Here is a 72,089-nt window from a genome sequence, read left to right as displayed (position 1 = left end):
ATAGCAAGATCAAAGTGAAAAGAATGTTCTAAACGCATTGGCTAGAAAAATATAGCCTATCCCTATGTGGCCTATGTCATTATGAAATTAGATTGGTGAAAGTTTGTCCAGATTAGAATGATATCGTTTTTTCTCGCTACCTTTTCTTCTCCAGTGCTGCAGATGATGCACATAAATATAGCCTACATTATGTAAAGTCATTACATAAATGTGTTTTTATTGTAAAAGTAAATGTGATAAGCCAAGTCTTATTGCAGCGGAGCGACATCACAGTAGAACCGTGTTACAGCTGTCTCTCATCTAAATCACACGTTATATCTGCGAGGGATATATATACCACCTGGGTTGCATTTCACATAGGGTTGTGTTTGGATTTCTATGTTTTATTTTGGCCAATATTGAAATGTTCGAGAATTGCATGTTGTGTGAACAGAAACATTATTTCTATCTACCACTTTAGGCAATTTAGGCTGATTTGGTTGATATTTATTCTCGAAATGTATTAGCCTCAATGCATGCTGGGAGATTTGAGGGAGTGAGAGAGAGAGAGAGAGAGAGGGGGAGAGAACAGCTTTTTTTCCATCTGTCTTTGTGCTGCGCGAGAGAGGGAGTGAGAGAGAGAGAGAGAGAGAGAGGGGGAGAGAACAGCCTCTGAATGACAGGCACGCAAAACTACGATATAACAACTTTTTTCCATTGTTCTTTGTGCCTGTCTGATGTGCGAGAGAGAGGGGGGGGGGGAGAGTTTGAGATGGCAGAGGAGATCTCCACGCAATTATGCACAGTAGCCTAATATAACCGGCGCACTGAATAAGGCCTGGTTTTGAAAAGCGCTAAGCGCTAAATTAACGCCAGGGGGGAAGATATCGTTAGGCCGGTATTTAAGGCCGAAACGCCCATTCTGGCCTATTCTGGCACTGCGCCATGCCTCTTTGGCGTAAAGCGCATTTCGGGGCCTAAACCATGTTGCTATCTTCCCGAGGATGACGAAAAAAAATAACTCCAAAAAATAACTTAGGCAACTTCAGCTCATTCAGAATGCTGCTGCTAGAGTTCTAACGAAGACTAAGAAAGCTGATCATATCACTCCAGTTCTTAAGTCCTTACACTGGTTGCCAGTGTGTCATAGAATAGATTTTAAAATACTGTTATTAGTCTATAAATCACTTAATGGCCTAGGCCCTAAATACATAGCTGAATTGCTCCCACGCTACGAACCGTCTAGAACTCTTAGGTCAGCAGGGTCCAGCTTATTAACTGTCCCTAGGATCAAATCAAATCATGGGAAGGCCGCATTTACCCACTATGCTTCTGCTAGCTGGAACAAATTGCCTGAAAACCTCAGATCTACCCAACCTTACTTATTTTTAAAAATAGACTAAAGACTTTTATGTTTACCGTCACTTTTAACTGCTGACAGCTATTTCTCAATCACTATCATATGTGTGTCTAGTCATGTTTCTTATATAGTCTATTCCTCTATAAGTTTTTAGCTCTTTTTGCAACTGCTGCGCCTGTTGCTTAATGCACTTTTTATACCCTTTAATTTATTTATTTATTTTAAGTTTTGTTGTGGTGATGCTTTTAAATGTCCATGTTATTCTCTTCTTCTATACTTTTATTTTCCTGTCAACCATTTTATGTGAAGCACTTTGAATTGCCTCTGTGTATGAAATGTGCTATACAAATAAACTTGACTTGACTTGACTTGACTTCTTCGTTTTCAGGTCGCAGTTCAAACTGATTATCGTTTCTGCTGATGCTAATCAAACCAAAGTTGTCAGGGTGACTAAAACATTAAAGCTGGAAATAAAGTCCAGGGTGTAAAAATGGAATTATCCTTTAACATGACGGTTGTTTTCAATTAATTTGAGAGAAGAAAGTCCACGGCTCCACTAGGCCAGAGCCGCGGGTTTTCCTGGCTCTCCCTGTAGCGTAACCCTGCCCGCCGCTATGTGGTGCGGTACGGTACGCAGGCATGTAAATAACAACAAAGAAATATCCAATCTCCTAGCCGATGGTCTCATTTGCTCACGTAGGTCATATACAGTAGAGGCACCAATATTTCAGAACCAGTTTAAAAGTTCCATGTAGGGATTTAATTTTAACGTTACAAACAGAGGGCGGAGGGCAGATATGCAGCGTCGCTATGACGACCAGTTGTGGGCGGAGGGCAGATTGAGCGGTGGAAGCAGACACTACTTCAGGTCGAGATGAGTAAAGCCTTGTTGAGATGAGCCGTAGTATACAGCACCATGTGGTGGAAATTAGCCATAGTGGTTCAAGACCCCTCAATACAGTATCTACATTGTACACTGTGTGTGAACACTGAATAGCCTCTTATGGATGATATGCCTTATAAAAAGCAATGAATAATGTTTCTGTGTGTGTGTGTGTGTGTGTGTGTGTGTGTGTGTGTGTGTGTGTGTGTGTGTGTGTGTGTGTGTGTGTGTGTGTGTGTGTGTCTGTGTGTGTGTGTGTGGGGGGGGGGGGTACTTAAAGATAGCAGCTATAGAGATGGATTAAGGAGTAATGGCCCTTGCCTGTGTCACTTGTGTGTGTGTGTGTGTGTGTGTGCATGTGTGCGCGCGTGTGTGTGTGTGTGTGTGTGTGTGTGTGTGTGTGTGTGTTTATGTGTATGCCCCTGCTTGCTTGCCTGTGATGATGGGTGCATTACATAGCATGCTGAGCAGATTCACACCAATGATCTAGAATAAGCCCGCTTCCTAAGAGCCCTCATGGCTCAGCCACAACCTCGGCTAATGCCAACACAGTGAATCAGGTCAATTGCCTATGATGGTCAGTGTGCTGTGGTCGGTCAGATGGATTGACTGTTGATAAGATCAGAATCCAAGTAGCCTACATCACAGAATTGGGGCCAGTTTACTTTTTATGCCGTCAAGGCAACGGAGAAACTGAAACTGGTTTTCAAATGACATGAAATTAATTCTCAATTCCATCTATAGATATGACTACTACTATTACTACACTATAATATTTTTGCTATCACTACTATTGCTACTACTATTTCTCCTCCTACCATTGCTATTGGGTGGCAAGTTTGCCTATTATGAGCACAAACACAAATGGTTGTTGGTTTGATGTCCAGCGCACACAGGAGGCTAACTGGTATGTCTATTTCATATTTCATTCATACCTTGTACAGGAATCTTCCTTGCCTGTGTTTGTTTTTGCTGCAGGCATTTTGAGGCACTAAGAAGGGCATTAAGATGTTTGAACTGTACAGGATATGGGTGGGATTGTTAATGAGGCATCTAGAATAGGTCCAATGTGAATTAGGCACTTAGGGTGGTAGATTGCTTTTGTTTTGAACTGACAGAGATCCTCCCCATCAGGCCGCAGTGCAGAAGGTCAGGATGCTCTCTGTATAATATAGAGCTTTTATAAAACAGGCAAACGAGACACACACCCTAACCTTCTATGGGCGTTGCACTGCAGTATCTTACACCCTGAAGAAACACATGCTTACCTAGCTGGACTGGGCTGCAACCCACTCGCCAGGATCAAATGTATTGTACGTTTCCAATCCAACAAAATGTAAGATAGGAACATTTCAGTCCTCCAGCACAGACACTGTCTATTGCTGCTTACATGCCGCCCAGCTCGGTGACCACCGACTCGGCCCGGTATTCACCTTATGTAGCCCCGCCCACTTGAGCCATTGTGTTACGACTTCCTGTTCAAAATGCCGGCTGTTTTACCTGCTCAAACTAGTCTGACTCACCTGGTCAAACCTAGTTTGACTCACATATGAGTCAGAATAGGTTTATGAGTCACAGTGGAACTTCCGATTGTGTTTACACTTCCTGTTAGTCTCTCAAGCCAGACTGTCTCTTCTACATAAGGTGAATATAACAAGTTGGAGGGAGCCTGGGCTACCGCAACTCACGGCTAACAGCCCGGTTAATTTTAGGCAAGTGGTTTAGGCAAGTAAAACAATGGTTTACGCAACAAAAGCAACATGACAAGACATTTATAAGTCAGAAATGCTACGGGTCTGCCACCCCTTCTCCCTACCGAGACTTTGACATAGGCTACTTAAACCTTGATGACATGTACATGTTAATTATTCACCCATTTTAATTCCGAAATTTTCATATTTTTCATTTCTGTGTATTGTAGAAAAACGTACAATTCTAATCTCAAAGTTCAAGTTCAAAGTCGGACGGACAAACCCATCTTTATTGTCACACGACAACCCAACACACACATGCTGCCAGCCACACACACACACGCTGATGGTGGCCGGTGAAATATAGGGCTCTATTCTCCCCCTGGCCTTAGGCGCTAAAGGCGTTAAATGCAAAAAAACACGCTTTACGCCTGCCTACCCGTGACTCGGGAAGATAGCGGCATGTTTTTACGCCCCGAAATGCGCTTTACGCTGAAGAGGCGTGGCGCAGTGGCAGAATAGGCCAGAATGGGCGTTTCGGCCTTAATTACAAGCCTAAAGCGATCTTCACAAACGGCGTTAATTTTGCGGTTAACGCTTTTCAAAACCAGGCCTTATTCAGTGCGCCGGGGTAAGTAAGCCAGTAACCTAGGCTTAGCTACTGCAAAAGTTAACTGTTGAAAATTCGTTTTGTCATGAGTAGCCTACAGCTGAAGTCCCTCTCGCCATCAAGCAGACAGTCACGGAAGCATGTTTCTTGATGTGCGCCAAGGGGAAAATGACGGACTAAATTGGTGGGAAATGCGGGGCTACTGCGTGCATAATTACGCAGCGGAGATGCAGGAGAGAGAGAGCCCGAAAAGGGATAAGGATACGTCCATATAAGAGCATGAAAGCTGACAAACATTTATGGCAGTAACACATACATACCGTCCCCATCATTTCAGCTGCGGCAGCATTAATTGCACACTTTTTATAATGTCCTAGGTCTAATAACTGTTTGTTTGTTTGTTTTGGTCTCGGGCTGAGTGTATGTGACAGCGAGTTGATCTCGGTCCGCGTCTCAAGCGGGTTGGGTTGGGTCGGATTCGATTTTTTAGGACCGTTGAGAAAGGAGGACAGCACTCGAAGTTGAATACTTTTATTGCCACAGACGTTTGTGCAGCAGCCCTTCTTCAGCGTGTGTGTGGGAGAGGTGTTTAGGCTATGATCTGTCTTCTTCAGTGTGTGTGCGGGAGAGGTGTTTAGGCTATGATCTGTCTTCTTCAGCGTGTGTGCAGGAGAGGTGTTTAGGCTATGATCTGTCTTCTTCAGTGTGTGTGCGGGAGAGGTGTTTAGGCTATGATCTGTCTTCTTCAGCGTGTGTGCAGGAGAGGTGTTTAGGCTATGATCTGTCTTCTTCAGTGTGTGTGCGGGAGAGGTGTTTAGGCTATGATCTGTCTTCTTCAGCGTGTGGTGCAGGAGAGGTGTTTAGGCTATGATCTGTCTTCTTCAGTGTGTGGTGCAGGAGAGGTGTTTAGGCTATGATCTGTCTTCTTCAGTGTGTGGTGCAGGAGAGGTGTTTAGGCTATGATCTGTCTTCTTCAGTGTGTGGTGCAGGAGAGGTGTTTAGGCTATGATCTGTCTTCTTCAGTGTGTGGTGCAGGAGAGGTGTTTAGGCTATGATCTGTCTTCTTCAGCGTGTGTGTGGGAGAGGTGTTTAGGCTATGATCTGTCTTCTTCAGTGTGTGGTGCAGGAGAGGAGTTTAGGCTATGATCTGTCTTCTTCAGCGTGTGTGCAGGAGAGGTGTTTAGGCTATGATCTGTCTTCTTCAGTGTGTGGTGCAGGAGAGGTGTTTAGGCTATGATCTGTCTTCTTCAGCGTCTGGTGCAGGAGAGGTGTTTAGGCTATGATCTGTCTTCAGTGTGTGGTGCAGGAGAGGTGTTTAGGCTATGATCTGTCTTCTTCAGCATGTGGTGCAGGAGAGGTGTTTAGGCTATGATCTGTCTTCTTCAGTGTGTGGTGCAGGAGAGGTGTTTAGGCTATGATCTGTCTTCTTCAGTGTGTGGTGCAGGAGAGGTGTTTAGACTATGATCTGTGATGCGCTGAGATCTCCAAATTGGCATGGATAGATGACAGCATGCAGCCGCAACCAGACTCGTGGACTACAGCTCAGCATTCAACACCATAGTACCCTCCAGGCTGGTAAGCAAACTCAGGGATCTGGGACTAAACACGGCAATGTGCGACTGGATCCTGGATTTCCTGACAGACCGCCGCCAGGTGGTGAGGGTGGGCAACCTCACCTCCTCCCCACTGACCATTAGCATAGGAGCGCCCCAGGGGTGCGTCTCCAGCCCCTTCTGGTACGACCTCTACACCCACGACTGCGTGGCGACTCAAACTTCAAACACAATTGTGAAGTTTGCAGACGACACAGTGGTCGTGGGGCTGATCTCGGGGGGCGACGAGACGGCCTACAGAGAGGAGGTGGGGGTCCTGGAACAATGGTGCCAGGACAACCACCTCTCTCTGAACGTCTCCAAGACCAAGGAGATCATTGTAGACTACAGGAGAGGGGGGGGCGCACCCCCCCCAATCACCATCAACGGCACAGTGGTGGAAAGGGTGGACAGCTTCAAGTACCTGGGAGTCAACATCCACCAGGACCTGACCTGGGCCGGCCACACCGCCACTGTTGTCAAAAAGGCCCAACAGCGACTACACGGACTCAGACGCCTGAAGAAATTCGGGCTGAGGAAAGAAATCCTCGGGGACTTCTACAGAGGCACCATTGAAAGCCTGCTGACAGGCGGCTTCACCGCCTGGTACGGGAACTGTACCACCATGGACCGCAGAGCGCTACGGAGGGTGAGGCGCGCGGCCCAGCACGTAACAGGAGGTGAACTGCCAGAACTGCACGAACTGTACAACCAGCGGTGCCTCAGGAGGTCCCTGAAGATCATCAAAGACACAAATCATCCCCACAACAGCCTGTTCTCCCTGCTACCCTCAGGGAGGAGATACAGGGTTCCAAAAACACGCACAAATCGCTTGAGGAACAGTTTCTTCCCCCAGGCCACGAGACTCCTTAATATGCACAAAATAGTGCAGTAGTCGTACCGTACCGTACTGCAGCTGCTACTATTACGGATGCCTAACGTTTAATTGTAAATTTAAGTGTATGTTTAATAAGGTGCCTAACGTTTAATTGTAAATTTAAGTGTATGTTTAATAAGGTGCCTAACGTTTAATTGTAAATTTAAGTGTATGTTTAATAAGGTACATGCTATTTGCACATGTATGTATAAAACGTCGAATTTGGAATGTCTGAACACGTCTAACGTATGCACATGACATGTGCACCTATGTGCAATGAATATGCCACTGTCGTATAAGCCACCGACTTGTCTTATTGCTTATTGATGCCTATTTCTTATTGCCTTATTGCTGTCTTATTGCTTATTGATGCCTATTTCTTATTGCCTATTACTTATTGCTTGTTGCCTATTTGTACTATGTCGTAAACGGAGTCCACTGCACAAGAATTTCACACGTGGTACTTGTACCATGGAGTGACAATAAAAATCTTGAATCTTGAATTGACTGGATCTCCGTGGATCGGAGCTTGGAAGGGAAGAATGTAATTGGTTTACTGCAGATCGCCAATGGCCACGGTTGTGAATAATTCTATGCTTATAAAGGTGTGGTTCTTGTGACATACATCAACTTGTGATGCACCTGGACACATCATGAGTGATATTACCTGGGGTCATTGGGTGTTTCGGGTCTTTCAACAATCAGACACCCTCACCCAGGCGACCCAGCCGGGGTTGATCAAGCCCCGGCTTGTATCCAGGTAGCTCTACCGCACCCACGGCTCTCCTCTCCTGATCCACAGCCACCTTGAAGCAACTTCTGCTGCCTCTGTGACCAACTTGATGGCCCTTCGCCTACTGACCCCTGTGATGCACAGCATGTTATAGGCCCTGCAGAGGGACTGGCCTATGAACCCTCTGCATCCCACCTCAATGGGCTCACACCTTGCTCGCCACCCGTTTCTTCGGCATTTCTCCACCAGCTCTGTGTACTTTGCCCTCTTCCTCTCGTTGGCCTCCTCGATGCGGTCCTCCCACGCCACGGTGAGTTCCAAGAAAATGACCTGCTTGGAGGTATCCGAGATCAGCACTATGTCTGGCCTTAGCATTGTTATGGCAACAGTTTCTGGGAACTTCAGTGTTGCTTCCCCAGATCAACTTTCAGCTCCCAATCCTGCGCCATTGCAGGATTGGGCAACAGGCCAGAGGAGGTGGTCCTGGCAGCTGATGTAGGCTTCTCCCCAGCTCTGACAAAAGTGATGGATTTCTTCACTGGGCGGAGGCGCTTTCAGTGGTTAATCCCACTGCAGATTGTGTCCGCTATGGCCTTTAGGACTTGGTCATGGCGCCAGCAGTAGCGCCCCTCACCCAGGGCTTTTGAACAGCAGCTGAGGATGTGCTCCAGGGTCCCTCTCTTCAGGCACAAAGGGAAAGCTGGTGACTCCACTTTACGCCAGAAAAACAAGTTGGATGTGCTTGGCAAAACGTAATAGACAGCCTGGATTAAGAATTTTATTGGATGGGGCTCAGCTTTCCATAGCTCGGTCCAGTAGACTTTGCGCTCCACCGCTTGCTCCCATCTCGTCCAGGCTCCCTGCTGCCGCATTCCAACCATTCTGCTTGTTCGCTGCTCTTCAACTGATGCTCGCACCTCATCTTGGACCAGCGACCTCTTTTCCTTCCCCTGTGCCTTGTCATAGCGAGGTGTTTTGCTGCTACCCAGGCCAGCTCTTCCACGAGCCACTGTCCCCACCAGCACCCTCTGCTGCACGTCCTGTCCTGACCTCAATCCCAGCCTGGGAGACTTTTGGGTCACAGGACTCCCGGTATTGCAGCACCTCCCTAGTACGGGTCACCATGAACTCCTCAGTCAGGCTGCTGAAAGGGAGCTTCAGCTTGTTGTTCTGCCCGTACAGAGCAATGCTGCTCAGGCTCCGAGGTAGTCCGAGCCACTTCCGTAGGAACCTACTGACTGATGGGCAGCTGTCGGACTCCAGACTTCCCTTTATCAAGCTTGTGCCATTCTGAGGTTGTTGACCCAGAAGAGACTCTCAGACTGAAGCTGTTGTAATAGTCCAAAATGGGGTCCCTGAACTTGCCTGGGATATGGTGCCGGTTCAGTGCTTCTTCAACAAGCTTGTGGGGTATGGACCCATAGGCGTTGGCTAGGTCCAGCCACAGCACAACCAGGTCCCCCTTGTTCTCCCGGGCCTCCCTGATTAGCTGGGTGACCACATATGTGTGCTCCAGACACCCGGTACCTTTGGGATCCCTCCTTTCTGGACCGAGGTATCGATGTAGGAGTTCCTCAGGAGGTAGTCTGTCAGGCCTCTGGCAACAATGCTGAAGAATATCTTCCCCTCAACACTGAGCAGCGAGATGGTCCTGAACTGATCGATGTTCCATGACTCTTCCTCCTTTGGAATCCATACCCCTTCTGCATGCCTCTACTAATGGACTACCTTGCCCCTCCTCCAGATCACCTTCAGGATCTTCCAGAGCCTGTGGACTAACTTTGGGCAGTTCTTATATACCTTGTAAGGTACCCCACTCGGCCCTGGGGCTGAGCTTGTTACATGTAAATGATTAGCGCCGCACAATCTGGCAGGAAAAACTTAGGGAATGCGCATGACCATGCCCACTAACAGTGCTGCGCCGTGCAAATTTAAGGCCAGGGGGGGAATAAAGCCCATAGTCTCTGCTTTTAACCCATCCGGGCTTGTCCTTCCTCCGGTGGGCAGGCCAGGAGCAGTGGGCACCTTTCTTGTGTACAGAGCCTGGGGACCAACTTCAGATGTTGTCATCACTGGTCAGGTGATGATCTTCTGCATGTTTTTAGTAGGGGTCCATACCGATGTTGTATTGAGGAACCCCAGGGGAGCACGGGGAGAACATGCAAACTCCACACAGAAAGGCCCTTTTGATGAGATAGCCCACCTGGGCCGTGGGCACTGAGGACACGCCCTCAGCGCCCACAGCGTCCCAGGCGGGAATCGAGGTGGAATAATTCAAGTTGCCTTGTGCAAACTTGAAAATGTATAATCTTACTAATACTAGTTCTAATATTACTTTACAATACTGCCTATACTTACAGAAGAGCACTTGATTCATCTAGTATGAAAGACATTCCAAATGACCAAACAATAAACCAAAAGTAATCTCTCTCATTCAACATATACATTACAATGATGATTTACTAATCTTCTTTTAAATCCTAATCCTATGATCAATTCTGAGCTCATTATATAACATAATAGTGTTTTGATTACAAAGATGCCAGAGTTGGAAGATTATGTTGCATAATCAGTCTCCACATTTTAATGCTGTCAGAAGATTTTTATTTTCCGCTCAAATGAATTATTGATGGTATGACTATGATACCACTTATAATGAAAGACTAATGTTGATCTAAAATAAAGTTTTCTAGACTAGTTTTCTAGACTCTGGGTAAAAGCACTCACCTACCACCACGGGGACCGGGGTTCAATTCCCGGCAGTGGTACTTCCGCCTTGGTCAGATGATACAGACACAATTGGCCATGTGGGTGGAAAGCCAATGTGCTATGAGGCATGGTGAACAGGATTCCCAGCCTACCAACATGTGGGTCTCAGGTTCGAGTCCCTGTGTTACCTCCGCCTTGGTCGGGCGTCCATACAGGCACAATTGGCCGTGTCTGCGGGTGGGAAGACAGTGGAGTATGAGTCCTGGACGCTGCACTAATGCCTCCTCTGGTCGGTCAGGGTGCCTGTTGGGGGGGAGGGGAACTGGGGGGAATAGTGTGATTATCCCATGTGCTACGTCCTGCCGGTGAAGCTCCTCGGCCTCGCTGTCAGATGAAAAGAAGCAGCTGGTGACTGCACATGTATCGGAGGAAGCATTGTGCTCGTCTACATTCTCCCCAGATCGGGAGAGGGGGTGGAGGACTGGAGCAATGACCATGGGCAGCAGGGGGAATTGGCCAAGTTCAATTGGGGAGGAAATCAGAAAAGACAATCCAAAATGAAAATAACATACACCTTTCTAGCACATTGAGCAGTGAGCACATACATAGTGAAGATGCTCACTGAATGGACGCACAGAGGAAGCAGCCAGATGTAAAGCCAGAAATCATTAGATGCTTGACAATCACTACTGCAAGAATGTCCTCATAAGGTAACAACACAAATGGACCCGCCCGGCATCCCCGGGCGGGTCCTCAAGGCCTGCGCCCACCAGCTGGCAGGCGTATACACAGACATTTTCAACCAGTCTCTCTCCCTCCGACGCGTTCCCTCCTGCTTCAAAGCAGCGACAATCATCCCCATCCCCAAGCAGCAGAAAGTGACCAGCCTCAACGACTGGTGCCCAATAGCCCTCACGCCAATAGCCAGCAAGTGCTTCGAAAAGCTGGTCATATCAAAGATCCGCCCCACACTCCCCCCGGACCACGACCCGCTACAATTCGCATACCGCCCCAACAGGAGCACAGCGGATGCAGTAGCACACGTGCTCCACACCGCCCTGTCCCACCTGGAGGGGAAGGACACCTACGTAAGAATGCTGTTCGTGGACTACAGCTCAGCATTCAACACCATAGTACCCTCCAGGCTGGTATGCAAGCTCAAGGACCTGGGACTTAACACAGCAATGTGCGACTGGATCCTGGATTTCCTGACAGACCGCCACCAGGTGGTGAGGGTGGGCAACCTCACCTCCTCCCCACTGACCATCAGCATAGGAGCGCCCCAGGGGTGCGTCTCCAGCCCCTTCTGGTACGACCTCTACACCCACGACTGCGTGGCGACTCAAACCTCTAACACCATCGTGAAGTTTGCAGATGACACAGCAGTCGTGGGGCTGATCTCGGGGAGCGACGAGACGGCCTACAGAGAGGAGGTGGGGGCCCTGGAACAATGGTGCCAGGACAACCACCTCTCTCTGAACGTCTCCAAGACCAAGGAGATCATTGTAGACTACAGGAGGGGGGGGGGGCGCACACCCCCCAATCACCATCAACGGCACAGTGGTGGAAAGGGTGGACAGCTTCAAGTGCCTGGGAGTCAATATCCACCAGGACCTGACTTGGGCCGGCCACACCGCCACTGTTGTCAAAAAGGCCCAACAGCGAATACACAGACTCAAGCGCCTGAAGAAATTTGGGCTAAGGAAAGAAATCCTCAGGGACTTCTACAGAGGCACCATTGAAAGCCTGCTGACTGGCGGCTTCACCACCTGGTACGGGAACTGTACCACCATGGACCGCAGGGCGCTACGGAGAGTGAGACGCGCGGCCCAGCACGTAACAGGATGTGAGTTGCCAGATCTGCATGAACTGTATAAACAGCGGTGCCTCAGGAGGTCCCTGAAGATCATCAAAGACACAAACCATCCCTACAACAGCCTTCTCCCTGCTACCCTCAGGGAGAAGATACAGGGTTCCGAAAGCACGCACAAATCGCTTGAGGAACAGTTTCTTCCCGCAGGCCACGAGACTCCTTAACATACACAAATAGTGTAGTAGCCGTACTGTACCGTACTGTAGCTGCTACCATTACGTATGTCTAATGTTTAATTGTATGTTTAATAAGGAATATGCTATTTGCACCTGTATGTCAAATACGCCAAATTTAAAACGCCGAGTTTAATTGTATGTTTAATAAGGAATATGCTATTTGCACCTGTATGTCAAATACGCCGAATCTAAAATGTTGAATCACGTCTAAAGTATGCACACGACATGTGCACCTATGTGCAGTGAATATGCCACTGTCTCTGACTTGTCTTATCACTATACTGCCTTATTGCTTGTTGTGTCTCTTGTTGTTTTTGCACTCATATGCCCTGTTATACTTGTAGGCTACTATGTTGTAAACGGAGTCCACAGCACAAGAATTTCACACGTGATACTTGTACCATGGAGTGGCAATAAAAATCTTGAATCTTGAATCTTGACTTTCTGTTGTCGAGGTTCCTCATGGCTACGTCAAACTCAAGACAACTCCACAACCAACAACCTTTCTTTTCTCTTCTGTCTCTGCACGCTATAGATATAGCAGATACATTGTTGGTTATTGTGCACACTTTGCCTTGCCACTGCTATCTCAACTTCACTGAGAACCAGTTAAAAATGATGCAATTTCTTCCACTGTGTTTTGCAACAGAAATATACAGTAGTCACATCACCCCAGTTAAGAGTTGACTTTGCGTGTGTGGTATTTCCCCCTTGTTCTCGGTAGGCTATTGTGAGTTTGGAGTTGCAGTAAATGTATCTACCACCCACTCTCCTCAACCTGAATCATTGCTCTTCATGCTTTATCTCTAGTACAGTAGCTATTTTCTGTCTATGATAAAGCCCTCTGGTAATACAGGCATGCACCGCCCGCACGCGCACGCACACACACACACACACACACACACACACACACACACACACACACACACACACACACACACACACACACACACACACACACACACACACACACACACACACACACACACACACACACACGCGCGCATTCGCGCGCACACGCACGAAAGACTGAAATCAGTTAAAAATGATCATAGCCTATCAGGTCACTCAGCCATTGATAATATCTGTGTAACACACTCTCTCTCCTTCCCTATCTCTCTCTTTCTCTCTCTCTCCCTCCCTCCCTCTTCACCTCTCTATCTTAGCCAAATAGACATAGACTATTTATATTTAAGAAAATGTTCTAGATACCAATGCTCTTGCGAACAAATAAACAAAAATGGAAAAAGTGGATTTCTCGCTTAATGCCTTATTCGATCAACGTTAATGCCCCATAGTCCCTCCTCTTTACTCTCTTCAAAAACTCTTTAGGGTTTTTCAACTGAGCGAGTCAGACTGAGGCGGGCGCAACCGCACTAGAGAGGAAGTAAATGCGTGCTGGACTGGCGCAATAGCCTCGCACGGTTCACAACTAATGCATGACCCCCGTCTAAACATGGCTTCAAATGATGGAATATGCTGATTTTAAAAGTTGACCAGGGCTTTCTAGTTGTGGGGTGTCTGCGAGGCATGGCTTTCCTTTTAACTTGCTTATTGCTGTGCTGGTGAGTATCTCAACTCTTATTTCTTTTCTCCACGCACTTTTTACCCCGACTTTTATGCACGACAACTGAAGACAGAAAGTCTGAATTTGCATCAATGTTTATCGGTTGAAATGCGCTTTCATAATGTGATATGTACTTTAGTTGCAGTGTGAGCAGTGTTTGGGGAAATCAGCACGGTGATAGCAGTAGTTATTTGGATAACATCACGCGTATATTGGATAGATTACTGGACGGCTATGACAACAGGCTGCGACCTGGATTTGGAGGTAGGCTATGGCAATGATCTTTTCGTATTAACAATCATGAATTGCGGATGGATGTCCCTTTTGTCAGAAGACAAAAAGTTTTACTCCCCAGTTATGCGTGACAAAACAAATCTTCTTGTGTTTCTTCTGGTGAAATGCTAAATATGACCGTTTCCTATTATTTTAAGCAATAGTAAAATATATATAGGCTATATAGCTATATATATATATATATGTAACATATGCTTATAATGGCCCTATCTTTGGGGAAACTGTGTTGGCAGGTCAAAATCAATTTCATTTTTATTTGCTATTATTTTAAAGAAACATTGATTTTTATAGGCTATACATTTTATACAACAGTATTTTAACCGTTACATATTTTTAAAACATTGTAATCTGTGATCTGAAGTGATTTTGTATCTACATGAAAACAACTACCTTCTTCTGTAGGTCCAGTTACAGAGGTCAAAACTGACATCTTTGTCACCAGCTTTGGACCCGTTTCAGATGTTGAGATGGTATGTATGGCACCCTAACCTCAGGCTACCTCAGCTGTTTTACACATAGACATGTGTTTCTTGTGAGTTGTACATGTAACAGGACAGAACATGCACCGTAGCACCAGTAGTTCCATGCATATAGCCTACAGCCTAAAGTCACGGTTCACTTCGCCCAGCCGTCATTATTCTAGCATTTGGGCAAGATGTCATTAGTAGTGCGGCTTAGGGTTTTAATCTGGTTGACAATCCCCCTGTCAGAGAGAGGGAGAGACGTGGCCGATGCTGCCCTGGGACGGGATAGGCTGAGCGTTGTATTTCTGTTACACCCTATACTGTTTTCACAGCATAAAGCCTGTACTCGGTTTGTCATGTGATGTGCTAGTGGCAGTCCTATAGGCAGGCGTGTAAAGGGCTCTTCTGGGCAGCAAATCCATCCATTTGATCTAAAAGCATGTTGAATTAGACCGCATGTCCCATGCCGATACGTACTGTACTTGAACTGTATTTCTGATTACTGGCTTCATCACCACTGGCATCCGTTTGTGATGCATCATCCTGTAAACATTGACACAGATGTGGGGCACCATCAAGTTCAGTATACAGGGCTAAAACAAACATCACCCTGGGGCTACTTTAAGGAGGTTACAAGAAGTGCATACACTGTATAGAATTGTCAATAACAAGTGGATTTTATAAACAATTGTGTGTCTGGAAAAATAAGAAATAACTCAATAATTAAACGGATAACTAATGTCTAAAGCTTTTGCTCTCAAAATGTATAAATTAGTGAAAATAAGCTAGTGTTGATTGTAGTAGTGGTGGTGGTGGTGGTGGTAGTAGTAGTAGTAGGAGTAGTATAGCAGCAGCAGCAGTAGTAGTATAGTAGTAGTAGTAGTAGTAATAGTAGTAGCCTATAGTAGTAACAGCAGTAGCAGCAGTAGTAGTAGTAGTAGTAGTAGTATAGTAGAAGCTGTAGCAGCTGCAGCAGCAGCAGTAGTAGTAGTAGTATTAACAGCAGTAGCAGCAGCGGTAGTAGTAGTAGTAGTAGTATAGTAGTAGGAGTAGTAGTAAATAAATATGCCATTTCTCCACAGGAATACACTATGGACGTGTTCTTCCGTCAGACATGGATTGACGAGCGGCTCAAATTTGAGGGACCCATCGAGATCCTGCGGCTCAACAACCTGATGGTCAGCAAGATCTGGACACCCGACACCTTTTTCCGGAATGGCAAAAGGTCCATTTCTCACAACATGACCACCCCCAACAAGCTGTTCCGCATCATGCAGAACGGAACTATCCTCTACACCATGAGGTAACGGTGCTGGACAGTGAGCTACAACGTCTCTTCTTTCCCCAGCCAGGACCGGAATAGAGCACAGACCTGGAAAGCAAACCAAACAAACAAGCATCCAAGAATATTCACACACATAAAAAGAAATTAAGCGAGCGCCATTCCAAAAATGAGAGAGCCACCATCTGATACAGAAGGCGGTCCCGGGAAGCAGTTCAAACAAGCAAGCCTCCAGCTTTGCTCCAAAATTAGTTATCTGACATTTGAAAATAAAATAAAAACAATGCCCCTACTGAGTGATTGATGGCACAAAAATAAAACAAAAACAGTTTTTGTAAAGGACAGTGCATAACCTAAGTCCGCATGGTGAACAATATAATTGGATCATCTGATTGGATAATTGTTATTTTAGAAATATTGGGCATCCGGGTAGTGCAGCGGTAGATTCCCTGCCTACCAAGTCGAGGGTCGCAGGTTTGCACCCCCCTGTGTTACCTCCGGCTTGGTAGGGGGTCCACAGGCACAATTGGTTGTGTCTGCGGGTGGCAAGCCGGATTAAGGTATGTGTCCTGATTGCTGCACCATCGCCTCCTCTTGGGGGGGGGGGGGGGAGGGGTGCATGATCCTCCGTCCTACCGGTGAAATTCCTTGCTGTCAGGTGGAAAGAAGTGGCTGGCGACTGCACATGTACAGTATCGAAGGAATCATGTGCTATCCTACAGCTCTCCCCTGGCCGGCAGAGGGGGAGGAGCAACGACCGGGACAGCAGGGGGAATTGGCCAATACAATTGGGGAGAAAACGGGGGTACCCTCCCCCCCTCTGAAAATATAGCGGATGATGAGAATAAATATGTATCCTTGTCTCTACAGATTAACTATAAATGCAGAGTGCCCTATGCGTCTGATGAACTTCCCGATGGATGGTCATGCCTGCCCGCTGAGGTTTGGGAGTTGTAAGTTGTTTTTGTTAAGCCTCACTAGTCGGACAGATGGTGTCACTATCGGATGATCACTCTCTCACTGTACGACTGACTGCCTGACAGCGGACATTCCAACAATCCATTTCCAAATTGCCATACATACATTGGGAGAAATAAAAACATCTTCACCTGGAGGTGATCATTCGATATGTCTGAAGTAGAAGACCAATATTGCAAAAAATAACACATTTTGTCAACTAAGGCTCATATCTATGGCTCATATCAACCTGTATTGGTGACCAGTAGCAATACTGTAAGATCCACCTTTGAGTTAGGGTGGCCTGTAATTGACACAAACAATGAAGTCTCATTTCACAGTAGAGACGAGTAAACGAGCCAATTAGAGCAGAAATTCAACAGTAACGTCTTGCGATGCCGATCGTAGCACCATTGTGGCTGAGCAGTTGATTATGCAAATGAAAATGGTGGTGGTTTGTGTGTGTGTGTGTGTGTGTGTGTGTGTGTGTGTGTGTGTGTGTGTGTGTGCGTGTGTGTGTTTACGTGTGGGGATGCGCGCGTGTGTGTGTCTTCTGAAGGTTGGGATTTTTTTTCTTCAATCCCAACAATTTTGATAGCCAGAAGTCTCAGCACCTGGCAAAGTAATTGTTGAATCATTGGTTTTGATCAGCCTATTAATCCCTGCAGATACAGTATATTACGGTACAGTAATTTTTGTGCTGTGAGACAGTGAAACATCTTACTTACTGCCCCTTCAACATTACCATTTAAAAACGATCACAATTTGCTTGAATTGTGTGCTCTCAATCATTTTGTGAGTGTCAGCACCCCCTGGCCCCCAAATGTGGAAAGTCTATGGGCCCTATCTTCCCAACGGCAGTCATTTTGCGTTAGCGCCCGTTTTGCGGTGGAATAGCGCTGCGCAAAGCCCTAATTGTGGGCGTGTCGGGCCGCTGCGCTTCACATCATCTCGGCGCACATCTCCGTATAGGCGTATTTATGCCCAAAAGCATTGTGGAGGTGTGGTCATGCCACATTTGCCACAAATTGATGCTTTTGTAATTAGTAGCCTTTTAATTAGTTGTTTCGCTCATATAGGCTATAACATACACATTTAAAAATATACGTTTCTTTAATAGGGTAGGGATGTGTGCGATTTGATTTCAATAGCCTATACCAGAATTGTCCACTCGGGTTAAGCTATTGTTGCATGGTGCAATGGTGCAGGGAGAGAGGTTACTGTATACTATCAATGGTTACTGTAGCCTATAGCCTACTGGCCGGTGTTGTGTCAGAAAGTGATTTGCTGCCAGAAACTGATTTCGATCAGGGACCACGCAGGTGCCTCGGCAGTGCCTCTACCCACCCTGTGCACCGAACCCCCCGCCCCCCCCCCCCCCCCCCCCGGCCTGCCTACCCGGCCCCCCGGCCCAGAGACCCCCCTTCAGGACACGGCACACTAGCCGAACACAAAGCACCCCTCCCCGCGCTACACACAGATTGCCGCCCCGCCAGACCCTCGTTCCCCTGGTAATCCAATTCAAAACGCAAATCACTTTTTCGCACAAAACCACGACAAACGTATTCTCATTGTTAAATCAAGGTGTGTTTTTTTCTGCAGTGTAGGTTAGTTGAAAATCAACGTGGCATTGGAGGGAAGTGTGTCCGCGAAGTGTAATGTGCTCACCCTCTGCCCATCTTGTCTAGATGTAATGTGCTCACCCTCTGCCCATCTTGTCTAGATGTAATGTGCTCACCCTCTGCCCATCTTGTCTAGATGTAATGTGCTGCACCCTCTGCCCATCTTGTCTAGATGTAATGTGCTCACCCTCTGCCCATCTTGTCTAGATGTAATGTGCTCACCCTCTGCCCATCTTGTCTAGATGTAATGTGCTCACCCTCTGCCCATCTTGTCTAGATGTAATGTGCTCACCCTCTGCCCATCTTGTCTAGATGTAATGTGCTCACCCTCTGCCCATCTTGTCTAGATGTAATGTGCTCACCCTCTGCCCATCTTGTCTAGATGTAATGTGCTGCACCCTCTGCCCATCTTATCTAGATGTAATGTGCTCACCCTCTGCCCATCTTGTCTAGATGTAATGTGCTCACCCTCTGCCCATCTTGTCTAGATGTAATGTGCTCACCCTCTGCCCATCTTGTCTAGATGTAATGTGCTCACCCTCTGCCCATCTTGTCTAGATGTAATGTGCTCACCCTCTGCCCATCTTGTCTAGTAATGTGCTGCACCCTCTGCCCATCTTGTCTAGATGTAATGTGCTCACCCTCTGCCCATCCTGTCTAGATGTAATGTGCTCACCCTCTGCCCATCTTGTCTAGTAATGTGCTGCACCCTCTGAACATCTTGTCTAGATGTAATGTGCTCACCCTCTGCCCATCTTGTCTAGATGTAATGTGCTCACCCTCTGCCCATCTTGTCTAGATGCTTACCCCATCACAGAGATTGTGTACACATGGAAGAAAGGCCCCCAGTCTTCTGTGGAGGTGCCAGAGGAATCGTCTAGCCTGCTACAGTATGACCTCATTGGTCAGACGGTGTCAAGCGAGAGGTTGAATTCAAACACAGGTAAGCAAATATGGCCTCTATCTTCCGACAGGCGCTATCCCTAAATAGCGCTTTGCACACTGTTTGCGCGTGCCTTAAGGCACGGAAGATAGCGTTCCGCCAGGTGTTCTGCCGAGTTTTGCTCCCCCGCCGAGCAGCAAAAAAACCCATGTCCACCTCACGGGAGCTACTTGTAATGATTTATACAGAAATGTAACTGATTCAAAGTGATATAATTGTCTGGTAGACGTGACCTCCCTGATTTCTAAGTAAAAACAGCCCCGAAATATGTTGAGGATGCAATTCTCGGCGGGCATGTGGAAACGTTCACGGCACCTGTCTCAAGCGCAAATTAGAGCCGTGCCAATTCTGCCAAAAATCATCTGCTCCCCAAAATGCCTGCGCAAACGGGATTTGGGCGGTCTTAACTACCAGAATTATTCACAGGCGTGGCCAGGCAAGGCTGGGCATTACATCAATCAAAACCAATCAGATTCCCGTCTCGCAATGGTTGTTTGCGCGAGGCATGCTCTATGCTGTAATTATCTCCGTGTGTAATAGAGTGTACTCACTCGTGCAACGACAGAGGGAGCTTATTGACAGATCGTCTGTGGTGCCAATGGCCCTTTGGGTTATGAAGGTAAATAGCCTATGTCCATTGTCCATATGTCCAAGTGTTCATTTCCCTCTTTGCGATGTGATAAAAGTTTCTCAGTGAGTTATAGTTGATTGCCTCACTGAATTATCTGCTAATACCCAATTTTAGCAGCATAATTTGATGTCTTGGCATGGCAAGGCTGTGCGTAATGACATATCCAAAAGGAATTCCACTTTCTACTCCGCAATTCAAATACCTCTCTGCGCTGGGAGCGCAGCCGTAATCTCCGTGCAGAGCGCCCAGCGCAGAGAGGTATTTGCGCTTAAGAGGTCCTTTTCAAAGCTCTTAGCGCAAAGTAATTGCGCGCTGCTGACGATAGGGTAACGCCATCTATCCCACATTTTAGCGCTGAAACGCCTGCTTTGGGATGGGGCAGCCAATGCCCAGTACAATTATCACAGGCATGCGCTTGTGTCCGCCCCAAATTTGCATTGCGCACGGCGTTAAACGAGCGCAAACGCAAAATTAGTGCTATCCACTGCTATTTTGCGAATTATAGAGCTGACAATCACACGTGTTTGAGGCTGTCTGAGCTGCTGATCAGCTGCTAGACCCGATATACAGCTCTGTTAAACACATCTAACGTTATGAATTTAAAGTTTCTTGATGATCTACAAGTAGACAAAGGTACCATAACGCCATTTCTGGATTACCAGGTGCGACTCGGCAAACTAACGTTATAATCCCAACCCGATCTCCCAATTTTTTTTTTAAATAGCAACGTTTGTGGACCAACGTTGCTATGTTACAATTTCGTCTCCGAAATTGTAAAATGGTAATCCACGGAGCAGATAGTAGGTGAATACAATTTCATTCAAGTCTAGAAGTGAGTCGCCTTAAAGTTAATATCCCAGTCTTCTTCTGTTTACCACGGCGGGTATTGTGCTGCGTATTTACCATGATTTACCGTGTGTAGCCCTATTGTGTGGAGGCTACACACGGCATGTCATGTTTTGCAGTGATCAAGGCAAACTGGGTTGTTTTTGAATGGAGAGACACCTAACGTTAGTCTGGCTGACTGTGACAGAGGAGAGGACAATAACATAACGTTAGTCTGACTGACTGTGAGAGAGGAGAGGACTGTAACCTAACGTTAGTCTGACTGTGAGAGAGGAGAGTACTGTCACTGTAACCTAACGTTAGTCTGACTGACTGTGACAGAGGAGAGGACAGTAACATAACGTTAGTCTGACTGACTGTGAGAGAGGAGAGGACTGTAACCTAACGTTAGTCTGACTGACTGTGACAGAGGAGAGGACTGTAACCTAACGTTAGTCTGACTGTGAGAGAGGAGAGTACTGTCACTGTAACCTAACGTTAGTCTGACTGACTGTGACAGAGGAGAGGACAGTAACATAACGTTAGTCTGACTGACTGTGAGAGAGGAGAGGACTGTAACCTAACGTTAGTCTGACTGTGAGAGAGGAGAGTACTGTCACTGTAACCTAACATTACTGACTGTGACAGAGGAGAGGACTGTAACCTAACGTTAGTCTGGCTGACGCTTCGGAGCTTTTGAGATAGTTCATCGCGTTGCCGTCCACCGCCATTGATTCCTCAAAATACACTATAATCCTGCCTGTAGTTACGTTCGGCCATTTACACATATTATCTTCCCATGTGTCCACTGTCAACGGGTGTGGGATAGACACTCTTTCATTAGATAGGAGACTCGCAGAATGATCCCAAGTTTGCATTTTTTCGGCGGTCGCTATGGCTACTACGGTAGTACGTTACGCTTCTCCGTATTCACAAACACCGGAAGCGACAGACACGATCGCGGCCGAGACGGAAGCAAACCGGAAGTGCCCAGGAAACTTGTCTGTAGCCCAGAACATAGACTCAGTAATGCACTAATGCTTGCTGCTTCTTTTTAAGCCTTCACATGCACGCACGCACGCGAGCACACACACGCACGCACGCACGCACGCACGCACGCACGCACACACACACACACACACACACACACACACACACACACACACACACACACACACACACACACACACACACACACGTCCTTTTTAGAACTGTCCCTGGTCTCCCCTACTTTCGTGTTGCGTGAAACAAGGGGCGGAGCGCAGTTCCCGGATCATGGTGTTTGTAAACACGGGCACATGGCCTAATCTAGTTTTATTTGGGGTTTTCAAGGAAGATTTTTGACTTTTGGGATTAATTATAATAAGGACCAACAGGAGGAGAGAACATCTAACTTTATCTCTGCTGAGTTGGGTGAGTGTTTATTAGCGTTAATCTGCTGATCCGTTATGCAGAAAGTGCATAGATTTGACTTCACTTCTGGGAATGGTAACGTAGCCTATTATTGATTGTGATATTGTGGCATGCTGTGCTGTGGAATTGAGGTGGCTGGCAGTGTGTTTTGAGGCTTACCGGCAAGGGCGAATACCTGGTTTCACAAGTGGGGGGGACACAATAAATTGTGGAGCGCTGACCCTCTAGGGGGGTCCGGGGGCATGCCCCCCCTGAAGATTTTTTTTTACATTTTAAAGTAAAATGTATCAATTTTGTGCACTCTGAGGGGAAGATTAAGAGGCTAGATCTATGAAGAACTACACACATCACTAAATACATGCCTTTTAGACACCACCTCCACCAACTCATCAGAGCTCTGATATGAAAGCAGGTGACATGAACAAGGCATACTGATGTGAAAGCCAGAGCCATATTGAAATCACGTTGGTTGTATTATTATTATTATTATTATTATTATTATTATTATTATTATTATTATTATTATTATTATTATTATTATTATTATTATTATTATTATTATTAGTGTGCTTTATTTTAAATTAAACCATGTTCACTGCTTACCATGTTCACTTCCTCTCATCACCTAACCCTTTATACAGCAGCAGGGAGGTGCAGAGAATGTTAGAGGGGCAGGGGCAGGCAAAAAAGTTTTAAAGTTTTTAGCCAGATTGAGGAATATCTCATTTTAAATTAACATTTGGATGATGCTTGTCACGGAAAAATAACCACAAACTGAATAATATTAGTACAAAAGTTAAATATGCTGTTACAATACTGTTGTGATATCATTATTTCGCCTTAAGCATCAATATGTGGTCCTTTTCGCACTCACCTTCATGTCACCACATGCTCTCCCAGGTCATTTTACACTACAACAGACAGATAGCAACACAGGCTTAACATTGAAGTTCTTCTTTCCTGTCAGCTGCCTGTCACATGGGGGGGGGGGGGGGGGGGGGGGGGGGGCTCTGCAGTATGGCTGCCGTCACTGATGATCTATGAGCAATTCAGCATTAATTTTACAACACTGAGTGACAACAACCTTGCCCTATCAGGAGACACATTGACCAAAATAAATCTTTCCAAGAGCCACAATCCCCCCAAAATTGCCTTTGTTCCCTTTATTTTGATTTTATTTATTTAGTTAGGCTATTTATTCATTCATTCATTTATTTAAGTGTGACTTAAAAGAGCCAGAACTACCCATAAAGGAGCCGTATGTGGCTTTTGAGCCTCAGGTATATCACTGCCCTACAAGTAGCCTACAACAATCCAGTATACTAGCTAGATGAATGGTTATCAAAGCCAAATTGTGCAGTTGCAGTTATTAAGTCAGTTGTATCATGTAATGCTATGCATTGACCCTTGTCAGTCATCATGTGTGTCAAATTCTGAAATTACATCGGACTGAGATAGAGAGAGAGAGAGAGAGAGGGAGAGAGAGAGGTCCCTATTGACAAATAAGATGAAAAAACAGTATAATACTTTGTTTTGGCCAATGGCCACATAGGCCTATGTACCTGATAGTGATATCTGTCTGTCTGAAATTAAGTCTGATGGCCTGTGTGCTGCTATTGTGTCACACGTGTGCATGGGCTGGTTTGCTCTGCTTTGAAGTTTGACGCTTTCGTTTGTTCGCTCTGCTGCCTTCAGGGCTGGCTTGGAAAGGCGCCTTTCTGCACAGAGGGTCATTAGAAATGCTGCATTCAGGGTCAGGAGAGCTCGGAAAAGCCATACTCTGTGAGTGCTGCCTTCGGGGACGGCTTGGAAAGGGGAATTTCCATACAGAGCGCCATTAGAAATGCATTCAGGGTCTGGAGAGGGAACTTTTTACAGACGAGGAAATCCGTGGCAATATTTTGGAGTAGCCTATAGCTTATAATCAGGAACTCAATTCACATTCTCAGCCATAATATGATGGCTGGTCAAACAGTAGCGTATTAAGCATGCTTTTTTCAGTTTACCCACGATTTTTTCAGTTTAAAAAGTGGGGAGGACAGAATCAAGGTTTTTAAAAGTGGGGGGGACATGTCCCCCCTGTCCCCAGTGGAAAATTCGCCCCTGCTTACCGGTGACTAGTTGGAGTGGATCTGCATCTGATCTCCTCTCTCTCTGTAACGTTGCTGTCAGGTTGTTTGTGTGTAAAACAGTGACCGTTGTATAAGGCAGGCAGTCTGCGCCGCGGTGTTGAAGTTTCCAACGCTTAAAACACTCGCATCGTATTAAATTGCACGCAGCTTTTTTCTTCCTTGATCAACACAGCTGTGGTGACAACGCACAGTGCAATCTCACTCTGTTCACATGCTGCGGTTGTTCATCTGCGTCCGTCACGGCGCATTGCTCAAAGTTTAGTGAAGCATTTAGTGATAGTTCTAGGCTATGGATTGGATCGGATTCTACTTCTTTTTCCCACCAGATATCCGATCCAGTGATTTTGTGGTGACAGTGCTGATTTCTCTAAATGCCTTTCCACTGTGTGCTCAGTACTGGGTTGATATTGTGAACAAGGTGACAGTGCTGATTCCACTGTGTGCTCAGTACTGGGTTGATATTGTGAACAAGGTGACAGGATTCAGGACATTCTCCAATGCTGAATGAATATACCATGAAATTGCCTTAATGTGACATGAGCTCTATGCATTTGTATAGTATACAAACTGCTGTTTCCTAAGTGTTCAATGTGCACAATTGTATTTATGTACGAAGGTAAATGTGCATGCAGAAATCCAATGGGTTTTCTCTTTGTTGTTCAGTGTTCTTTTATTTATTTTATGCTGTTCATATTATTTAATTCTCCACTCACCATTGTTTGCGAATTACTATGTTCTACATTATTGATTGCAAGCCACAGTTCCTTCATTTAACAATGCAGGATCTATTTTTGCATCTATTAATTGTGACTGTCACTCGTCCATTTAGTGTTTCAAGCATTTATTTTACAGCAACCATACAAGCCTGGCTACTGAGTCTAGTTCATTGTAGCCTATATCTTGTATATCACTTTGAATTTGTTCTGTCTCAGCTTTAGCTGAATATTTCACTGTGATCGATTTTGATGTATAGCACCCACAGCTTTCAACCTTAGAAATGATCTGTGACATGCTTTTAACATTATGCAAACCATAGAGCCCGAGCTTATGGCAATCTTATGTGATATATCATGTAATGTATGAAAGGTTTAATTCTAAAATGAAATCTGTCAAATCTGTCAAATAGCTAAAACATTTCAATACATTTTGTTGCAAAATGATGAAAGCAAAATTATTGAGTTATTCTCTTGAGACTCTAACTTGCAAAGCAGTAAAAATGTATAAAAGCTCTCTGATATTTTAATAATGAAACATCATCATCATCATCAATATGTATTATTATTATTATTATTATTATTATTTTAATTGTTTTAATTGTTTTTCTTTTTAAATAAAATGGCTATTTAGCATTTTTGGAATGGACCCTTTCATATTTAGATGTTACATGAGGCCGTGCCGTGCGTCCCATTGTGTGTCTGACTTGGTGCCAGCAATAGAGAAACAGGCTGCCCTCTGTGTGTGTCTCTCAGGTGAATATATCATCATGACCGTCCACTTCCACCTGCAGAGGAAAATGGGCTTCTTCCTGATCCAGACTTACATTCCCTGTATCATGACCGTCATCCTGGCACAAGTCTCCTTCTGGATTAACAAGGAATCTGTTCCGGCCCGGACTGTGTTCGGTACGTAACCTCCGTTTCCCCTAAAGTCCTACTTTTAACTGCAGGCTTACATTCAAGTCAAGTGAAGTCAGTGGATACAAACACAAATTACTTACACACATCAAGCAAAAGGGAGCAAACACTTGCTGCACTGTGGCTTTATTGTTGGACTGGAATTGTTTGTAAAATTCAAACATGTTCTGCATTTAGCTGGCAGAAAGCAGAAGGAATGGTCTTGAAAATAGTTTTGAGGTTTTTGTCGTACAATATGCCTATATTATACTTATGATGAACTCAAGATCTAAATTGGTCATCTTTCATCAGTGCGATCATTTGCAAGTGGACAATAATGTGAACCAAAGAGCTTACTTCTTTCAAAATAAGAATTGTATCGCTATTAGTCACTAGGAATTTCTATAGCTGTGAACAACCATTGTGTAGTCTCACTGTGCTTCTGATACTGTTCCTTACCTTCATTTATACAGTCTCTATATCAAGTTTTCAGCTCTCAAATTTAAATGTAAAGTTTTCAATTCTCAAAACTCAACTTTACTTCTTGTACCTAAAATAAAAATGCTCTGCATATATTGTCTCACCATGAACCACAGCCTGACCCCAATGTGAGTCTAGCGCTGCACACTTAAAAAAAAACTCGCTTTCTTCCATTTATTGCATTTGTTTATTTCACATTTTTATTTTATTTTTGTCAGAAATCGGTGGTGCTTTGTATTGCACAGAAGGATCATGAAAATATAACCGTCCGACTGGAAAGCAAAGAGAGACACAGCCGTATATAGTTTTTTTTTTTTTTTTTGGTTACCTTTCTGCATCATCTTGATTCCTCCTCCACTATGGGAGTTGAATTAATTGGGAATAAATGTCCCTTTTGGAAATTGGTCATGCCAGGCCCGAGAGGGGGAGGATGTTTACTTGGCCCGTTTCCGAGCGATCGCAGGTTCCGCTTGCTCACATTAAATCACGCTACAGTTGCTACCAAGCTCTAGCCTCAGAAGTAGAGAGTGGGGAGAGAGATACTGAAGGAGAGAAGACAGAGAGAGAGAGAGAGAGAGAGAAGACGTGAGAGAGAGAGAAGAGGTGAGAGAGACAGAAAGACAGAAATTGAAACAGAGACAGAAATTAAAAGTGGACAGAGTGAAACTGTGTGTGTGTGTGTGTGTGTGTGTGTGTGTGTGTGTGTGTGTGTGTGTGTGTGTGTGTGTGAGAGAGAGAGAGAGAGAGAGGGGGGGGGGACAACAAGTCTCCATATGCATTTGTTTGATTTTTGATTTGTTTGACTTTTTTTTTACCATTTTAATTCTCTTACATTTCAACAAGCCTGCGCTGAGCTGAATAACGCTGCTGGCCTTTGTAGATTATGGCTTTGTGGTCTGCACTTGTCTCTGAAAAGCTGACAGTGCTCCATCAAGCCAGCATACTCCAGCACCCAAGCAGTGCTCCATCAATCACTCGGAGTCATATTTACTAGAAGAGTACAAAACCACAACATGATGTCAGAAGAACGGAGTTATGGAGTGCGCCAGGCAAAGTAATGTGACAAGCTAGCTCAAAATTAGCATTACGAGCTAACGTAAACATGGTGAAACTCTGTGAAAATTGGCACAGATGGGAGCAGCGCTTCAGGCTGTACATGGTCGCTTCAGGTGCGTGTGCCAAAGAAGAGAGGAGATATAGGTAAGATGCACAACGTTTCATTTATACAACTTGTAATAGCAATTAGCAAGCAACTTTGATTTCGGCACTGCTCTGCCTCGGTATTTCTCGGTTCTGTACGGGTCCAGTATGCTGGGTTCTATACGGGTCCGGGTCCTACATTTGTCGGTTCTGACGGGCCCGGGTCTCAGCTTTCTAATAATAGACGGGTCCGGGGACAAATTTCCCGGGTCCATTAGGGTCCGGGTCCGTCATTTTGGACCCGTGAAGACGCTCTATACTCCAGCACACAGCCAGTGCTCCATCAATCCAGCATCCTCGACCACACAGGCTGCCACTGCTCCATCAAGCCAGCATCCTCCAGCACACAGCACACGTGGAAAGCACATCTGTGGCAACTCATTCACTTTGCGTATCCTGCTCTTTTCATTTCACACGGCGTCGGGGATAGGATGGGGAAAAAGCACTCTCTCTGGACTGGCTGTTAAAGAGTAGCCCAGGGTGAACCGATGGCACGGCTCTTTTAGATAGGATCTATATGGATCAAAATGAAATACATAATTTAGCAAGTTACTGGAAATTATAGTTACCATGCTAGTTACTTCTCTAAATAACTAATTGAACTGATACTTTGAAATTACTGCATAATAAAAGCAATTACTATAGTTACTAGGAAAAGTAACTTTTGCGTTATTTTTACATTACATTACATTAGGTCATTTGGCAGACGCTTTTATCCAAAGCGCCTTACAAACGACGACTTTTAGGCCTCTATCTTCCCAAAAGCGCTAATTTTGCATTTGCGCTCGTTTAACGCCGTGCGCAATGCAATTTGGGGGCGGACACAAGCGCATGCCTGTGATAATTGTACTGGCCATTGGCTGCCCCATGCCAAAGCAGGCGTTTCAGCGCTAAAATGTGGGATAGATGGCGTTACCCTATCATCAGCAGCGCGCAATTACTTTAGCTTTACTAAGAGCTTTGAAAAGGACCTCTTACGCGCAAATACCTCTCTGCGCTGGGCACTCTGCACAGAGATTACGGCTGCGCTCCCAGCGCAGAGAGGTATTTGCGGAGTGGAAAGTGGAATTCCTTTTGGATATGTCATTATGCACAGCCTTGCCACGCCAAGACATCAAATTATGCTGCTAAAATTGGGTATTAGCAGATAATTCAGTGAGGCAATCAACTATAACTCACTGAGAAACTTTTATCACATCGCAAAGAGGGAAATGAATTGAGAACACTTGTGGGACAATGGACATAGGCTATTTACCTTCATAACCCGAATGGTCATTGGCACCACAGACGATCTGTCAATAAGCTCTCTCTGTCCTCGGATGAGTGAGTACACTCACATTTTTATTACGCATGGAGAGAATTACAGCATATTGCATGCCTCGGCGAGGCAACCTCGCGCAAACAACCATTGCGAGACGGCAATCTGATTGGTTTTGATTGACGTAATGCCCAGCCTTGCCTGGCCACGCCTGTGAATAATTCTGGTAGTTAAGACCACCCAAAACCCGTTTGCGCAGGCATTTTGGGGCGCAGATGATTTTTGGCAGAATTGGCAAGGCTCTAGTTTGCGCTTGCGACAGGTGCCGTGAACGTTTCCGAATGCCTGCTGAGAATTGCATCCCCAACATATTTCGGGGCTGTTTTAACTTAGAAATCAGGGAGGTCATGTCTACCAGACAATTATATCACTTTGAATCAGTTACATTTCTGTATAAATCATTACAAGTAGCTCCCGTGAGGTGGGGATGTTTTTTTTTGCTGCTCGGCAGGGGAGCAAAACTCTGCAGAACACCTGGCGGACGGCGCAAGGCGGAATGCTATCATCCGTGCCTTAAGGCACGCGCAAACAGAGCGCAAAGCGCTATTTAGGGATAGCGCCTGTCGGAAGATAGAGGCCATCGACTTTTAAAAGTCTGCTTTGACTCTCTTATTAATGCACCCATTATTTTAGTGTTGCTGTGGCACTGTGCAGGACAAGACATACTGTCAAATTGTATCTACCATTGTACTTGCATGGGATACTTAAACATTAGCTTTTTGGGTAGGCTTATAGCCTACTCAAGGTTATTAGCCTCTGGGGCTTATAGCTTACTCAAGTCCATTCGTGTCTGGGGCTTATATCCTACTCAAGTTCATTAGCCTCTGGCGCTTATAGCCTACTGAAGTTCATTAGCATCTGGGGCTTATAGCCTACTCAAGTTCATTAGCATCTGGGGCGTATAGCCTACTCAAGTTCATTAGCATCTGGGGCTTATAGCCTACTCAAGTTTCATTAGCATCTGGGGCTTATAGCCTACTCAAGTTCATTAGCATCTGGAGCTTATAGCCTACTCAAGTTCATTAGCCTCTGTGGCTTATAGCCTACTCAAGTTCATTATCATCTGGGGCTTATAGCCTACTCAAGTTCATTAGCATCTGGGGCTTATAGCCTACTCAAATTCATTAGCATCTGGGGCTTATAGGCAACTAAAGTTCATTAGCCTCTGGGGCGTATAGCCTACTCAAGTTTATTAGCCTCTGGGGTTTATAGCCAACTAAAGTTAATTAGCGTCTGGGGCTTATAGCCTACTCAAGTTTATTAGCCTCTGGGGCTCTGGCTGCAGCTGTGGCGTGTGGAACATTTTTGCAGGGCAGGGAGATGGCGTTTCTCCCTGGACTAGGTCTGAGGATCAGAAACCAGATTGTCCACTATTTTCACATCCTAACTAGTAACAAGCCCATTTAAATTTCAGTAATTGTAATTGAGCTTCTAAATTTTAAAAGTAATTAGGTAGATTACTAGTTACTGCAAAAAGTAGTTAAATTAGAGTTGTTTCCTAATTCAGAGTGCTTTGCTTGGTTGGTTTGGTTTAATGTGTTTTCATAATTTTGCTGGTGAACTGACAACAAGCAATATGAGGGTCATAAAATCATTGGCTGAGTTATGTTTCTAGATGATGCAAGAGAGACAATGTGCAAGAGTGAAAGGGATGATAAAAAAGGCTGATGAGGGCAAATTATGAAAGTAATGAGATTACGAAAGAGCCGAGAAGAGGAGAAAAAGTGCCATACGGAGGCACTCCGCCCCGCCATCCTACATTAAGCCATAGTTTGTTGTGTGCTGTACTGTATTGTCAACAACCTCTCTAAGAGCGGGATGTCCCCTGAGCGCACATCTCACAGACTTGTGCTCAGGGGACTTGAGTGTGGCCTAATTTGTACCTTGCTTTTTGCCTATAAAAGCACATAAATGCCCCAAGCACTTCATTCTATCCTGTCTTTATCCTGCGTCCCCCTCCCTCCCACACACTTTCTTTCTCTTTCTCTTATAACTCCCCCTCCTACCCTGACATGCTTTCTTCCCGTGTCCCTCCTCACCACTGCAGTCATTTAACTCGTGCTTGGGCTCCAGACAGGCTGCGTTGGTTGGCCATTGGGGGAGGTTGTTATTGGAGAGTTGTTAGCTTTCACTGCGGAATCAGTGTGTAGAAAATGCTTTTTGAGCCATTTACTAGGTGCATTAAATACTCCATAAGTTCCTACTCTGCTAATGAACTGTGCAGGACTACAGCATATATTTGATAAGATCATGAACAGCAGTGTTCAATGGCCCATTTTCCCTGGTTGCTTTAGCTTGATGAAAGTGAATTAGATTATGTACTTTGTTAATGGGCCATTAAGGGGTGTTCATTGTCAGTGTCTGTATCTGGCCTAATCTACATGAATAAGGACCGAGCAATCCCTTTTCCACTGATGCAGAAGCTTTTTTGTAGAGGTGAAATTGCAGTTGATTCATTTCACTGTATCTTCTTCATATTAAAAAAGTGTCTCTGAAATGAACCTGTGGTAGACCTTTTGTGCGGTTGTTGCACAGGACCTATGCATGGATTCATATTTGTGTGGTGGTCTGCAAAAACCCTTCGCATGGGGGGAATTCGACATTTTCATTTTTGGACTTATATATAACTTTTTGAACGACTCTCTCAGATCAAACGTTATGAGTATTTTAATCTGTGATGTGTCTAAAAGTAAAACTTGAGAAAAATGGCTTTAAACATTCCACGTCGTATTTTCTACAGTGGCATTCCACCAAAACCATAAAAATAAATACTTTCCCCTTTGATTTATGAAAATAATTATTCACCCTGATGTACTACGGAGTTGAAATTAACCAAAAAACTCTAAATCTCAAAATACCTGCAAAACTAATTTTCAAACATCTTTTGCTCATTGCCAATATTGTGCAGCAGCGACATGTGAAGGGTTTCTGCAGGCCACCACACATTTGTTTAGCTAACTTTCCAAACCCATTAGCCCCATTATATAATATTATATAGTCAATACTCCAATATAAAGTCAGTGCCTCCAGGAAGAACATTTGATTAATCCCACAGCCATCACACTGCGATCGCGATACTAGTATTACGCCACATACTCGTCAGAGGACGCGCGGTATTAGAGCAAACAAATGCATTGCTGCCTCTGTACACCCGCCATGCAAAAATTTCAGCCCAATCCAAACAGGTGTGGGTGTTTTCCATGTCGTTTCCGGGATTTTCCAGGTGGCTCCAGGACTTTCCAACCTGCCCATGACCTTCCCCAGATCATAACCCACCTCCATGCACATTTTTTGCCCAATCCAACCCGCGGTGTCAAGGATCAAGGCAACTTTATTGTCATATGCAGCAAGCTACAATGAAAGTTAAAAGCCCCGGCCCATGACTTTGCTGTAGAGTAAGATAAAATAGAATACAGAAATAAGTTAGAACCACATGAAAGACAGTTAAAGTGCATTTTAAGGGACACTTAAGTTGTAGTGCAAACTGTGCTTGTCTGTAAAGTACAATGTCTTTATATGTAGTGCTAAAGGGGTCTGAATAAAGTTCAGGAAAAACTACTTGGAGTTCAGGCTCCGTATGGCTTGTGGGAGGAAGCTCTTCCTCAGCCGCTCAGTCCTTGTTTTGAGGCAGCAGAGAAGCTTGCCAGACGGAAGCCACTGGAAGATGGCATGGTGGGGGTGCAGACCGTCCTTAATTATCCTCTTGGCTCTGGTGCTACACCTCCTGGTGTAGATGTCCTCGAGCGAAGGCAGAGCAGATCCAGTGATGCGCTCCGCACACCTCACCACCCTGTGCAGTGCCTTCTTGTTCTGGGAGGAGCAGTCACCGAACCATGTAGTGATGCATCCTGACAGCACAGACTCAATCGTGACGGTGTAGAAGGACTTTTGCAGCGCTGAAGAGATTTTGAACTTCCTCAGCCGCCTAAGATGGTACAGGCGCTGCCTCGCTTTCTTCACTACCGCGGTGGTGTTTGTGGACCAGGTCATGTCTGCTGAGATGTGCACGCCAAGGTATTTGTAACTGCTCACGAACTCCACCGTGGACCCATTTATCTCCAGCGGCATGTGCTGTGCTCTCTGCCCCTTCCTTCTGAAATCGACCAGCATTTCTTTTGTTTTGGTGACATTCATGTCCAGGTTGTTGTTCTTGCACCATGATGTCAGCCTCTCCACCTCACTTCGGTAGGCCGTCTCGTTGTTGTTCTCGATCAGCCCCACCACCACTGTGTCATCAGCAAATTTCACTATGACGTTGGAGCTGTGGGTGGCTGTGCAGTCGTGTGTGTAGAGAGGGAAGAGGAAAGAGCTGAGCACACAGCCGTGAGGGGCACCGATGCTGAGGGTGCGCATGCTGGATGTGCGGTTTCCAATCTTCACCACCTGCGGTCTGTCTGTCAGAAAGTTCAGTATCCAGGAGCGGAGTGAAGGGCTCAGTCCCAGGCTCCTGAGCTTACCGTCCAGAATGTGGGGGTCTATCGTGTTGAACGCCGAGCTGTAGTCAATAAACAGCAGGCGTGCATAGTTCCCCTTACCGATGTCCAGGTGGGAGAGGGTGGTGTGGAGTACGTGAGAGATGGCATCATCTGTGCTCCTGTTTGGGCGATATGCAAACTGCATGGGGTCAAGTTTGCTGGGTAGTGATGCGTGGATGAGATTTTTGATGAGCTTCTCAAAACACTTCATCACTATAGATGTTAAAGCAATGGGGCGGTAGTCGTTTAGGCAGGCAGGGTTCTTTTTCTTTGGAACGGGGATGATAGTAGACTTTTTGAAGCAGGAGGGGACGATAGAGCTGGCCAAGGATAGATTGAATATGAAGGTGGGGATTGTTGCTAGCTGGTCTGCGCAGGCTCTCAGCACTGTGGTCGTGCATAGAAGACAGACATACAGAAAGAAAGAAAGACATACAGACACACAGATAGCTTCAACTTTATTATGTAGAAGATACAACAGGGCTATAACTATATTTTTCCAGTCAGGTTTCCTGCAGTACCTGTAAAAACGTTGTTGTGAAAAGGTTGTGATATACAGCTGGGCTATAATAACTATGTTTTTCCAGTCGGGTTTCCTACCTGTATAGCCGTAGTTGTGAAAACGTTGTAATATGTATCTGGTATAGTCGCACGTAATTTGCTTGGAAGAACTTCCATTGATAAGGAGTGAAGGCTAATTGTTCGATGCAACGAGATGACTGCTGCGCTGTCAAAAACACAAAAATGGACGTAACTGACGTGCACATAATGAATGTAGCCGACAGCTAACCACAGCTAACAGCTTGGTAACGCCAGTCTAATGTAGGTAACAGCTAACAGCTGTTACCTGTTTGATTAATGAACAATCATCATCGGTACCACCACTAGCATCATTCTGCTGCCCATCTATCCATCCATCCATCCACCTACCCTTGCTGTCTGACCACGCTGACTGCCCCAAAATTTGCAGACTAGTGCAGACCAGGACAGACTTGGCCCGATTGTGAATCCTTGCTAAAAACCGGGGCAATAGTTGTCTAGTAGTGTATCCCCAGCTTAAGCAGCACTTCCCAGCCATCTGGCCTGTAAGTAGGATGAAACAAATCCTAAACCGTATTTGCAAATAGTATTTGGCTGAATTACAAGAATGGTTTGTCCAAAATGTTTTCAGTTATTTGGTCTGTTGTATTGGAGTGGCTGTGCGGGGGCATGGGTTAGTCTCCTTATGCACAGATTAGCATGCCACGGAGTGACCTTTTTGGCAAACATTGCCGAGAAATACCACATGGCCTGACATTTCTGTTCTATTTCACTAAGCAGAGCTGATGTTAAGCTGCTGCCATGTCAGAGATATGTCTCAGGAGGATCAATAGTGTATATATTTTAATGTTTTAGCATGCATTCTGACAGTTTGTAGGTAATGCGAAAAAGTTATGATTAAGATTATTCGTTTTAGTTTGTTACGCAGTAAAAAAAGAAGTTCTATTTAAACTTTAGACATAATATGTGCTGCCTGCCCAAGTGATTAAAAGTTGAAAAGGTCATTTTGAATGATGTGCATGCAAATCATTTGACTGTATGCTATCATAATATGCATGTTTTAAAGTTGAATCTTTAATTTGAATACATTTGGTCATCCTGGAAATGTTACTCCAACCGGCCTCAATTTCCTATGGGTTCAGATCAATGTGATTATACTGTATAATTAATCCTGGGCTGGTTAAATAGCAACAGTATATATCCCAATGCCAAACATTGCTTACTGTCAGAGTTAGGGTCTATTCACCTGTCTCATTTGTGAACACAGCAATCGCACTCAGATGCGGGACAACCCAAGCGGACGAGATCGCCAAGAAAGGGTGGTCTCGCATTTCTTGGTTAAAAACAACATCTTCATTCTTCAGATCCTGTTTTGGCGACTCGTGAGACTAGCGTTTGCATGGATAAACTTTTGGGGATTTTTGCATGATTGCAACCATCAGCAGTTTGGACTCGACCAACTTACCTCTGGTCTCCAATGTGGTAAATGAAAACAAGGGGGTCACCCAACGTACAATGTAGGCCTACCCAATCAATGCACACACATTCTTATAATCTTATAAAATCTCTGAGAATTATTTTTTTCCATCCCAGGAGGCTATTGGAATCTCCTGGCCAATCCAGGAGGTTTGGCAATCCTATTTGGACCGCAACAATTGTATCAATTAAGCCCCTGAATTGGAACAAAGCAAACGAGCTACAGGTGTGAATACGCCCATAGTGTTAGTTATGATACAATTTGAATGGACAGGGCAAGGCTTCAGTTTGTGTATTGTTACATCGTCGATTTACATCTTATCAATTAAACTTGTGTCTAGGGGCATTTTATCACCATCGACTACTGTAACATGAATTGACAAAGGTTACAAGAAGATTAGGCTGTTGACTGTTGAACTTAGCCGAATTACCTGGGCCATAGGCGCAGGATGTTTTGGCACCATCAGGTCGTCACTCGTCCTTCAGCCGGCGTCTGAACAGCACTGTCGTCTTCTTCAGCAGTGAGAGCCATCCAGGCCTCTCTCATTCAGGTGTGCCTCGTCCCAAAAGAGCAAGACTGAAATATTAGTTATGAAACATCCAGGTAGCTCCTGGCTAGTCCGACATTCTTCTTGTGTACTGTTGACCGCCTCACACCAGAACCACTTCCTTACGGAAGCAAGAGCCAAAGGTCGCCTTCTCAAGCCTTCTTAAAGGCACAGCATCATCATTTCACCAGGCAATTCAACCATTCAATGAGCAAGACGGCCAGAAATACATAGGTAAACATTATCATTTGAGTTGAGGGAAATACTGCCTACCGATCCATAACAGTACAATATGAAAACTCAAGATGGTAAAGTGAAAGCGAAGACATGATAAATTACATTCCCCCTCCCTCTACCAAATCTACCAATCTAAATTATGAATGAGGTTTCAATTCAAGTTCAAGTTCATGCACTTTTCTAGATCGTGCAAATATTTATTGTGCATTTATAGTTTGATAGAGTCTTCAGATAATCAAAAGCTGTCTTTTCAGTGAACAGAATAGACAAACTAATGAAAGGAATAGATCAGCTTTTTGACAAATAAGCTCTTAGATCTAGGATTGATTTTGTTTGTTCATTTTGTTAGCTTTGCATCATCTCAAAAGCACTATTGTGCAGTCAATACTGAAGACATGCTGCCAATCTGTTCATTGAACAATGCTAAGCTGCTCAAATAACTTATTCTGCAGAGTTTTTTTTTTTTTTACTATGAGAGAGTTGAAATGGTGATTACCAAAGATGCTGCACAGTTGTTTACAGTACAGTAATAAAATAGCCAATATGACTGATCACTGTGATGGCACGATCAGATGTGATCCATTGGGTTAGAAGAAAGGACTGTTTGAGGCCAGACTGTTGTGGCATGTCTGAATAGACTGTTGGCCATATACCCTGAAGCTGTTCCCTTGCATAAGCTTGCATGTGTGTGTGTGTGTGTGTGTGTGTGTGTGTGTGTGTGTGTGTGTGTGTGTGTGTGTGTGTGTGTGTGTGTGTGTGTGTGTGATGCTGTGGTGCTGTGGATGGCTGCAGAACAGGCTCAACAAGCAGGCATTGTTATTTGGAGACACAAATCAATTCAATTCAATTCAGTTTTATTTATAGTGTAAAATCACCATGAGACATGGTCCCGAAACACTTTACAGTTAAAGAAGACATCATAAAACAGTACAATACATGATACAGTGCATGATCAAGTTGAAAGAAGTCAAGTAAAAGCAGACAGTATGAGAGCTACAGTAGAAACAATAAGTTAAAGTTAAAGGAAAGGGTGTTAAAACACAGGTAATAAATCAATCACAATGAGAGAAATACTAGTAAAATAAAATAAAGTGCACTATCAAATAATATCATATGCTTGTGAGAATAAGTAAGTTTTAAGTCTGGTTTTGAAAATATCGATGGAGCCAGCCTCCCTAACCGATCGGGGAAGCTGGTTCCAGAGATATGGAGCATGATAGGAGAATGCTCTACTTCCAGCTGATTTTTTCTTAACTTTTGGGACGGTAAGATAATTACCATCCTGTGAACGGAGGGGGCATGTGGGAGTATGGGATGATTAGCTCAGATAAGTATGGGGGTGCAAGCTTGTGTAGCGCTTTATAAGTTAGTAGAAGCACCTTAAAGTCTAATCTGGCCTGAATGGGGAGCCAATGGAGACTGATTAAGACCGGGGTTATATGATCAAACTTCCGAGTTCTAGATAGTATTCTAGCAGCTGCGTTTTGTACAAGTTGTAATTTTTATGCCTCCGCCGGCGATAGCCAGGCCGGAGGGATTATGGATCCGGGTTGTCCGTCCGTACGGCCGTCCGTACGGCCGTCCGTCCGTACGAGGTTCGTTAACGTGATATCTGAGGAACGCCTGGACGGAATTTCATCAAATTTGCCTCAAACATCGACTTACACTCAGGATCTGATTACATTTTGGTGGTCAAAGGTCAAAGGTCAAGGTCAGTGTGACCTCTCGAATGCCATTTTCAAGCTTGTTAATGCGATATCTCAGGAATGCCTTGACGGAATTTAATCAAACTTGTCTCAAACATCGACTTGGACTCAAGGATGAACTGATTAGATTTTGGTGGTCAAAGGTCAAAGGTCAAGGTCACTGTGACCTCTCGAACGCCATTTTCAAGCTTGTTAATACGATATCTCAGGACTGCCTTGACGGAATTTAATCAAACTTGTCTCAAACATCGACTTGGACTCAAGGATGAACTGATTAGATTTTGGTGGTCAAAGGTCAAGGTCACTGTGACCTCTCAAACGCCATTTTCCAGCTTGTTAACGCGATATCTGAGGAACGCCTGGACGGAATTTAATCAAATTTGCCTCAAACATCGACTTAGACTCAAGGATGATCTGATTAGATTTTGGTGGTCAAAGGTCAAAGGTCAAGGTCACTGTGACCTCTCAAACGCCATTTTCAAGCTTGTTAACGTGATATCTCAGGAATGCCTTGACGGAATTTAATCAAACTTGTCTCAAACATCGACTTGGACTCAAGGATGAACTTATTAGATTTTGGTGGTCAAAGGTCAAGGTGAGCTCTCAAACGCCATTTTCAAGCTTGTTAACGCGATATCTCAGGAATGCCTTGACGGAATTTAATCAAACTTGTCTCAAACATCGACTTGGACTCAAGGATGAACTGATTACATTTTGGTGGTCAAAGTTCAAGCTCACTGTGACCTCTCACACACCCAATTTCCAAGCTCTGTAACGCAACATCACAGGAGCGCCTTGACAGAATCTCTTCCAATTTGCCTCAAATGGCGATTTGGACTCCAGAATTAACTAATGCGGAGGCATAAGTCCGCGTTGCGGTCGTTCTAGTTTAGTACTACAATGGTAGACCAGAGAATAGGACATTGCAGTAGTCTAGTCTAGATGAAACAAAGGCATGTACCAAGTTTTCTGCATCTGAAGCACCTAGAAAGGGACGGATCCTTGAGATATTACGGAGATGAAAAAATGCTGTCTTAGTAATCATCTTAATATGAGTCAAATGAAAGGAAATAGTCAAAAGTCTGCACCAAGTTTTTTCACTAGTGAGCTAGGAGTAATTATGCAGCTGTCAATGTTTAGACTAAAGTCAGAAAGGAGTGGTATTTGGGCTTTTGGACCAATGACTAGTAATTCAGTTTTATTGGCGTTCAGTCGTATAGAATTTTGAGACATCCAATCTGTAACAGCAGCTAAACAGGATTCAAGATTTACAATTTGAGAGCGGTCATCTGGTCTAATTGGTATATAAATTTGAGTATCGTCGGCATAACAATGAAAGTTAATACCAAATATACGTAAAATGTCACCAAGAGGGAGTAAGTAGACACCAAAGAGCAGAGGACCCAGTACAGATCCCTGCGGTACACCACATTTAACTAGTGAAACTATGGATCTAACATTCTTATATGAGACAGTGCGTTCTGCCAGACATACGATTCTAACCAAGAGATGGCCACGTAGCTAGACAAGCAATCTAGCAGGATGTTATGATCGACCGTGTCGGAAGCTGCACTTAAATAGTAGGATGAGAAGGGAGGAGGAATTGGAATCTGATGTGAGAAGAAGATCATTAGTTACTTTTGTGAGAGCGGTCTCGGTGCTGTGGAGCAACCTGAAACCGGATTGAAAAGGATCAAGAAGGCTTTTGTGCGAAAGGTAATCGTTTAGTTGAGTGGAGACTACTTTTTCAAGGACTTTGAAGAGGAAGGGAAGGCTTGAAATTGGTCTAAAGTTATTGAGAACTTCAGAACTAAGGTTTGGTTTTTTGAGTAGCGGTTTAATTACTGCTGATTTAAAAGCACTGGGTACAACCCCAGATAGAAGAGACTTATTGATAATATTAAGTAGGGAGGTGCCTATACTCGGATAAGTTCTTTAATTAGCTGTGCGGGGAGAGGGTCGAATAGACAGATACAAGATACAAGATACAAGATGTTTATTGTCACACGGATGTACAAGTACACACGGTGAAATGCTTAAGCTGAGTTATGTTCTGTTACAGTCATCATTATCATCATCATCGTCATCAACATCGTCATCATCATTGTCATCAACATCGTGATCATTGTCATTCACATTATCGACATTATCATCATTGTTTCCTGTCATGCTTAAATGGTACATTAACATCAGAACATTGTCATCGTTATTGTCATCTGTTCCGGTGCTTTTCGGGTCTGTGCCGTATATTGCGGATGCCCATAAATAATCTTTATATGTTATGTTAATTAGTAGTTACAAGTCTCTGTCTATATATTGCGGTTGCCCATAAATAAATCTGTACATGTTATCTTAGCAGCTGGTCATAATGGTGGGGTAGATCTGTTTATTGTTTAGGAGTCTGGTGGCTTGGGAGATGAAGCTATTTCATAGTCTGCTTGTCCGGGTTTTGGGGGTTCTGTATCGCCTACCAGATGGTAGCAGGGAGAACATGTCGTTGAGTGGGTGGGTTGGGTCCTTGATTATTTTCCTGGCTCTCTTGAGGCAGCTCTGTGTTAGAGGTCTGCCAGTTCCGGCACTCGCAGCCTGTTACATGCTGGGCCGCACGCCTCACTCTCCTCAGCGCTTTCATGTCTTTTATGGTGCAGTTTCCATACCAGGAGGTGAAGCAGCCGGTCAGTAGGCTTTCGATGGTGCCTCTGTAGAAGTCTTTGAGTATTGTGGGTCTCAGGCCGAACTTCTTTAGTCGTCTGAGACCGTGCAGCCGTTGTTGGGCCTTTTTGGCAACAGATGTGGTGTGGCTGGACCATGTTAGGTCCTGGTGGATGTTGACACCCAGGTATTTAAAGCTGTCCACTCTTTCCACCTCTGTGCCGTAGATGGTGACCGGGCGGTGGGACCCCCCCCCCTCTCCTGTAGTCTGATGATCTCCTTGGTCTTGGTCACATTCAGGGAGAGGTGGTTTTCCTGGCACCATTGTTCCAGGACAGCCAGTTCTTTCCTGTAGGCCGTCTCGTTGCCGTTGGAGATCAGCCCCACCACTGCTGTGTCATCCGCAAACTTCACGATGGTGTTTGAGGTTTGGGTTGCCACGCAGTCGTGGGTGTAGAGGTCATACCAGTAGGGGCTGGAAACACATCCCTGTGTCTCCAGGACAGGTTGTAGATTTAGATGATAATAGTAGTTTGGAAAGTTCAACTAAGGAGATAGTCTGAAAATATGAGAGCAGAGTAGTCTGGCCTGGCCTGGATGGGCTCTGGAACAGAGAGCTCCCGCTGACACTGGTAATGCACTGGCCTGGCCTGGATGGGCTCTGGATAAGAGAGTTCCCGCTGACACTGGTAATACACTTGTGGTGAGTCTCATCTAGGGTTCTTGAAGCAGGGTTAGGAGAGGGCTTCACGCCCTTGTTGAGTAGACTATTAGAATCAGAATCAGAATCAGAATCACTTTTATTGCCACAGTATGCAAGTTACATACGAGGAATTTGTCTTAGTGTCTGTATGCAGCGTAGCGGTTACATCAATATACAGGGATAAGAAGTAGGAAGATAACTAACGGCAATCGCAAGGTTGCAAGTGCAATCAAATCAAATCAAATCGAGTCAATATATACAATATGTACATGAGTGGTGAAGTGTTCTGTGGATGATAAATATGAATTTACGTTGGATTTACATGAGATTTACAGACTGAGTTAAATATATGTTAAATAGGCAGTGGATTTACATGAATTTACAGTCAGAGTTAGATAAGAGTTTACATTGAATGTACATGAAATTTACAGGCCAAGTTAAATAGGCATTAATGTGCAGGGAATTTACATCAATTTACATCAATTTACCAGTCAGTTACCCCCACACACAGAGTTTGTGTGTGTGTGTGTGGGGGGGGGGGGGTGGTTGTTTGGTGATGGAGGAGGTGAGGATGGACTCAACGATGGAGGAGTAGAAGTGCACCATTGTGGCCTTTGGCACTTTGAATTTCTTCAGCTGCCGCACAAAGTACATCCTCTGCTGTGCCTTCTTGGTGAGAGCTCTGATGTTCAGCTCCCATTTTAGGTCCTGGCTGATGATGGTCCCCAGGAAGCGGAACGACTCCACAGTGTTGACTGGGGAGTCACCCAGGGTGATGGGGGAAGGTGGGGCTTTGTGCTTCCTGTAATCCACAATCATCTCCATTGTTTTTTGAGCATTTAACACCAGGTTGTTTTGACTGCACCAAGTCACGAGATGGTCAACTTCCTGTCTGTATTCCGCCTCATCTCCGTCTGTGATGAGCCCTATGAGGGTGGTATCGTCTGCGAACTTCAGGAGCTTGACGGACTGGTGACTGGAGGTGCAGCTGTTGGTGTACAGACCGAAGAAGTAGGGAGAGAGGACACCGCCCTGGGCAGCGCCAGTGCCGATGGACCGAAAGTCAGTGATGTGCTTACCCAGCCTCACGTGCTGCTTCCTGTCAGTCAGGAAGTCTGTGGTCCATCTGCAGATGGGGCCGGGCACGCCCAGCTGGGAGAGTTTCTCCTGTAGCAGGGCTGGGAGGATCGTGTCAAATGCCGAGCTGAAGTCAATGAATAGGATCCTGGCATAGGTTCCTGCATTGTCCAGGTGTGTGAGGATGTGGTGGAGGGCCATGTTTATTGCATCGTCTACAGACCTGTTGGCTCTGTAGGCAAACTGTAGGGGGTCCAGGAGTGGGTCTGTGATGGATTTGAGGTAGGACAGGACAAGGCGCTCAAAGGACTTCATGACCACAGAGGTCAGAGCGATGGGTCTATAGTCTTTGAGTGCCGAGGGCCTTACTGATTTCGTCTCTAATACAGGTGATTTTGCTATTAAAAAAATCTAGGAAGTCATCAGCAGTAAAATGAGAGTTAGTGTTGGAGGAGGGTTGGCGAGTAAGATTTGCGATAGTGTTGAATAGAGATTTTGGATTATCTTTATTGTTGTTAATGAGATTTGATAAATAAAAGGCTCTAGCAGCAGAGAGCCTTTCACTGTCACTCCAAGCCAGTCGAAAATACCTCGAGCTTGGATGAGCGCCATTTACGGTCCAGCTTTCTGCACATCTGTTTCTGCGCACGTGTATCGTCTGTAAACCAAGGCAAGGTTTTTTTTGGGCGGTGGGTTTTTGTACGCAGAGCTATGGTGTGGCTACGGGTGCGCCTGGGTGTGCCAATGTCACCCACAGGCAGCTGGCACACCCAAAAAGAAAGGGGAAAAAAATAAAGTGTTTTGTTTGTCTGCAAAACACATCAGCTGTCATGCACAGCCTGTCATGCGTAAGTGTCCGACTCTCCGCTATGCCTCTGTGCCCCAGAGCATCATGGGAAACTAGCTACGCTGTCTAGTAAAGTAAACAAATGCAGCCGCAGCGCCAAATCAAGAAGACATGAAACCGAGCTCGCTTTTAAGCTTTTTCGACAAAGGCAACAAACGTCGCATTGACGAGGAAGAAGATGACTCGTCGTCCTCCCCCTCAACATGTGCGGCTTGTAGTGCACCCGTTCCCGCACCTGTATTGGTGGTGGACAGTGGAGAGACAGACGATGATGAAGATGATGGAGCCGAAACAATGACGTTAATAACAGCGGGGGATGCAGCCAAAAACACACCGGTGGTTTGTGCAGCAGCAGAGTCAGAGGACACTAACGCTACAGATCTCTCTGCACTAGACGAACCTGCATGCCAACCAAACTTGCATTCTTTCCTGACTAGAACACTCTTTGGAAAAAGTAGGTGAGACTTTTTTGAGATACCAAAGTGGTTTTACATGTTGCCAAAAAATACAATTTAATTGACTGCTTCTACCTGCTAATAATGAGTGCGAGAAAGAGCAAACATTGATGGTCATGGTCATATGGTCCTATCTTAATATTCCTCAAAATTTGGCTTGAAACGGCCCAATTTGTTTTGGGTGGTGGCACCCTGTCTTTCTGTGGCACACCCAATGTGCCAAGTCTGGCTACGCCAGTGACGCAGAGGTGCAATAGAATCGAGTTGGGTGAGTAAGATTGAGTTCAAATTATTTGTGAATTCATTAAGAGAGTCAATTTGCTCTGGAAGAGAAGCAAGTGATTTTGGTAACAGATGAGCAAGTTGAGTGATGGTGGGATCATTAATGCGACGACTGCTATAGGTGTCAACCTGGTTAGACTGCCAGTGAGGCAATTCAGCTTTAAATTTAATTAGGTAATGGTCAGAGAGTGCTGGAGGATATGGGAGTACTGACAGGTCTGAGAGATTAATACCGCGAGCAAGGACGAGATCGAGCATATTGCCGTTAGAGTGCGTTTGTTCATTGACTGCCAAACGTGTCGACTAGGGACATAAAGGCTTTGCTGAGCGGGTCAGTGTTACAATTTACGTGGATATTAAAGTCACCGATTATAATAACACTATCCGCACAGGTCAGTAAGAAAGTTGGAAAATTCATCAAGAAAAGATGAGTAGGGCCCGGGTGGGCCAGCTCTAAGGCCAGCTATACTAGAGGGGCGCATGGTGAGTATCTCACACGATGAGAGCTTAAACCTCTGATAATGTGAGAGACTCAAACTTGAGTTGAAAATTAGGCCGACACCCCCACCAGATTTTGCCGTTGTAGCAATATGTGAGTTGGAGAAGTTGGCGGGGGAGGCCTCAATAAGTGGAAGAACATTGTTTGGCTTTAGCCAATATCATAATGTTGATACCATGATCTACTAAAGAAAGAAAAACATCGCATGGATGCATAATAATAATTATATCGTTAACAAGAAGAGCTTTGTTCTTGATTGACCTAATATTAATGAATCCATACTGAATACATTTATGTTGTGTGACTGCAGAGGTATTAATCTCTGGTTGTAATGGTATATGTCAAGGTATAGGTAAAACGTTAGCTGGGTTTCTCTGTCCAGAGCCATTGCTCTTCACTCTATAATGGCTAGAAGTAAAAGTTGGGATCGAAACATGATAAGGGAAGTGCACAATAGGGGGGCCCGTGACAGCAATGTCATAAATATCATCATACTGTACATAATTTGCTGTACAAACTACATCTAAGCTACTTGGGGGATTCACCTCATTTTCCAATTAAACTTTATGTCATATAGCACGGCACCTAGAAATGTTGTCAAACAGCAAGGTAAGACACTTCAAAATGTTGTCAGACAATAACTGTGCACCGATTTTGTTTGGGTGAAGGCCATCTCTTTTCAATAGGAGCGGTCTCGCCCAGAACAGGTCAAAGTTATTAACATAGTCCAAGCCAGTAGCTGTACAATAGTTTTGCAACCAAGAGTGAAGGGCATAGAGTCTGGACCATCTCTCAAGTCCTCTCCGATGAGTAGGGACGGGGCCAGAGACAACAATATTAAGACCTTGGTCCGAAAGGAAAGACAATAGATTAAGAAAATTAGAGCCTAAAACCACAGACTCACGGTGCATGACATCGTTTGTGCCGATGTGAAGAATAAGAGTGTTGAGGTATGGGTAGTCATCCAGAATGGATGGAAGCTTCTGCTGCAGGTCCACAACCCGGGAAGCAGAGAGTCTTAGAAGAACCGGCAGACCGGGGCAGGAAGACATCACGCACCATCGAGCTGTGAGAGTGAATGGGGGAATGACAGGCCTGCTGTTAATAGTTTCTCCTTTTAGCTTTTTATAGTTCACAGTGGACCTCATCATGGTGCGGTGTGGAATTTGAATTTGAATTTGGACTTTGATGGAAACCAGGCGAGTGTTGTATCGTTTCCTATGAGCAATTGTTTTTTTTCCCAGAAGTACCTTAAGTCTTAAGGGGCACGGTGGCTCAGTGGTAGAGCTGTCGCCTCACAGTCAGAAGGTCCTGAGTTCGATTCTCGCCTGGGACACTGTGGGCGCTGTGGTTGTGTTCCCCCCCATATCTTCAGTGCCTACTGCCCAGGTGGGGTATCTCGTCGTAAGGGCCTTTCTCTCTGTGTGGAGTTTGCATGTTCTCCCCGTGCTCCCCCAGGGGGTTCCTCCGTATATAACCCCCCCACCAAAAACATGCAGAAGATCAGATCATCATCGTCATCCGACCAGTGACGACAACACCCGAAGTTGGTCCCCGGGCGCTGTACGAGAAAGCGACCACTGCTCCTGGCCTGCCCCCCGGAGGAAAGGACATGCCTGGATGGGTTAAATGCAGAGGACACTTTTCACCGGCCACCGTCAGCATGAGTGTGTTGTGGCCGCATGCATGTGTTGTGGTGTTCGTGTGACAATAAAAGACGGGGCTTGTCCCGTTACGAGAGAGAGTCGGATCACTTCATTATGTATCTCCGATATTCTTATGGTCTTGTGTTTACATCCATAACAGGTCGCTGCATACAGTTCCGGTACTAAGACTGGGGCAGAGGAGTTCCGTATATGAGTCATTTTAAAAGCAGTAGCTGACATACCAGGTGGAGCTGAAGGCCCAGGTGAAGCTGGTGGCCCAGGTGGAGCTGGAGACCCAGTGGAGCTGGAGACCCAGTGGAGCTGGAGACCCAGTGGAGCTGGAGACCCAGTGGAGCTGGAGGCTCAGGTGGAGCTGGAGACCCAGGTGGGGCTGGAGGCCCAGTGGGGCTGAAGGCACAGGTGTAGCTGAGGGCCCAGGTGGAGCTGGTGGCCCAGGTGGAGCTGGAAACCCAGTGAAGTTGGAGGCCCAGGTGGAGCTGAGAGCCAGTGGAGGTGGAGGCCCAGTGGAGCTGGGGACCCACTGGTGTTAGAGATTTCCAAGCTCTATCAGCAGAGAGTTATTGGCTCTTTGCGCTGTAGGAGAGTCCATTGTTGGCTGGTAGGCCAGCTAGCAAGCTAGCTGACGGAGAGATGAGCTACCTATGGCTAACCTGGTCACAGGGCTACAAACGAACCCAGCCAAGTTAGCAGGAGTGAAGGCGTTGTTAAAAGAAATAAGTCACAGATCGGCAGATTCTTCACCGGGAGAGTTCTTGGCATAATCCGTTATAGAAAGTCCGCTCACCGATTGGTTTATCCGATTGCGAGGCTAGCCACCAGGCTAAAGCTAGCTTAGCCCCGTCGGGCAGCTTTAGTTAGTGCTCACAGTAACTATGTCTTATGGGTCCTGGATTGCTCTAGAAAAGATTGGGCTCTGAAACAGAGAGTTCCCGACACTAGTTGACGCAGTCAGTAGTAAAAACTGGGTAAAAGAAAGTATTTTAAAACACTATTGCAGAGAGAGACAATCGCATCAACAAACAATCCACCGTGCTGCCTTGAGAGCTATATCTAAGCTATATCTAAGCTAAATCACACACACACACAAACACACACACACACACACACAAACACACACCATGATCATTATTCTTCCGCCTCCTCCCTCAAACAGTGATGGATAAAGTTCACAAGTTCAATGAAAGCAAAGCCAGTCAGCCTTGACTTGTATTACTGTGGTGGGACACAAATTATGGTTTATTGTGCAACACTTATTACTGGGTTATTAATAATAATGATAATAATAATAACAACAACAACAACAACAACAACAACAACAATAATAATAATAATAATAATAATAATAATAATAATAATAATAATAATAATATATTGTATCCACCATTTTTTCAATAACTGCACTTATGGCTGTGTTTACTCTACTAACATTAACGTTAGCACTAGTTGCTTCGGGAGCATACTGTTTTGCCAGCGGTGTCCCTGATTGGCCAGTCATTTCTGGAAATTGCTGGGGGCGGGCTGGAGTCCAGACTGATCCACAGAGTGAAACAGAATGTGAGTTCACGTCACGTGATCAGGATGGTTTACCTAAGGTCATGTGATCAGGATGGTTTACCAGGGTAGAATAATCAAGAGTAAAGGAGAACCCTTCAATAGGACAGTAGGCTAAGTAATATAAGATGCAAAAGCAGGCAACACACATGCCTAACCTCTATCACCATCGTAAGGCCGATGCCTCTTCCGTGTATGCAGGCATCACCACTGTGCTGACCATGACCACGCTCAGCATCAGCGCTCGCCACTCCCTCCCCAAAGTCTCCTACGCCACAGCCATGGACTGGTTCATCGCCGTCTGCTTCGCCTTCGTCTTCTCTGCCCTGATCGAATTTGCGGCCGTCAACTACTTCTCCACCCTACAGGCCAACCGCGAGCTGAGGAAGGCAGCCGCCATGAAGGCAGCAGCGCAGGAGGCGGCAGCTGCAGCTACAGCCACGGCCACAGGGAATGACGGGGAGGTTTCAGTAAGTCTGCTCCACTATGTTACACTGCCTATGTTAACATGAAGGGAGAAACACGCTGTACTACCAATGCTACTAGGGATGGGGCCGATCCGATCCAATATCGGTATCGGGTGCCGATATTGGCACTATCTTTTTTTTTGCAATTCCAGCGCAGGCCGCACAGGTTTTATACGCTGGCCGTATATGTATATGTATATGTATAATAGTATCCTTCTTTGCCTTATATATATATTTTATATATATAATATATATATTTTTTGTTAACTTTGTCTTCTTTTTCAAGGTATATTTAAAAAGAAAATATTTAATTGGCCAAATCTGTGCCTATACTGTATATTCAAGAAACATATTGGTATCAGCATAATATCGGTATTGGCAGATATCCAAATTCAGGTATTGGAAGTGAAAAAATGTGGATCGGTGCATCCCTAATTGCTACTACTCGTTACTAACTGTGTTACACTATGTTAACATGAAGGGAGAAACACGCTGTACTAGCATTGCTACTACTTGTTACTAACTGTGTTACACTGCCTATGTTAACATGAAGGGAGAAACGTTAGGGTTGTGCTACAACCCGGGTTTTACGAGTGAGAACGAGAGCTCTCTAGTGCCATCTTCGCTGTGCACGCAGCCACTGGAAGAATATTATTTTTGCTCCAAAAATGATCTTTATATAAAACCAAACCACCTACCGACAGGTGGCGTGGTAACCCTGGAACTGAGGCGGCCACCCACATTCCTTTCCCCGTGACAACGTCACGTCCGCCCAGATTCCAGGAGGCCACTCCTTCTTCCAGCCCGCCTGTGCAACGACGCATCGACGCAGCAAGGCTGGGTAGTGAGAGCTCTCGTTCTCACTCGTAAAACCCGGGTTGTAGCACAACCCTAACGTTTTACTTTGTTTCAAACTCAAGCTCTCACTCTAGTGCCAAATTCAACCGCCCTTGCTGCCGGGAGAACTCCTCAGAGCGACCCGAGAGGCATCGGTGAACAACGGACGCATGGCGAATCGCCCATGCCCAACCGTGTGGCATTTGGAGAGGCAACGACACTACCTTCTCGCCATTGACAGTACCGCATGCGCGAAACGTGAACTGGACACGTCAAGACTGTAGTACCTAACAAACGTGTGATGAGAGGACCATGAGGCCGCAGCGCACATGTCCTCCACCGATACACCGCACAATAACGCGGAAGACGTCGCAACGCCCCGCGTAGAATGCGCCTTGATACCCTCCGGGGGTACCTTACCCATGGCAGAGTATGCCAAAGCAATCACCTCCACTATCCAGTGTGATAAGCGATCCTTGGAAAGGGGTCAGCCCTGGGCTCTCTGCCCGAAACAGACCAACAACTGGTTTGAAGTGCGTAATGAGCACGTCCTGGCCACTTAGGCCGAGAGCGCCCTTACGGGACACAGCATGTGCAAACGTCGCTCCTCGTCCGAACTGAACGGCGGGGGACAGAATGCTGACAAGTCTATGACCATAGACCTAAAGCTGGCATTAATATTCTTAGGTTGATAGGCCGGGTTAGGTCGCAATGTAACCCTGCGCCCATCATCCGCGAAAACCATACAGGACTGCTGCACCGAGAGGGCAATCAGGTCACCAACCCTCTTTCCTGACGACAAGGCCAGTAGCAGCGTGGTCTTCAAAGACAGAAACATCAAATCGACGGAGTCCAAGGGCTCGAACGGATGACCCGCGAGCCCGTCCAGCACCGTAACCAAGTCCCATTTGGGAAAGACACACCGCGACGGCGGGCGCAACCTACGCGCTCCCTTCATGAAGCGCGAGATCAGAGGGAGCCCCCCCACGGGCCTACCCTCAATTCCCATGTGGCAAGCAGAGATCGCAGCTACGTACACCTTAAGCGACTGCGGGGACTGGCCGCGTCAAGAAGTCTCTGAAGGAAACAGAGAACTGGCCGCACACCACAGTTCACTGGATCCACGCCTTTGTCCGTACGAAATTCAGCCGGCCTGGCACATGAACCGCCGACAACGAAAGGAAACGGGGATAAGCCCGCAGTTGAATCTCCGCCGCTAACCGGTTCAGCGCCTCTGACTGCACACCGCCCTGCTTGTTCAGGTGGGTGATCGCAGCTGTATTGTCCGAGCGGATCAGAACATGATGCCCATGTATGAGCCACTGGAAGTGAACCAGAGCCAGGTGAATCGCTTCCAGCTCTAACACGTTTATGTGGCGAAGCTCCTGAGCTCCCCACCGGCCGTTCGCCCAAAAACGCCCGCACACTGCACCCCATACCCAGAGGGAGGCGTCGGTGCGAATGACCAACCTGAGCCGGACAGGGCCCAACCGAGTGCCTCTCGAGAGGTAACGGGGGTCCGTCCATATGGCCAGCGCCCGCCGGGCCAGACACGTCAGAGGAACCCTGCGATGACGGTCCCTGGCCGGGTCCAGGCGATGCCTGAGAAACCAGATCTGGAACGGGCGCATGTGTAGCCTCCCCAGCGGGAGCACATGCACCGCTGAGGCCATCAGCCCCAACATGACTGTGCACTGATGCACTGACACGGAGGGACACAGACTTAGGGCTCTATCTTCCCGCCGGCGGTATTTTTGCGTTAGCGCCCGTTTTGCGCTGGAATAGCGCCGCGCAAAGCCCTAATTGTGGGCATGTCGGCCCGCTGCGCTTCACGTCATCTTGGCGCACATCTCCGTATAGGCATGATTATGCCCAAAAGCATTGTGGAGGTGTGGTCATGCCCATAAAACCACAGCGTCACGTCAGCAGCTTCCTCCTCACTCAGAGGGACTAGAGTGAGAGAGAGAAAGAGGGACAGAGAAAAAATAGCCTAGATGGGGAGAGGGAGAGAGAGGGAGAGAGAGAGAGATGTGAGGCTGTCATGCATATAAATCAAATAACATGCTCATGCCCACCTGTGAATCACCTGTGTATTATTGCCATTTCACACGCTGAAAAAGGGCTGCTGCCCAAACGTCTGTATGCTTATCGCTTTTCGGGCTCTCTTCAATCTCCGCTGGGGTAATATACTGCATGCGTAATTACGCAGCATACTGAGCGCCGTGATGATGCTGTTCTATTTGAAGAAGTTGAATTTCGTTCCACCAGCACACATTTTATTAATCAGCTATTTTCTATTCGTTTCTATTAATATATATACATCGAATCCCACCAATTTAGTCTTTCATTTTCCCCTTGGCGCACATAAAGACACATGCTTCCGTCACTGTCTGCTTGATGGCGAGAGGGACTTCAGCTGCCATCCGCGCTGTGGAGAAGCTGGTCTTACATGCAATTGCAGGGAAATCGGTTACTGTACTGGCCGGACACAGGTGTTGTGCGAAAAAATGATGTGTTTTGAATTGGATTAGGGGAGCGAGGGTCTGGCGGGGCGGGAGTCTGCGTGCGCCGGGTGCTGGACTGGAGGGGGGTCTCCCCCGAGAAGGTGGGAGCTGGACGGGTATGCAGGCTTGGTGGTGGGTGGGTGTGGGTCGGTGCCCTGGGTGTTTTGGGCCAGCCAGGGTGGGGAGAGGCAGCTTGGCACAACACCGTCACAACTTTCTCAAAAGCAATCTATTGTTACCTCACACCACAAACCTGTATGGTCGGGAATCATGTAGCCTAATAAAACCATTTTACCATTTTACAATTTCGGAGCCGAAATTGTAAAATAGCAACATTGCTCCACAAACGTTGCTATTTTACAATTTTTTGGGACATCGGGTTGGGCATTCCGAGGAGAGAAGAGTGTGTGCAGGCGCGAGTAGAGAGTGACATCCATGCCGTGCGTAAATGGATCCAAGCAAGGATTTCCTGCACTGCACGGAGATGTGGAGACTGTCTGCGCTCAGGCGTACGTCTGTGTTTGCGCTAAGACCAGCTATTTCCTGGCGTTAAAATTGAGAGCACCCAAGGCGATTTTTTCTGACACACTGCGCTGGAACGCCTATTTTGGAACAGCAACCCCCAAACCTCTCTTTGTGCTCGGCACATACCGACGGTATCTTCCCCACAGCGCTAAATGACACTTGCGCGAGACACATTATAGGCTAGAGGCCCAGCGACACGCCTGGGCCACGCCTACACCTGTGTCATCACAGCGCAAAACTGGATGGTGGAGGCAGACGATAGCTTAGACGCTGGGAAGATAGCAATAAGGGGCGCGCAAACGCAGCGCAAAGGCAGCGCAAACGATAGCGCCGTACAACGATAGGGCCCTTAGTGTCTTTGACGTCCGCACTGTGCGAAACTGTCGCTCTGGCGAAAGGCGGGCCAGCATGGCCCGAGAGTCCAGCTCGAGCCCCAGGAAGGTCGGCACCTGTGCTGGGACGAGGCAACTCTTCTGCCAGTTCACCAAAAACCCCAAGGTCTGCAGGTGATCTGTCACCATCTTGGTGTGTTCCATGGCACGGACCCTCGAGTCCGCCACTATGAGAGCGTCGTCGAGATAGAGGAAGACGTGAATCCCATTTGCGCGGAGGGGAGCCAGGGCTGTCTCCACGCACACCGTGAAGGTTCGTGGGCTCAAAGACATGCCGAACGGCTGGACACAGAATTCGTAAGCCTTTCCCAGGAAGGAGAACCTCAGGTATTTCCTGTGCCTCTGAACCACGGGGACATGGAAGAACGCGTCTTTCAAGATCCACGGAAGTAAAGTAATCCCCCGGCCTCTATGCATTGAAAAGGCGGGGGAAGGAGAGCATTCAGAAAGGGAACTCCTCAGCGTCTTGTTGAGATGCCGAAGGTCCAGAATTGGACACATGGAACCGTCCTTCTTGGGCACGGCAAAGTACCTGTGATAGAAACCCGAGCGCATCTCTGCCTTGGGGACCGAGCGAATCGCCCCCTTGGCGAGCAACGAAGTAACCTCCTTGCGGAGTATGTCCAGGGACCTCCCCTCCACGGCCGAATCGGGGACACCGACGAATGTGGGTGGAGGTGTGGCAGACTGGAGAGCGTAGCCCTTTCCAAAGGGTGCGCCATAACCATGGGGTCGGAGAACATAGGAGCTCCCAGGTGCTGAGCCTGTCGGACAACAATGGTCTCTCATAGGCAGAAGGAGTGGAAACCGCACCTTTGGTCATGTGTATATTGTGGGGGAGCAGGGGGCGTGAGAGGCTGCGCCCACCTGCCGCATGGCTAGCTCCGTAGATGCTGGGCATGCCGGGAGAACATCCCTTATGCAAACCCCTACTACTGACTACCGTGGGTGCGCCGGATCAGAGTAACCCTCCCGCCGCGGGACTTTCGTGGGCTGGGAGGACTGCGGGGACGAAGTCCTCTTTCGAGCCCGCCCGCACACGGATATGCTTACTAGTCACTCTAGGAATAAACTCCTCGGCCGAGGAGAAGCTAGTTGATGCTATTCGCACGGATGCAAGCTAGCTATCTAGTTAAGAACTGAGAGCGGCAACACACTCGAGTTAATACTCTCAGATTCAAACATTACCCCAGCCGGCGTGAACGTATGCAAGCTACACGGTGGTAGCCTATGCAGAATGTGCTAAGAACACAATAAAAGGCAAGGCACCCTTAGTTTTTGATGAGCTCGTCCGTCGCCGCTGGTGAAGAGATGCAGGAACGGGTCCCCGAAGCCTGGAGAATCTCGTCCACCGTACGCCTTGTTTAGTCGGGCAATAAGACGGAATTAGCCCGGCTAGAGAGCGCAAACGTTAAGTTAGCACACGGAGCTTTGAATAATACCTCCTCAGCGGGCTGGAAGAACGAAGGAGTGGCCTCCTGGAATCTGGGCGGACGTGACGTCGTCACGGGGAAAGGAATGTGGGTGGCCGCCTCAGTTCCAGGGTTACCACGCCACCTGTCGGTAGGTGGTTTGGTTTTATATAAAGATAATTTTTGGAGCAAAAATAATATTCTTCCAGTGGCTGCGTGCGCAGCGAAGATGGCACTAGAGTGAGAGCTTGAGTTCGAAACGAAGTAAAACATGCTGTACTAGCATTGCTACTACTCGTTACTAACTGTGTTACACTGCCTATGTTAACATGAAGGGAGAAACATGCTGTACTAGCATTGCTACTACTCGTTACTAACTGTGTTACACTGCCTATGTTAACATGAAGGGAGAAACATGCTGTACTAGCATTACTACTACTCGTTACTAACTGTGTTACACTGCCTATGTTAACATGAAGGGAGAAATACACTACTAGCATTACTACTACTCGTTACTAACTGTGTTACACTGCATATGTTAACATGAAGGGAGAAATACACTGTACTAGCATTACTACTCTACTCGTTACTAACTGTGTTACACTGCCTATGTTAACATGAAGGGAGAATACACTGTACTAGCATTACTACTACTCGTTACTAACTGTGTTACACTATGTTAACATGAAGGGAGAAATACACTGTACTAGCATTACTACTACCCGTTACTAACTGTGTTACACTGCGTTCTACTTTGTCAAACCAAGTGATTAAGCTGTATTTAGAAAAAAAACAAAAAACAAACAAACATGAAAAATCATTTTTAGTCCGCTTTTTTGTTTTGGTCTAGTCTGACTGAAATGTTGGTCTCTTCTGATACTAGCTGAATAACTTGGTTTGACGTCTATGGAAAAATGAATGGCGGATGAAATCCCTTAGGTCATATGCAGGACCCGGAAGAGGGCGTAACTTTGACACTATAATTAATCATGACAGATTTGGCATGAAAACGTTAGCATCTTGACTAATATTTAAAATAAAGTTCTATGGGAGGGGCACGGTGGGGCAGTGGTAGCGCTGTTGCCTCGCAGCTAGAAGGTCCTAGGTTCTATTCCCACCTGGAATGCTGTGAGTGCTGAAGGAGTGCGTCCTCGAGTGCCCACCGCCCGGGTGGGGTCGTCAAAAGGGCCTTTCTGTGTGGAGTTTGCATGTTCTCCCAGTGCCCCCTGAGGGTTTCCTTCATATAGGAACCCCTCACCAAAAACATGCAATATCCTGGTCGCTGAAGTGGTGCCTCCTCTGGTCATTCGGGGCTGTTCGGAGGGAGGGGAACTCGTTGGAATAGCGTGATCCTCGCACGTGCTATGTCCTCTCGGTGAAGCTTCCCCTGTCAGGTGAAAAGATGCGGCTGGCTACTGGCCATGTCTCGGAGGAAGCATGGAGCCAGTTTTGGCTCTCCCCAGATCGGTAGAGGGTGGAGCAGCTACCAGGATAAATGAATTAAAAGCCCTAAGGGGATATAAAAATGGGCAAAAAAAATCTGGGGGGGATAAATAAATAAATAAAATAAAGTTCTATGGGTTTGAACAAAGCTTGGCAGTGAAACGTGTTTGTAATGATGGTCCCGCATGAGGGACCTTAGTGGTTAACCCGGTATAAGATACATTACCTTGTTTACTTTGATAGGCTATATAACAGGTTACTGTGGCATTGAATATAATAGAATAGAATAGAATAGAACATAACTTAATGTGTCCACCAGGGTGGAACATTGTCTTCGGCTCAGCAAACACAAAAAACAACATAAGAAGCCAGAAGACAATTAGTGAGACAAAACAGACATAGACAGGGTTGGATGACACATTAAAAGCAGTTTGAGTCTGCTTTAAATCTTGTTGGCAGCTTACTCCTTTAATTTTTCTGCCATCTGTGCAAACTCAGGCTCATAGGGTTCATTTCAGTGTCAACAAAACACATTACACAGGCTACTAATAGTGTCATTTCTTTCTGCTGTTCAGTTAAAGAGGGAGGAAATGGCTGACAGCCTCACCTATTGCTAGTGGACTGTGGGTGGGACACTACATGTGGAGAGGAATTTGTTAATTGGTTCATTCAAGGCCCCGGCGATACTGAACCGCAGGGTGTCAGAGGTTGTAAACAGCTTACTAATAAGAATAACATCATAGCCGGAATATGGCCAGTTGCCTGTAAGCATTGTTTCCCTGTCCCTCACTTTCTTTTCTGACTTTCTGTCACTGTTTATGTCTCTGTCTCCATCTTGTATCTCTCCATCTCATAATCTCGCCTTGCCTTTCTCCATTTAGTTTTTTTTTTGCCTGTTTGGCTCTGTCTTCTTTGTGTCTGTCTCTGTCTCAGTCTCACTCTCCGTCTGTCTTGTATCTACCTCTGTTCCAGTCTGTCTTTCTCTCTGTCTCCATCCAATTCTCTGTCTCAATCTCAATGACTGCCTCTATGGATGCTGCTTCGACTCTTTCTCTGTCTGTTGCTGCTGTCTTCTGCCGTGCTCTGTTTTTTAATACCTCTGCCTTCATCTGTTGTTGCTATAGTGTCTCTGTCTTTCGGACTGGCTCTGCAATTCTCTTTCTTTGCTTTTGCAGCTCTCTCCCTGTTGTTTCTTTGCAGACAAATGGGCACCATGTGCAATGTAATATACCATATACAATCCCTCTTTAATCCTGTCATTCATCACAGAAACAAATCATATTCCCACTCACGTTTCATCCATCGCTCCTTAATTGCTCTCTCTCTCTCTCTCTCTCTCTCTCTCTTACACACACACACACACACACACACTGTACATCCACATGTATGCAAGCACATAATCTGCAGCAAACAATACACACACAATGCTCTCCATCATGCTATCCATTGCTCGATGCATCTATCCATTCATCCATCCATCTCTCTCCATCCTCTCTCCCTTTCCTCTGCCCTGCCCCATCTCTGTGTGATAAACAGGGAGTGAGACACGAGGAGACAGCCAGTGGCTTGCTCAACCAGTTTGCTGCAGATTATGTAAGAGTCATAGATTAAGGGAATATCCAGGCAGATCATTGCAGGCACATGAGTAGGCAGGGAGCCCCCATGCTGGAGGGGGAGGCAGGGGGGGGGGGGGGGGCAGGCAGCCCCCACGCTGGAAGCGGAGGTGGGGGGCGGGGGGGGGGGGCAGGCAGCCCCCATGCTGGAAGCAGAGGTGGGGGGCGGGGGGGGGGGGGCAGGCAGCCCCCATGCTGGAAGCAGAGGCGAGGAGAGGGCGGGCAGCCCCAACGCTGGAGGGGAAGGCGAGGGGGGAGGGGGAGGCGAGGGGGGGAGGGGCAGGCAGCCCCCATGCTGGAGGGGGAGGCGAGGGGGGGGGGGGGGTGCTGAGAAGGCTGCAGCCCCCACGCTGGAGGGGGAGGCGAGGGGGGGAGGGGCAGGCAGCCCCCACGCTGGAGGGGGAGGGAGGGGGGGAGGGGCAGGCAGCCCCCATGCTGGAGGGGGAGGCGAGGGGGGGAGGGGCAGGCAGCCCCCATGCTGGAGGGGGAGGCGAGGGGGGGCTGAGAAGGTGGGCAGCCCCCATGCTGGAGGGGGAGGTGAGGGGGGGGGGTGCTGAGAAGGCTGCAGCCCCCACGCTGGAGGGGGAGGCGAGGGGGGGAGGGGCAGGCAGCCCCCATGCTGGAGGGGGAGGCGAGGGGGGGCTGAGAAGGTGGGCAGTCCCCATGCTGGAGGGGGGGGGGGGGGGGTGCTGAGAAGGCCGCAGCCCCCACGCTGGAGGGGGAGGTGAGGGGGGGGGGGCAGAGAAGCGTGGTTTGTTTTTGTGTGTGTAAAAGAGAGAGAGAGTGGGAGATATATGCATCATAAATGCTTGCACCAAATATGTAGGTGGGAAGACTCTTCCTTACAAAGAGTGATGAAAAAAATCCTGTATAGAAATAGTCATCGACCAGTCACGATCTACTGTAAATATAACCTGCTATGATTGCCAGTTAAAGCTATAACAGGAATGGAGATCACACGACAACATGCACAAAATCATTAAGCTGTAATTAATCACAAATACAACTGTAAACAAAACACCAATGGCGATGGAACGTGTATAATATCAGTATATCATTGTGCGTGAGGGGTGTTGCATGCATGGTCAGTGGTGTGTGTGAGTAGCTGTTATATGTTGCAGGAAATAAACAGAGAGAGAAAGAGAGAGAGAGTCAGACAGAGAGAGAGAGAGAGAGTATACTGTAGGTCTGGTCACAGGTGCGCTGGCAATCATAGGTGTCACTAAGCCTAACCACTGGTGTTAATACGTACATGGCAGAGGTTTGTATCCCAGCCCTTAAAGACACAGTATGTGACTGTTTTCTGTCATAATAATACCATCATAATACCTTAGCTGTTTGCCTGAAGTTGGCTTTTTGCAACATATAGGCTACATCAGCTGTAGGTGTAGTGTCATATGGATGTGGGCAGAAGTGAGCAGTAGTGGAAAGTAGTCTGAAGTGAAAGCACATCATATGAGGCAGACGACTGATGAGTCCTTTTCAAAAACGTGGTCAAACATTGGGTTGAGAAGTGCAAAGCAGGCTTGTATAGTCAGATAGGGTGCTATCCAGTGTGCTACATTTTCTAAACATTGACAAGCTCAACAAGAAGAGTTTTGGAGGACATGACTGTGTGCTTTCTGCAGCCTTTTCTGAATAGTAAAGTGTATCTTTATTTACATTTGTTGATTAAGCAGTGTGTTTTGCACCTCGGCGCTAGTCCATCTTCCACTGGTTAAAATTGGATTCCAGCAGCACTTGTGATGAATTATGAACAACACGCAAAATCACAAAGTGATAACATAATCTTCTGTGCATTATACATTTGTGTCAGGATCGTTAATCATTTTTATTCTCTCCCATTCCAAACAAAAAACAATGAACAGACATGAGTGCCAGCAGGGCTGTAGTGGTAAAAAAAGAAATGTCTGCGGAAGCTCTCGTTAGGAAAAAAAAGTGGATACATGATAAACTATATATATGCAAGTTTTTCCCCTCGCTGAAATTTTGTCTGACTTTGGACCATTATTTAGCCCCCTTCCTGACAAGCTAGCATGACATGGTGCCAAGAGATGCCATAGGTCATCTAGTTTCATATGATACCCATAGCTTCACTCTAGCTTTAAAATTGAGCCTGCTGCTGCCGGGGACGTCCGCAGTTAAAAATCGCACAATAAAAACCATCATAAAAAGGTGAGTAGGTGACTATGACCCCTTTTACACCTGGCATTAAAATGTATTTTGGGTGATCAGATTGCAATCAGATAGTGCTTGACCACATGACAGTACAGGTGTAAATGCATCCAAGAGGCATTGAGGATGGATTGTGATCCGATCAGCCAAACCATCTCCGGAGGTGGTCAGGAACACATTGTGACCACATTGAACACAACCTACGTGTAAAAACGCAAATGCATTCTCAATTGACATACCAGAACCCTCACCACTGTTTTTTCTGCTGCTCTACGCTATGGAGCTTGCCTGATCAGATCGCAATCGGATCTCAACGTGGACACTGAGACACATATCAATAGCCTACCACATGTAAAATGTAAGATGTGAATGTGGTCCAGCACTATCCGATTGCAAACCGATCACCCAAAACACATTTTAATGCCAGGTGTAAAGGGAGTCTTTGTTGTATTTTAAAAGATACGTAAACAGCGTTTATGTGCGTTGAGACCCCACGGCTGATATTTTCAGATACTCAGTGCCTTGCGTGGATGAAGCATGACATTTAAATGCATGTACGCACACCCCATACACACAAAAACATGTAACCCAACCAAACATACACATACATGTATACAGTACTCCTCCTGAGCACATACTGCAGCCCCCCTCCTAACCACGCATGCACGCACGCACGCACGCACACACACACACACACACACACACACACACACACACACACACACACATACACACACACATACACACACACACACACACACACACACACACACACACACACACACACACACACACACACACACACATACACACACACACACACACACACACACACACACATACACACACACACACACACACACACACACACACACACACACACACACATACACACACACACATACACACACTAATAATAACTAGCACTCTTGTTTAATACACACACACACACACACAAAAACAAACAACATGCATACCATCCATCAGTCAGTGCTCATCCTGGCTCTGTCAGAGTGGATCTGTTGAAATGTAGAGCGGTGGATATAGAGAAGAGAAGCTGATCCCTCTGGGATTTGACCAAGAAGAAGCCAGGCGAGCCTGTTGTCATTATCAAAAATAGCTCACGCATCAGAGCAGCTGCACACGCACATACGCCACACACATGCCACACACACACACACACACACACACACACACACACATGCCACACACACACCATACTACATGCGACATGTGTGCTCACTGCATGATTTGTCACCTCCGAGGGGCTGTCACAGCGATAGGCAGCTGACATTTGCAGCCACAACCTGGTGCTGCCGTGTTTGGACACCAGCCAGTTAGAGCAGAAAAACAATACCCTCCAAAGACCCATTTCACATTTTAGCCTAAATGCTCCATCCAGAATTTTGCTTGACCATACATACACGTTGTATCCAATGAAAAATACTAATATTTTATAGCTCGCAAAATACATTCACAATTACTTCGTGTTCATGTACCATCAGATCTATTGTTTAGTCTTCTATGAATTTAAGAGCAAAAAAAAGTCTTTAAACAGTTAATAATTTAAATAATTCTCAAAGTGGAATCAACGGCCCATTTACAGATTGGGACATGATGTCCTTGGTCTTCGTCTTGTCTTGTTTGGGACACTCTCACAGCCCTGCAGTACTGCTGTGGCCTCCTTCTTTTTTTGACACATTATTTTAATCCTGAGCCTTTTCATGCCCTGTTCCAGCTCATCCAGCTTTTACAGCCCCGTCACATGATAACCTTGGCTTAGCCTCTGCTAAGAATCATCTGTATTGAAACACAGCCCCATCACATGATAACCTTGGCTTAGTCTCTGCTAAGAGTTATCTGTATTGAAACACAGCCCCATCACATGATAACCTTGACTTAGTCTCTGCTAAGAATCATCTGTATTGAAACACAGCCCCATCACATGATAACCTTGACTTAGTCTCTGCTAAGAGTTATCTGTGTTGAAACACAGCCCCATCACATGATAACCTTGACTTAGTCTCTGCTAAGAGTTATCTGTGTTGAAACACAGCCCCATCACATGATAACCTTGACTTAGTCTCTGCTAAGAGTTATCTGTATTGAAACACAGCCCCATCACATGATAACCTTGACTTAGTCTCTGCTAAGAGTTATCTGTGTTGAAACACAGCCCCATCACATGATAACCTTGACTTAGTCTCTGCTAAGAGTTATCTGTATTGAAACACAGCCCCATCACATGATAACCTTGGATTAGTCTCTGCTTAAAATCTATGGATGTGTGGATTGAGCTAAGCCTACCCGACATGTTATTTCCAGAAAAGTCACCTAGCCTCGGACTTAACGTTAACCTAACGTTAGCACAGGCATTAGCTAGCTAACATTAGCCGTTTGTCACCAAGCCTGTCTGACTGATGTTACATTCAGCAACTGCGTTGGTTGTGCAGGCAGCCAGGAGGGACACTTTTTTTTACGCGGAAGAGTATGATTTATGTTTATTCCATATTGCCATACTTGGTCACCGTTTTATAAAAGCAATAGCTCACTTCAGGCCGTGCTATATGCTTATTATACCAGACCCTTAGGTGTGGTATAATAAGCATAACACAGCCTGTCGTGAGCTATTGTTTAAACGCAGCCCCATCACATTATAACCTTGGCTTAGTCTCTGCTAAGAGTTATCTGTGTTGAAACGCTGATAGTATTGTTTTTCGCTCCATCGCTGTCCCGTAAAAAGAAAATGTCTCACGCTAATGAAGTCTTTAGAGATTTCTTTAATCCTTTTATCGTAGTGCAGCATCTCTCTCTCGCTCCCCCCTCTCTGTCTGTCTCTCTCTATCTCTCCCTCTCGCTCTCTTTTACTACAGAGCCACTACTACAAAGCAGCGACAACTTATCTTGTGGTTTGGAAATATCTAGATTTAAGAAAGAGTTTTATGATTTGCCAGGCAGGAGGACAGGGTTTTGGATGAATGAATAGGCAAAGGGGCGGTTACTGCGTGTGTGCTTTTCCGCTCTCTCTCTCTCTGTTAGTTTGTTTAGTCATTGACTTTGGTCCTTGGCTTTCATATGCCACCTGAAGGTTGAATAAGTAGATGTGGATTGTTTTCTTTTGTTCAATAAAGGTGCTCTCTCTCTCTCTCTCTCTCTCTCTCTCTCTCTCTCTCTCTCTCTCTCTCACTCTCTCTCTCTCTCTCTCCATAGAGGCAGCATTGTCTTTCTTGAGTAGATTCAACGTTTTGTATAGTTTGGTTCAATAAAGGGTACTCTCTCTCTAACTCTAACACACACACACACTCTCTCTCTCTTTTGCTCTCTCTGTCTCTCTGTCTACATCTCTCTCTACATACAGGTTTCTTGAGTAGATGCAAGGTTTCATACAGTTTGGTTCAATAGAGTACTCTCCTCTCGCTCACTGTCTCTGTACATACTAGCGGTATGTTTCTTGACCCATTTCCCATATGTAATCTCTCTCTCTCCCTCCCCCCCTCTCTATCTCCCTTCTCTCTCCCTCTCTCCCCTCCTCTCTCTCTGCAATACTTCTAACTATCTGCTGCTGGGATCACACTGGTTTACTACTGGTGTACTGGCACAACAATAATAACAATAACAACAACAATAATAATAATGCAATTGAATAAATAGTCAATCTAAACAGCATTTCTCGGTTTGTATATTGCCTGCATCAATGTACTTTCATGAAAGGGTTTGATTGAAATAACATCAAAACAAAAAGAAACACCATTGATTTCCTTTGTTGAATTTAATTACTGTGGCATTGGTATTCCAGACATAGTTTCTGGTGCACACACACATTCCCACATGCATTGATCAACTCACAGTTACCAGCCGTGATAGTGGGACTGCTATTGTTTCCACCTTGTGAGTGTGTTTGTGTAGTGGGAACTACCACAGAAGTCAGTTTGAGTACTTTGCCTGTTGTTTATGTCTGTCTGTCTGTCTGTCTGTCTGTCTGTCTGCCTGCCTGCCTGCCTGCCTGCCTGCCTGCCTGCCCGCCAGCATCAAAACCATGCAAGATGCAGTCACAAAACATTACATTAATCTTAAATCGTGGCCGGTATAATCCCATCGCAAGATGGTCGTTAGTTACATAGTGTCAAACACATAATATTTCACTTACATATTCACATCCTCCAGCACTAACATAAAGGACAACATTTTGCATCCATAGCACTTAAGATATGATGAGTGTGTACAACAACACAGCGTTATTAATACTGCCTGATGTAATATAATATCAATTTTAATGTAAATCTCCTCTTACAATCTCTATTATGTCTCCTTGCCTCTCCCATACAGACGGATGCCATCAGTGTGCTGAAGAAGAGGATGAACTCCGCCCCGCTGTTTGACCGTCCAGCCAAAACCTTTCCCAACCCGCCCGTCAACGCCCAGGCCTTCCTGCAGCAGGGCTCGGCTGTCCCGGACAACAACGTCCTGACCGGCACCAGCATCATCGACAAGTACTCCCGTATCCTCTTCCCTCTCTCGTTTGGGGCCTTCAACTTGGTCTACTGGATCGTCTATCTCACCAAGGACACAATGGAGATGTCCAGGTGAGCAGGCTGTATGGCTGTAACGCTCACACCAGAAGCGCTCTGTTTTGCTCCATACCTCGCTCTGTTTTGCCCCGCGCCGGCCACAACTTTACGCGTCACGCATCAAAAATAGACCTGAAGCGAAACTCTCACTTCATGCATCGCAAGGCTAGGCGAGGTAACGTGCTGCGGCCGGTGTGATCGGTCTCCCCTGTTAACAAGGACACCGAAATGAAATGGCCTCTGCGAGGCGTTGCTTCAGCATCGGATACGCTTCTGGTGTGTTTGGGCTGTTATCAGATGATGGGTCAAACTATCATTTGTAGCATTTAGATTACATTAGCCTTTATTGTCTCCCTTAGGCAAAAATTTGTCTTGGGCATTCGAGAGAACATACTCTACAGTAGGTGTCGTCTAGCACACATATACACACAATTATGTCATTCTGCAGTCCATGTACAATCAAACTACAATTAACATTCAATAACAGATATCCCTATACACCAAAAACATGCACACCAAGAATAGTACCTAATATTGCACAAATGCCCTAATATTGCAAATGCCCTGTGCAACAATATTGCACCTCCCCCCAAGAAAGGTGTGATGATAAGTTAGATATTGCACAGATGCTCTACAAAAATATTGCATACCGTATTTTCCCAAATAGTAGCCCGGGCGTTTAATACGCAAAATCGATTTGGACCCCAGGCGTTTAAAAGAACCAGGCGGCTATTTGCTGCAGGCGTTTATTTATTTTTGCACCGACCTGCACCAGGCCATTATTCGGTGACAGTTCCTGTCCAGCATGTTTTTAGTGCAAAGGTCCTCACTCCCATCAACTGCCACCGTCAGCCCACACACCTTGGAGGATACCAAAAATCAGCAATCAGCCGTGGCTACCTACCGTGTAGCCCACACACACACACACACACACACACACACACACACACACACACACACACACACACACACACACACACACACACACACACACACACACACACACACACACACACACACACACGTCTTCTACTTCTCGCACCTGAATAATAGATGCCATGGTTACACTAAATGGGGCATTTGGCACTGCAACAATGCACTTGCAAATAAGATGACGTTGACCGACGCAATTCTATCAACACCAGCAAATAGGCTACGACCAGTCTGAACATAGCCACACCCCAAACACAACACAACAACTTGCAAAAACACTACACACACCACGGCGGGTGCTGATTAAACATAGTCACACACAATCATTACGCACGTAATCGGTATAAATATAACACAATTTCAGTCTTACCATTGACGAGTCTATTTCCAATAGCCCCTATCTCTTGAACTCATCTGGGACTTCAGTTCAAGTGAAGACCGCGGTAGCCGTTGTCAACAGAACTCTTTACATAATCCAAACATCGTGGAAATGCTTCCATGCCATCAATTTCCCTGCATTGCTTTTGGTAACGTAAGTTGAGCTCCCTCGATTAGCGTTTTCTTTCACGTGTTTCTCCATGCTGTTTCATGTATTGCGCAACACTGGTGTTGCCTTCAAGTGCTGTCAGCAACGTAGTAATTTCGGGGTTACCTTAAGATAATGCAAATAATGGCCCGGCGTTTACTCGGACCGGCGTTTAATACGCAAAATGGGGTCAGACCCCCGGCGGCTATTAGGTTCCCGGCCACAATTTGCTGCCGGGCTACTATTTGGGGAAATCCGGTATTTGTTTTTATCCCACTTGGAGCACCAGATGGGTGTTGGTTTTATCAGATTGTGGTGGTGGTGGTGGTGGTGGTGGTGTTGTTGGTCGTGTAGATCAATGGTGCTAGAACATTTAAGGGAGGTATTAAGAAACATGGATAACTGTGAAACAAAATCATATTATTATAATATATTATAGCCTAATTAAAGGAGAATTTCGTTTTTTTACACCACGGTCCTCATTTCCAGCTTAAAATATGATGTTTTCTACCCCCAAATACTTTTGGGTTCATTCGGAACCCACAGAAGATTTGTCGCACCGAGTACACTCCTCAAACACTCAAACAGGCTAGAACGGGAGCCTGCGGGGCATGCTGCACGCGCTCTGTAAATGACACTTTTTCTGTCACATCGCGGTTCATTATGGTTGTAAATATAATTATTTAGCTAATAGCTAGAAGCTAAGCTAACAACAACAAAAGAGTCGGCTCCGATCTGCCCCGGATGGGGTTACAGTGCTTATCTTCTTCTTCTGTGGTTTCTCTGAAGAAGTGTGGTAAGAAGAGAAACCACAGAAGAAGATAAGCACTGTAACCCCATCCGGGGCAAATCAACGTTGACTGTACACGTACATGTACTTAAAAATAATAAAAGTCAGGACTATTGAGCTCGCATATATAGGTAAAAGTAAATAAAATATAGCTCTATTAATAGCAGCAACGTTAGCTACCTAAGAGAAAGAAAAAAGTGCATACTTAAGGCCTTAGAGGCATAGATCACAGCTAGACTATGCATTCAACTCCTCCGCCCAGCATCCAATAAGGCAGTGATGAGGGACAGAGAGAGAGAGACGGAGAGAGAGAGAAACAGAGAGAGTGCATCGTCTCCTCCACCCAGCAGCGTTTAGGCTGCGTGAGAGAGACAGAGAAAGAGTTGAGTTTTAACAAGCCTTTAATTAAACCTCTACCTACGACATATACATCATGGCAGAGGACAAACAATTTTCACACAAAAACTCAAAAACAGAACCAATGCGACCCCTCCACAAAAACATTTATTTTTTCCCCTTTTTGACACAGCAACATCAAACAAAACAAAACCGACCGGTCATGGACAATCATACACTTTGTCAGGTCCTCCTCATCCCAACTCTGTGTTAAAAAGCAGCTCACCTCCCTCCAGCCTGCACACAGCTTCCCCCAGACACCACCTGCTCTGAAACACTCCCATGTCCTGCATTCTTTTGTAATACTCAAAGTCAATGGCTACTCTCGCTCTAACCAACAAGACTACAGGGTCTACTTGGACATCTGCATCTAGTTTCCTCTTTCTGCTGAGGTACACCGCCATCTTTGCTTGCCCCAGCAAGAAATTTACAATATGACCCATCCTCTGTTTACTCTTGCCATACTGGAAACCAAAAATAAAGCCAGAAAGAGTGAAAACAGCACCAAGAAGAGCAAACAAGCAAGCCAGCACATTGAAGAGAGGCCTGAGCCTCACACAGTCTTTGAAGCAGTGAAAGATTGTCTCTCTCACCCCACAGAAAGGACAGCCACTGTTCACATCAGAGACAGAGAAAGAGAGCGAGACAGAGAGGGAGAGAGAGAGAGAGAGAGAGAGAGTGCATTATCTCCTCCTCTCAGCAGCATTTAGGGCTGTGATGGAAACAGGAACGAAATAAAACTTATATCTGTTTTTCATGGCCCTCGGAACCTTTAGCCGAAGGCCTGAAGGGAGCAGCATATATTCTGAGCGGAGAGGATGAGTGTCATCCATGCGGATGGACATGGCCTTCTTAAGCACCTGTTTGTTAAAAATGTGATCCGGGCTACTAAAATTTACTCTCACAATCCTCCCGAGGGATACAAAGGTTTCCTTGAGAGAGAGATGTCAAAGAATCACACAAATGCATGCATACTGTAATGCAAGCACAAGCAGACACAAACACATTCTGTTAGGGATACTGCAATATAAATGTTGCAATAGAAAAATGTGACAGTATCATGAGGTAGAACATAAATTGCGATATTAGCTGCATTTTAGTCATCTGGAGTAATCACAAAATATGGCTTGCCCATGACCATCTCACATGCTAACACACATGAGGTCAAGGACACACACAGTCTCTCTCTCTCTCTCTCTCTCACACACACACACACACACACACACACACACACACACACACACACACACACACACACACACACACACACATTCCTTGCTTTGTACTTTGATGGCATCAAAATCTCACTCCAGCCAGGTAAAGTTGGCAAACCTAGGTCTAATAACTTTGTATCGACAAGGCAGAGCTCCTGATTGGAGTTTGAGTGTTTTTTCCCCCTTCTTCCTGCAACTAACCCACACAGAAAACTTGGTCGACTAAGGGCTAATGTCACCTCCGGAACAGATGTGGTACAGCTCCGGTACGGCTAGCAACAGACCCACACTCATGTAATCTGTCAGACACATGCGGGATCAGACAAAAATAGAACAGCTGTATATTTCTTCTGTACCGCATATTGTCCATCTATTAACATGGGCGAGAGTCTGTTCCGGCAGTTTTACCGGATCCACACGGAGCCGTATCGCATCTGGTGTACATTGGGTGTACACATTGGGTACACATCACATTCGGTATACATCAGTGGCCTGTACCACAAAGCAAGATTAGTGGCTTAGCGAGGTAACTTCAGGTTTAAACCTAGGTTTGCCATACCACGACGCTAGTTAACTTCTTACCGAGATAGATCACCATAGCAACTTATGCTCTACGGCTAACCTGCTTTGTAGCAGGTTAAGTTCAGAGGATAAGATCAAAACCCATGAAAGACCCACCTGCTTACCAATCAGCTCTCTGGAAACAGCGAGTCGCCATTCATAGTGGGCCGCAGAGGACCTCTCACCTCAATCACAATGATAACCTATCATTTATTTGGGAAGGTGGTCCTCGGAAATGTTTTAACAATCAGAAGTGGATTGAATTACCTTGAATTACAAAAGGTTGAGCTCCCCTAGGCTAGTTGACAGTGTAACTGGCCAATCAGGACACCACTATTGCAGAAATAGACTCAATAACAATTAAACAAGAACAAGATGCAGCAGCGGAGTTTCTCAGTTCTTCAGGGGTGGATTTTAATTGGATTGGGTGATGCTGATTGGCTGAAGGAGTTGTCTGTCAAGGCAAGTACTCCCACCCACGAAATCGATGTGGATGGCTCGGAGTAAACAGAATGTGAGGTCACATGATCAGCATGGTTTATACCAGGCTGAAACATCTGGAACACATGCTGACTAGCTGAGCCAGAAGCTCCAGAACCCCAGATTAACGCTCAGTTATGTCTTGCTTGCCACCTGTGAACCTGTGTGGAACATAATAATCAGTGAATTGGTGTCTGGTTTTAATCAAAGCACCTTACAGTACAGTGAACATTCATTATTTGTCATATATTCCTCACATGGGTGCCCCTTATGCATCTGGAACTCCTAACCCTGACAGTGCCATGGTTCTTAGCTAAGGCACTGTTTGTATAGAGAACCACCTTTGTGCTAGTAGCCATTTTGAGCTGCAGTATACCAACAGGATGTATATCTACCAAGTCAAAGTGTATATGACACATTGGGAGTGTATTATAATGTTATTATAGAGTATAGTGTATATATATATATATAAATAGACTATATATATATATATATATATATATATATATATATATATATATATATATATATATATATATTTAGGTCTGTCAGCGTTAACACGTTAAGGGCTGACCATAGCGCGTTATTTTTTTTTATCACGTTAATCGCATGCCGCTATTTTGTCCCTCCGTCACACCCGTGCTTGTAGTCAAGCCGGTCGCAGTGGTTTCCTGTCTCCTGCCTGTGCAGGCATGGAAGAGAAAGACAGCAATACGCTTCTAAATGGCTCGTTTTACTTTTAAAAACTCCCAAATGGCACAGTGGACAAGTCAACATATATACAGTATATATATATATATATATCTAGGCTACGCACAGATTCCTAGGCCCTGCAGCCCGACAAGCTTGCCCTCCAGCTCGCATACGCAGCTCGGTTTTATGACATCACTGATGATGTCATAAGATGATTTATTACATCACTGATGATGTCACAATGCCTATGGCATCATCAGTGATTTCACCAGTGGGACAAAAATTTAAACAAACGGACATTTCCCACTTGTGCACTAAATCTTATAACATCACTGATGATTTCATAAGATGATTTATGACATCACTGATGATATCACAATGCCTCTTATGACATCACTGATGATGTCACAATGCCAGACATCACTGAGATGTCACAATGCCTCTTATGACATCACTGATAATGTCACAATGACTATGACATCACTGATGACATCACTTCCGGGACAAAAATTGAAACAGAAAACGTTGCCCACTTGCTCCCTTTTATAATAAGATTATATATATATTAGGGCTGTCAAACGATAAATTTTCTTAATCGCGATTAATCGCATCTTTGTATCGCATGTTTAAAATGCCGTAATTCTTACCAGTGTGTCGTTATTGGGAATCAAATGAATGCAAATAAATGTACTTTGTTATCTTGAATTTTAGATGTATTTTTAATTCAATAGAAGTGCAATGTAGACAGGAGGTAACAATCTCTACAAAATATATCTTGTATAGAAAATAAATGCACAATTGTAAACAGTGCAGTACACGCTCCAGAACCGATACTTCCGGCGGCGGCGCTGTGGAGCAGTCGAAACCCAAAATGACACAGCCGAAGAAGGCTGTGTCTGAGCTAAAAACTTTGGCACTTCCATGTGAATAATGGCTCGGTATTGGAAACTGTGTATATTGATAACGTGTATATCGCGTGAGGCCATTGGAGCCGACCTCCCAGTGGCTAGACGACCCGCGGATCCGAGAATCTGAAGGAAGAATGACTGATGAGTCTCGCGTTGAGGCTACGGCGACGCTAGCTGCTCAGGTATGCTTAGCTTTTTGGTGATAGCTCAAACTCGATGTACTTCGATGATATTTTAATTCCTGTGCCATTTGGGAGTTTTTTTAAGTAAAACGAGCCATTTAGAAGCGTATTGCTGTCTTTCTCTTCCATGCCTGCACAGGCAGGAGACAGGAAACCACTGCGACCGGCGAGACTACAAGTATGGTGCGACGAAGAGACAAAATAGCGGCATGCGATTAACGCGCAAAAAATAAATAACGCGCTATGGTCGGCCCTTAACGCGTTAACGCTGACAGACCTAATATATATATATATATATATATCGTCGCTGTCGCGGCAGGACCTCAAATCTCCAAAACAGCAACTTTTCAGGAAGTTCAAAAAACCTGTTTGCTCTTAAAATACTGAACCAAACGTCGTCAAAGTTGGCACATGTCTTAATTATAGTGAGTTTCCCGCTGAATGTGTCATTACTTTATTAATATCTTACCTGGATAAGCTCAAATGATGTTGTTTATATTATCAGTCCGACTTGGAAGCACTCTCTCCCGGCCAGTCAGGCGGGAGAGAGTGGTATGCTCATGCACGAGCCCCAAGCTCCGGGCCGCGGGGGCGCGCGCAGCAGCAGTGCTCCTCGCCTCTCATGGCCGAGGCGGGGGCTTTGTTAAAACAAGTTTGCAGCCTAGGAATAACTGGAAAACATTTTATTGATCTATTAACGTCAGAGGAAGCCAGGATTAGTCAAAATGATATGAGAAATACACAGCACGTCTGCCGTGTGACTTTTCCGGGTTTATTGTCCTGCGTGGGGGGGTACAGACGGAGGTAGGGGACAAATTTCGAGGTTTGACTGACAGATTGAGGGCGAATGGCGTTACAAGATTGACTCACAAGCTTGTTTTAATGCTTTTCCATTGGTTGCATTTGGTAAAACCCACACAGAGACGTGAAGGGTGACCAATGGCACTGATTTATGACAAAAAGTAAAAAAGTGAAAAAAGGGACATTCGAGGTCCTGGCACAACAGCGACGATATACAGTATATATATATATATATATATATATATACGTATGAGCAATAGATCACTACAGGCCATGGTATATGCTCATTATACCACACCTAAGGGTCACAGTGTCGGCAAAAACACCCTTAGGTGTGGACCGTATAATGAGCATATACCATGGCCTGAAATAATCTATTGCTTTTATAAAACAGTTACCAAGTATGGCAATATGAAAGGAATAAACAACTCTAATTTAAATGGCTGTTATTCAGAAATCATACTCTTGGCTCCAGAGCACAGAGTCGACGCAATTGCTGAACAATGTCAAATAGCAACACAGGCTTGATGACAAACAAACAGCTAACGTTAGTGTGGTGTGTTCTATGTTGTTTAATTCTATGTGTGAGTAACAAGAAGCCTTGTGGAAGGTAGCCTATAGGTTGCTGGGGGCGGGTTGTTATGGTTCGTTACTTCCTAGAGCTACATAATTGACATGTTGCTATGCTAAATAAATAATTTGATCATAGTTCACAGTTTGCCTCACGTTG

General features: G+C 45.7%; 1 protein-coding gene across 1 annotated transcript; it reads left to right on the top strand.

Annotated features, from left to right (window-relative positions):
* Nucleotides 1–13,959: 13,959 nt before the first annotated feature.
* On the top strand, nt 13,960–63,894 carry gabra6b (gamma-aminobutyric acid type A receptor subunit alpha6b; the record flags this gene model as incomplete). Its single annotated transcript, XM_083646499.1, has 9 exons — nt 13,960–14,048; nt 14,190–14,314; nt 14,747–14,814; nt 15,891–16,111; nt 16,961–17,043; nt 19,469–19,612; nt 26,083–26,235; nt 48,141–48,409; nt 63,634–63,894. The coding sequence occupies 9 exons, from the start codon at nt 13,960–13,962 to the stop codon at nt 63,892–63,894; spliced, it is 1,413 nt and encodes a 470-aa protein (XP_083502625.1).
* Nucleotides 63,895–72,089: the final 8,195 nt, after the last annotated feature.

The sequence above is a fragment of the Poromitra crassiceps genome, assembly GCF_964638095.1.
Source record: "Poromitra crassiceps genome assembly, chromosome: 1".
NCBI lineage: Eukaryota > Metazoa > Chordata > Actinopteri > Beryciformes > Melamphaidae > Poromitra > Poromitra crassiceps.
Note: the sequence above shows the minus strand (reverse complement) of the source record. Positions and strands in the feature narration are given on the sequence as shown.